The sequence below is a fragment of the Heloderma suspectum genome, chromosome 2 (genome assembly GCF_057233095.1).
Source record: "Heloderma suspectum isolate Gila_16-S chromosome 2, 16-S_ref, whole genome shotgun sequence".
Classification (NCBI taxonomy): Eukaryota; Metazoa; Chordata; class Lepidosauria; order Squamata; family Helodermatidae; genus Heloderma; species Heloderma suspectum.
In genome coordinates, this window is record NC_139459.1 from 369,913,850 (window position 1) to 369,975,126 (window position 61,277).

The following is a 61,277-nucleotide window of genomic DNA, read 5'->3' on the forward strand; positions in this document are numbered from 1 at the left end:
GGGAAACAGGTTCCCCACCCCTGCTGTATAGCCAAGAGCACTCTTTGGGCTAGTTGTCACTGAGTGGGACAGGGGGTAGGCCTGTAGTGGGACTGTACCACATCAATACTATGCAAAACTTCCCTGCTGGTAGAAAACTAGCATGTCAGGAAGATTCCTATCTCAACATTTTCCCTAGATGTCTTGTTTTCTGTGTGCAAGGATTTTAGTTCTGTGTAGGAACAAGCAATTGTGGAAGCTCCCACCCACAATCCAAAGTGGTACAGCCCAGACACCAAGGTTACAAAGTTGGCGAGAAAGAACAGAAAGCTGTCCTATCAGTGTCGGCGTACTGGTCCATCTGTCCTGAGTTTGGGACTAGCAGTAGCTCTCTATCGCCTGCTCTCTGATCCTTTTGTTTAAACTAGAGATGCTGGGGATCGAACCTGGGACCTGCATGCAAAGTGTGTGCTTCTATGGCTGAGCTACAGTCCCTGCCCAAAACTAGGGCATTGGTTTCATGTAAATTTTGAGGCGCCTGGCTTTAAAATAAAGCCTCGTGCACCCCATTTCTGAGAGGTGAAAAGTTTGAGGGGTTCCAGCACTTATTCAGACTTCAGTTTCCTGAGAAAGAGGACACTGGAGAATTGTGGCATTCCTGTCATAAAAGATGTATTCGCACGGAGGGCCTGCAGTATTCTCGGTCCAACAGATCCCCTCAGCTGTCTAGAGTTTTCCTACAGAGAGCCAAAATCTGTTCTCTCTGCCATCTTACATACCCTCAGCCAGCCTGACTTCCTGATACACACATAGGACTCGCTGGGCCCCTTCTCATTGCCTAGTTGAATGTATTTTATTTTATAGATTTGTATACTGCTGACTGTATTTTAAAATATCTAATTGATCAGAGACAAAATTAATTTTGTTTTAATCATTTAGAACAAAAGGTTACCTGCTCAACAGTTACAGAGTTGGGAGGAGATCCTGAATCTCTTTATAATCAGAGGCAGTGAGTTGTAAGGGAAGCCTGGAAGGTAATTTAGACTGACCTCAAACACACAACACTATTTTCGTGCTCCTGCCATCATCCCATCCCTCTCTCCCCCACCTGCTTTGGAAACAAGAGGACTGGGGAGGAAATGAGCGGGCTTCCCAACTTTTGGGGGGCAGTACACACATCTGGAATTTTCAGTGAGTCATGGGCGCTCACACAAAATGGGTGCCATGGGGGGAACTTGTCAACTCACAAAATGGTTCCCATGGTGCAAAACACCTGGTTTGCACAAAGCAATGCTGGCGAGACTAGAAAAGCAACACTCGGTTCCCGTGGCCAATTGCCCTGGGGTGCAGAAGTCGGGGGGCGGGGGGGAAACGCTCTGACCCCATCTGTTGGTCCAAAGAACAAGAGTCAACAACTGGTATTCAGTGCAAGCCCACCATCAAGGGAAGATCAGTCTGGCTGGAGTGCATTTCAACGCCCGCTTATAGCCCACTCCCTTGTTCTGGCCTTGAAAAATGCATTTCTCTCCTCTTCCTTCTTCCTCCACTCCCTTCCCATTCGGGTCTTGGCTTTTTAAGCTGAACGGCACGGCCTCTCTCTCTCTTTTGGTTATGTGAGCCGCTTTGGAGGATAATAATTGTCTGAAAAGTAGGCTAAAAATGCAGTAAATAAATAAAAGTAACTCGTACAAGAACCTAAGATGCAGTGTGGGGGATGAGAGCTGGGCTCCAAAACACTTTTAAACTCAAAGATAATTCTGGAAGGCAGGCCTTCACTTTGCAGCAGGCCAGCTTCCCACTTACAACAAATAGTTTTTAACAATCTTAAGCAATAAGATTCCTGCATTGAGCAGGGGGTTGGACTCAATGGTCTAATAAGCCCCTTCCAACCCTACTATTCTGTGATTCTATGAAAATAAAAATGAGGAGGGGCAGAGAGTTTGATGGGCGCCAAGAGAGATGTCCGAGGGCGCATTGGTGCTGATGGGCACCACACTGGAGAGGAGCCATGGCTGCTGTGCCTCCTACGAAAGGCCAAGTGTCTGGGTTGCGAGGCAGTAAACCGACGGCCTCAAGATCTAGTAGTTACAGCAAAACCTGGGGTGAGGGTCTTTATTATAATTAAAACCTTTTAAAGCCCACCTCTCAGTCCCGGGAAAGGGACCAGCAAGTTGGCTAATGCCTATCGTAAAACCACAATCAATGACGCAACAGTAAAGCAGAAACAAAACTACTATTGATTTGAAGCATTTTTTATCCCGTTCTTCAGCGGAAAGGCTCCATACAATCAACAAAAAAACAAGACAGCTCCTGCTCATAGAAATTACACAAAAAGAAAAAGTGATAGGGAAGAGGGGAAAAAAGAGCACGTGATCTTTCAGCAGGGCTGGTGGAATGGTCCTGCTTCCCCCTCGTCAATTCTCCACGACCACCTTCTGAAAAGTGCATTGGTGCTGAGTTGCCCAAAAGGCACAAACAGAGGAAGCTATCCAGATCGGCCAAGGCAACATGTCCCACAGTCTTGGGGCTACCACTGAGAGGCCCCTATCTTGTGTACCCATCAGTCACGCCTCTGATGGTGGTATGAGGCATGGAGCAGACTTGTATTTGAAGACCAAAGCATGAGGGTAGCATTATATGGACAGAAGATGGCAGCAGTGGTGGTGGCGCCGCTCGAGCCCTTTACGTGGTCCATTAACAGTCACCCAGGTGATCTGGAAAGCAAGAAATGGGTACCAGAGGAATACACAAAAACGTATTTAAAGTATTTTTATCCTGCTTCTCAGCCAAAAAGGGCCTTGTGGGGGCTGATATATAATCACTAAAACAAGACAATCCCTGCCCACAGGCTTATAATCTTAGAAGACACGACACAAAAGGAAAAAGGGATGGTGAGGGAAGAGGAAAACAGGAAGTCTTTTGGCAGAGCTAGCAGAATTGCCTTGCTTCCCATCTCATCTCCCTTTGCTGCAACCCAGATGTGGTTTGTATGTAGAAGTTTCTATCACATTTGTATCTTGTCCTTCCACCAAAGACCACAGAGTGGCCTTCAGCGGGTGTTCCATATTTTATCACAACAACACTGTATATGAGAGACTAGGGATGTACGGATTGTGTAAAATCCACTCTGTGTTTTGTGGATTGTCAGGTGCCTTTTGTTCCGTCATCCGCCCACAGACGGAGGTGATTTTTTTTTCATCATGCAGAAAAATACGCAAATAATTACGTATTTACATAATTTACCTCAGTACGTAACATTTAGTGTATTGTCCTCCATTCCATTCAACCTTTCCTCAGCAGAAACATTTATTTATTTATTTATTATTAAATTTATTAATTGCCCATCTGGCTGGTCACCCAGCCACTCTGGGTATACATATACGTATACGTATATACGTATTTTGCTATGAATTTATATGTGTAAATTTCGGGAAAGTAAAACAAAATCATCTGAAAGTCCACAGGCTCCGCCAGGCCTGAGGGGACTGCTCCGCATTGGATTCCGCAGGTTGGATCCTTAGAAATTTGAGCTCATTTTAGTCCGTCTCAAATTCCTCCAGCTTCCCTATGAGAGACTAGTTACAGACAATGACTGGCCTAGAGATGGGATTCAAATCCAGGCCCAAGTTCATCATCAACATTATCGAGTTGCCCGATAGCTGAAGGTCTCCAAGTAAGTGACATCTGTAATAAAAACAAAGACAATAAAACCATTGATAAAACACATTAAATGAATGTTTAAAACGTTTTAAAATCAGCCACAGTAATGTACAACTATTGTAAAAGGAAGGGATAAATATCCAAGCAGCTAACACAGGGGAAAGGATTTTTAAAATATGTACCATTAAACGTATAATTAAATATAAAACCAGCAGCAATAAAAGCCTCATCTGAAAGTACAGCTCTAAAGTGTGCCAGAAATGTCTCTCATTAAGGAATATGAAAAGTGCAATACTGAGATTAAACATTAAGTTTAACCCCGATTCACCCTACTGAATTTCTCCCCATCAGAGCACAAACTGGACGGTTGATTTCCTCCACAAGAGTTCTTGAAATGTGTATGAAAAATATGCACTTTTGAAAAAACGTATACCTTTGAAAAATGTGCACAAATACGTTTTAATCATTGGGAGAAGAATGCATACATTTCAAAATGCGCACAATTAACGTGTGCCTTTGGAAAAACAGGCATGAAAAGACACACGAGTTTTCATGCGAAAAGAAAAAAACAAAGCTCACAACCTGATACAGACTTGAGTTGGAACGAGCTTTGAGGGGGAATCCAGAGAACTTCACCAAGCTCTTGTTTTGCTGATTCGCACATCCTTAGTGGCAAAGCCCACTTCCACCAGTGCAGTTGATCTGGATCCAACCCTGTATGTTTTTGCAGAGCATTTCTGATTGAGATTAGGGATGTACAAAAGTGACTTACCTTTTCGCGGATTCTGTTCATGGTGGTGGGGGGAGGCGTTCCGTCCCTCCCCCCGGAATCCTCGACGACCGGCTGTGCTCCGCGGCGCTCTGCGGAGCAGCCGGCCAGGCTCAGGCCAGGGCCGTCCGCAGCTGGATTTCCAGCCACGGAGGGCTCTGGGTAAAAAAAAAAGTGTACGCAAATGGCAGCAGCTACGGCCGCCACCATTTGCGTTCCTTATTTTTCACCGTCTTAGTCGTCAATATTTACGTAGACTAAGACGAAGAAAAGAAAGGGGAACGCAAATAGCGCAGTGGACGCTATTTGCGTTCCCCTTTCTTTTCTTCATCTTAGTCTACGTAAATATTGACGTAGACTAAGACGGTGAAAAATAAGGAATGCAAATGGCGGCCGCCGTAGCCACCCTCATTTGCGTATGCGTGTTGTTGTTTTTAAACCCAGACGTGATAGGCTATGTAAGTCATTACGTAGCCTATCATGTCTATGGGGAAAAAAAACACAGACTGCAAATGGCGGCGGCGGTGGCAGCAGCCGGTTGGAAGACCAGCCACCGCCACAGCCGCCGCTGGAGCCGCCACCGTTCGGAACATCCGCCCCAGGTAAGTCTTGTCCCGGGGGGGATCCGCGGGGGCGGGGCGGTGGCTGGCATTCGGGGGGCCGAATGCACTGGCATTCAGCCTCACCAAGATCTGTCGCGGAATTCTCTGACATCCCTAATTGAGATCCAGTCACATTAGCGGCAGGAGAGAGGGAGGGATCGTGGCAAGAGATTTTGATTCCTGCATTCAGGGTGCATTATTTAGGGTTGGCCTTTTTCCTAGGAAAGAGATGACTTCAGGTGCAATCCTATGCATGTTTAGTCAGAAAAAAGTCCTACAACTCCCAGCATTCCTCTGATTCTTCCGTCTTTTTCTTTACCGCAGAAAATCTGTTAAGGAAAAAAGATGGGATAGCTGCACTCTGCCTTCTGATTGGTAGCACTTTGAGCCCTCTGGCTGCAAGCACCCTTAGGGTCTAAGGCAGGGGTAGCCAATACGTGGCCCATGGACACGTATGGACCTCACCGCCCCTCCTGCCCCCCAAATTGTTAAAAAATTAATAACTTTTTTGTAGGCGAAGAAGGCATCTGGAGCAGCCATTTTGACACTTTTCAACACATTTTGTGCTCCATAGTAGCTAACAAGCTAAGTTTGACCCCTTTGGCGCTCTGTAGCTGCTCGATACCAGTTTTTAAATTTTTTGCTCAGAGAGGGTGCGGGGGGGGGCTGCACGGTCCAGGCCCCCTGGGCCTCCCAAAGTTATCTATTTGCATGATGTATATCTCACAGCCTGAAAACCTTTTTTTTAAAAAAATTCATTTATCAAGTAAAGTAACACATTGGTTCAAAACACACCTAATATTTCAAATGAGGAAAAAGAAAACATTAACAATCCCACAATTTGTCTTATAGCCTACAGCTAAGCAAGTCTATTCAGAGATAAATCCAGCTGAGTTGAATAGGGTCTACTCCCAAGTAACTGCGGACAGAATTATCAACTTAATAGGATGTATTCCATGTTCATCCAACTTAGACTGACTGAAATGAACAGGACTTAAGTTACTCATGCCTACTCAAAGTTGGACTAACATTGCATACAATCCAACCGTCACACTGTTCTGCAGCTTCTTTTAGATTGGGGTGGGCAATATGTAGTCCCCCTGGCCCTTTTTGTGACCTCAGCTGTCCCCTCCACTACTGAATTTACTGCCAAAATTTGGCAGCACAGCAGCAGAAAGGGCTCAGTTTCCCTTTGGTTGTTCTGGCAGTACAGGAGCAAAATAGGGCTGGTTTTAGAGAAATGGCAAATTTGACAGGGCCGGGTTGCAGCCTCTGGTGGGTTCTGGGGTGGGGGAAACTCTGGACATTGCCCAGCCCACTTTTATAAGAATCCAGAAGTGCAATATCCACGAATTTTACTTAGAACCCAATGAACCTCTCTTTTAAGTGTGAACTTCAACAGAGCCTCTTCTATGTGAGTTCTTATGGATATTAAGGCCTGAACTCCAATCATTGAGGGTAGAAATATGCTCACTTACACAGTTTCACTTCTGTGTGGATTGTCTTATGGGTATGGAGGTGCAAGCTCTGATGGCAGCTTTTCCCAGTTCGAGCACTCATACAGTTTCTCTCCCGTGTGGATTTTCTTGTGGTTGTGGAGGTTGGACCTCCAGTGGAAACTTTTCCCACACTCCGCACATTCATAGGGTCTCTCTCCTGTGTGGTTCCTCTGATGGTCACGTAGGTACGATTTGCAGTGGAAGGTTTTCCCACAGTCGGGGCATTTGTATGGCTTCTCTTCCGTGTGGGTTCTCTGGTGGCTACTAAGCTGCGACCTCCAATTGAAGCTTTTCCCACAGTCGGAACATTTGTAGGGTTCTTAGCCCGTGTGGGTGCTCCGGTGGCTATTGAATCAACCTCCAATGGAAGCTTTTCCCACAGTCCGAGCATTCGTATGGTTTGTCTTCCACATGGATTCTCTGATGTCTATTAAGGTCTGCCTCATTGGTGAAGATTTTCCCTCACAACATCCATTTAATCCCTCCATAATCTTTGTGTATTATTGGCTGAACTGAGATTTCATGAGAACCAGCACCTTGACAAGAAGCAGTGGCTTTCTTCAGGCATTCTTCCAGTTTGGTTTCTGCCTTACACTCTGGTTCGCCGGGATTTCCATCACTGGCTTCTGTCCCATGATGCTTGGCGTGTCCTAATGACAACCTACACAGCTCACCCTGCCACTCAGTCTCTGCTGGAATCAAGAGACAAATCTGAAAAGATCACGTGACAAACACCTTGCAATCAAGAGGCATGACCAGAACAGTAAATGAGAAGGACCTACAGAGATCAGAGGGCTCTGAGGCTGGGTTGTTCTTACTTTTTGTGACATAAGCCTTCTGAATTGTTTGTAACTGCAAGGAACTTGGCCTGTACAATGTGTCTGTATATATAAGCTTTCTTACTTTCTGACAGACCTTTTACATACTAGACCATTTCTTATGTACTAGACCACTGACAGTGACTTTGCGTCGAAACTCATTTGGTCTTTGGTACTGGTTACTTCTGACATCGTAGGACATTGTACCACAATAATATTGTACCTTCCTCTGTTGTTTTAATATATGTTTTTAGCCTGCACAGATAAAATTATACTATCAGATTTCTGGTATATATTCTTTATCATCACCAGTTAGCCCATCCCAGTTGCTGTGTTGTCATACTGTTCAGGGTCGGGACACATTTCCTGTTTGGTTTGGCACCCTGCAGCAACAGGGGTGCATACGGCACTGGGTTTGGGACCAGGCTACCTGAAAGAGCACCTTGTCCCCTATGAGCCTGTCCAAGTTTATCTTCTGGGGAGGCCCTTCTCTTGGTCCGCTGCCTTCAGAGGTGGCGATGAGAGAGAGGGGCTTCTTGGTGGCCACTCCCAGGCTCTGGAACTCCTTGCGGAGGGAGGCTAGGTTGGCTCCCTCTCTGTTGTCCTTCTGCCAGCAGGAAAAGACTCTTTTATTCAGGCAGGCCTTTGGCATGAAAGCTGCTCTGTTGCTGAAGGGTTTTTTTAACTGGATGGTGCTGCTTATTTATTTTGTTGTCATGGTTGTGTTTTTAGCTGCATTTTTAATTGTTTTTATGCTATGTTTTAATTAAGATTTTGTTTTTATTATGGATTTTGTTAGCCACCTTGAATGCCATTCTTTGGTAGAAAGGCGAGATATAAATTAAATAAGAAAATTAAAAAATGAAATTAAAAAATCCCTCTGCAAGCGATCAGAACTCTGGCAAGACCAACCTGTCCTTCCCCAGCAGCACTCAGGGAGAAAGAGAGAGAGAGAGAGAAGGATGTAGCCTTGCCCATTTTTGGCTCTGGCCCCACCCACTATTGACTTTGGCTCCACCCATCACCAGCACGCTCCCGTAACAGCTTACCCTCGAGGGAATGTGGCCCTCAAGAGAAAAAAGATTCCCCACTCCTGTTCTGAAACATAGGACTTGCGCCAAGTCAGATCATTGGTCCATTTAGCTCAGGATGGTCTGCACTAGGGGTCTCCAGCCTTTGTGGGCCTATGGGTACATTCGGAGTTCTGAAAACGTGCCCTGAGCACCACCACAAATTGGCTGCTGGGAGGTGGGGGGTGGCCAGTCACAACAATATTGGGTGCACCCACCTTCTCTGTGCTTGTAGGTGTATGCTGGGGGGGGGATGCACCCTCTGTGTGCGTGCTTTCCCTCTCTCACTCTTGCTTCTCTTTTCTCTCTCTGTCTCTCTAGTTCCTCTTTTCTCTCTCACTGGCTTCTCTCTCTCTCTCCTCTCCTCTCTCTCTGGCTTCTCTTTTCCCTCACTCTGACTTGTTTCTCTCTCTCCCCTCTTTCTCTCTCTCTCTCTCTGGGTTCTCTTTTCTCTTGCTGTCTGTCTCTCTGGCTTCTTCTCTCTCTCACTCTGACTTCTGTTTTCTCTCTCTCCCCTCTTTCTCTCTCTCTGGGTTCTCTTTTCTCTTGCTGTCTGTCTCTCTGGCTTCTTCTCTCTCTCACTCTGACTTCTGTTTTCTCTCTCTCCCCTCTTTCTCTCTCTCTCTCTGGCTTCTCTTTTTCTGTCTGTGTCTGGATTCTCTCTTCTCTTTCTGTCCTTCTCTGGCTTCTTTTCTCTGTGTCTGTCTGTCTGTCTCCTCTTTGCTCTCTCTCTCTCTGGCTGCTCCTCTTCTCCTCCCCACTCCATGCAAGTGAATGGAGCAATTTCTTCATTCATTTCTACTGGGGGAGGGGAAGCTTCCCTGAAGAAAAATGGCTAGGGAGCGGGGAGCCCACTGTTGCCCCAATTGCCTTGGTGGCAGGCGGGTGGGCTTCTCCCCAACCCCTCTATCCATTTTAGGGCAAGGCAGGATTTTTGACAGGGCACCTTTTTTTATCCTTATTTAAGTGAATGGAGTAATGCCTCCATTCACTTCAACAGGGAGGGAAAAGGCCTGCCCTGCAGAAAAACAGCAGGTGTCGGAGTCCAGCAACATTTGGAGGGTCACAGGTTCTCCACCTGTGTTGTAGACAAATTCATGGAGAGAAAGGCTATCAATGGCTACTAGTCATGCTAGCTAAATAAAACCCCATGTTCTGGGGCAGTATATCCCTGAATATTTATGCCCTACTTTGGGACTCCCAGAGGCCTCTGGTTGGCTGCAATGGGGAGCAGGATGCTAAACAAGATGGGCCTTCAGTCTGATCCCACAAGGCTCTTCCTATGTTCTTATAAAAGCCTCTATCTGGGCAGGACGCCCCCTCACTCCAGCATTTCAAGAAGAATCCAGACAAAATTCGATTACTTAGTAAAGAGGTACCTGTGGTTTGACCCCAGTGCAAATCTTCACCTCTGTGGTTTCCAGCAGAGCTCCATGTTTGACTGGGAAATTCACTGCCCCATCCTGAAGCAGCCACCCCAACACCTGGAACAGCAGTTTGCATCTTAAGACAAGGCAGCATGAAACATTAGGACAAGGGTCCCCAACACGGCGCCCGTAGGTCCCCAGGCACCCATGTTTTAAAATTATTTATTTTTAATTATTTTGTTTTATTTTTTCCTATTTTTTAATATACATACATGGATTTCTATGCATACAACTTTCTATCAATTATACACGGGCTGCAACAAAAGTGGACCAAATATCCAAATAAGTATCCATTTGAAAGTGACGTCTATACGCCACCCTTTCAAATACTGACAGCGTTGTAAGATCCTCAATCCACTGCATTATAGGAGGTGAGTGTTTACCCTTCCAATGTGGTAATATTAGTATCTTAGCTGTCAAAAGGGTGCAGAGAATCCCTTTATGCTGACCATTTGTTAATTTCCATGAAGCAGGTAAACAATTTAAAAGAGCGTGTACATCCCTGAAGATTAAAGACTGTTCCAGTGCAAAATTTATCTGTGTAGTAACCTCCCCCACAAAAGAAGCAACTACTGGACATTGCCAAAAGATATGTTTAAGAGAAGCATTAGCTGTATTGCACTGCCAGGAATAAGCCAAATTAGAAATCCCTTATTAAAGAGATGCTGTGACAGAACAGATACAAACAGACACAACAGACACAAAGCAAAAGGTTTTGCTGAGAAAGACACAGCCCCAAATCCATAGAAGTGACAGGCAGATGCCAAAGCGGCGATCCACTGATTAGGCATTTTGTGGTGGTGCCCACAGCAGCATCTCAAATTCCCAAATGCCCCATAGGTCCAAAAAGGCTGAGGACCCCTACATTAGGAGGATAGATGCTACCAGGGAGACTTTTGCCCCACAAGCAAAAAATCCACATTTATTCATCATTCCCTCTATTTCCAAACTTCAGCAGTGAGTGCCGATCTTTATGTAGCCAAAACAGAACCACCCGCACACAAGAGGGAAGTACCAGCAGGCATGGGGGAGCCCCAGGATTTACTGAAGTACAAAAAAATCCTTAGTAGAAAAAACCCTAAAGGCGGGGGGACTTGATGAGGATTGAGCATGCTCAGTGGTCATGGAATGCTGTCTGACGCTTGAAGGAAATAAAACAGAATTGGGTGGGAAGGGAAATGGAATGGATTATCCTGGAAAAGGGCATGGATGGATGGATGGATGGATGGATGGATGGATGGAACCTCAGACAGGTTCCTCAGACACTCTTCACTGCAGGTCCCACTTGTTCATTCAAAATATCTGTAGCCAACATATAGAAGAAAAAGTCCGAGGCACTTATGATCAACACAAATTTTAAGAAGAAAGAAAACAGGTGGCAGATCAAAGAAAACAATTTATACGTGCCCACAAAACACCCAGAGTTTAAAACTCAGATCCACTGTAGAAACACCATTCCACTAGCTCTGCTGGAAGACTTAATTTTTTTCCTCTTCCCTCCGCATCCCTTTTTCTTTGCATGTCATGTCTTTTGAGATTGTAAGCCTGTGGGAAAGAACTGATGATTTTTTTATTTTTGTTTTACTGATTATACGTAAACTGCTCCTGGAGCCTTTTTGACTGAGGAGCGAGATAAAAATACTTCAAACAAACATGTTTAGAGTGGCTCGTCTGCTTTCTTTTTCACATCTGCTCAAAACTCAGCTCTGTAAGCTTACTCCTGTCCCCATGGCATAGCAGCCTTTTTGTCTGGGCATTCAGACATAACAACAATCCACGGTTAGCACAAACTAGCTTGCAAACCAGCCTCCAACCATGGTTTGATATTCTGATTTCATGGCCCCTTGCAAACCATGGTTTGAAAGCTGGCAAAGGTTCAGACGTAACTCCAAACTTGGGTCTGGTGTTATGTCTGAATGTAGACGTAGTCCTTGCCCATTGGGAAAGGCAGCCAACAGAATATCTCTGAACAAGGATGTCCAAAGTCTAGGCACAAAAAAATACCACCCCAATGCCTTCCCCAGATTAGCTAAGAGTAAAGATGGATGAACCTATCAATTTCAGTTTCTCTCAGTTCAGTTCATCCCAAACTTTGAGATTTCTTTTTTTTAAGTTTGCCTAAAAATGTGCACCAATTTTTGCATACATTTCTCCTGTGACATGCATTTTTGCACACACTTTGTCTAATGCACATGTTTTTTGCAAGCAATGTTCCCAAGAGAATGCATTTTCGAATGCTGTTTTCAAACGTTAAGGCATTCTTGTATGTACTTTTCCCAATTATACGTCTTCTTGCACGGACTTTGTGATTAAAGAACGCCACTGCAAAATTTGGAGCTGTGCGAATTTTGAAGGATAACTGAGTTATGGTTTAAAAGTGCAAGACTAGATGAGTTTGCACTAAATTGCGAACCAAATAAATTCCTCCCCCTGCCACTAACTTAGAGGGCAGGCAGAACTGTGCCAGAGGAGATGTTCCTTTAAGTCTCCCAGTTGCAAACTGTTTAGGGCTTTAAAGGGAACAACAGCACTTTGAACTGGATTCAGAAACAGAAAGTCAGTGAAGCTGGTACAGCAACAGTCACACGATTGGAAAAACTGGGCCCAGTCAACACAGTAGCTCAGGCATGCTGAACTTCAGGCCTAGGGGCCAACGGGGCCCTCAGGGTTTCCCCAGATGGCCCTGCCCCTTCCCCTGGCCCCTTCCCCTGGCAGCTGAATGTTTGGTGGCTCCCTGGCTTTGGTGCAGTTTTCCCCCCTATTCTAAAAGCAGTAAGAGCTTGAAGTTAAAAAATGGTGCTATTTTGGGCCACACCCCTTTTGTCTTTGGCTCCACCCACCACCAGGATGCAGTCCCCGAACTGAATTCGGCCCTCGGGCTGAAAGAGGTTCGACACCTCTGCTCTAGTGGCAGCATTTGGTACATGCTGAAGTTTCTGAACATTATTCAAAGGCAGCCCCACACAGAGCCACACATCCCATCTCCCCAGCCCCACATCTGTCCCTAACGGTAGACCGTGCCTGGTTATAGGGAGGACAACGTGCTCACCTGCTGCTCCCACCTCTCACTGCCTCTGGAAGAAATCTTCCACCAGGTCCACAGCCCGGGGCCCATGTTCTTCAACCCATCTCTGGACTTCCTGGGGCAGGCTGGTCAGGAACTGCTCCAGGATGACCAGCTCCAGTATCTGCTCCTTCGTGTGCCTCTCCAGCTTCAGCCACCGACGACACAGTTCCCGGAGGCGGTTATATGCAGCCCGCAGGCCCTCGGCGTCCAGGTAGAACCAGCGGAAATTCTGACGCTGTGTCTCTGGGCTGACACCGTCCTCCATTTTGATCCCCTTCGTTTGACCGTCATTTCTCCCATCCATAGAGTCTGGCCAGCTACTGGCTGGTTGGGGTGTTCCGTTCAACATGGGTGGGCCTCCATTTTCCCCTTCTTCCTTCATGATTTGGCTGGAGCGTGCTGCTCTCTCAAAAGCATCCATATTGCCATTGGCATCGAGCAGATGTGGGTCGCCAAGAACCAAGTTAGGGAACTGCACCGTCTTCAGAAACTCCTGCCATTGGGCTTCCCAGTGCTGTGACAACATCCCCTCCTCTTCTTCCTGCTTGATGCGCAGTGGTGGGCATCCGTCTGGGACACTCTCTGACGGTCCCCACCTGGGCCATATGAAGGGCTTCAGCTGCCTCCAATCCCATCTCCAGCTGTGGGCGAGGCAGATCCCACTGTTTCATTTTCATTTCTGCCAGTCGCCTCTGATCCTGGGCTTGCAATATGGATTTCAATTTACCCAGGACCACTCAATTGATCAGGCTGAGGGGTTTGGGATCTTATGAGGTGGAGAAGAACACGCACACAACCAATGTAGATGAAAGATTTATTGAAATAAAAGAAATAAGCAAAAGTAGACCCTCCCCAGAGAGTTGCACGCTCTCTGAGGCTGAAGAGGTCACACACCTCTCAGGCACAAACTTAATTACAAAGAAACCTCAGAGAGTTTCAGGCTCTCTGAAGCTCAAGACTGGAGAGGTTACATGCCTCCAAACTTAATTACAAAGAAATCTCAAAGAGTTTCAGGCTTTCTGAAGCTCAAGAGGTTGGATGCCTCTTAGATAAGAGCCCCAAACTAACAATCCTCAAGACGTTGTGCCCCTCTCTGAGGCTTAAGAGGCTGCACGCCTCTTAGGTAGGAACTTGGTTACCCAAATGTGGTGCATTAAATGACTAAATATACAGTTAGCCCGTTTATTGCTCAGCTCAAAATCGGTCCACACCGCAAATGGCCCACTGAGGCAACAGTGATACCGTGTCAGCCGGGCCCAAACCTAAGCTTGCTGTCTTATATCCTAAACCCAAATGGTTAAGTATGACAGAACAAAGATAACTGCCCCTTATCTAAGCCCTGGAAAGTAAAATCCTTTCCCTGAATGTTACCCAACACATACTCACCACAACGCTATCAAGTACATGGCCAGAGCACTTAATACGTGTCCTGTGGATCGAGGGTACTGTTGGTATGTGCACATACGATCCAGATGCAACCACGCCCCTCCTGAACAACGGCAGATTCAGGGGGTTTATACCCTTTTCCCTTGTTGGGGCTCATGAGAGCAAAGAGAGGTTCATTATGTTCTTTGTTGATAATACATCATGTTCCCAATTTCCAGGATTGACTTTTGTTGTAGACAGCCTGGCACCTTCTTCCGACTCCCTGACATCTCTATGGTCATAAAGTGCTGTCTTTGTTATCAAAACATCTGCAGATACCCCTGTTTTATTGGCCCATGTCCACCTTTTGTAACTGATACTTTGGCAATCTTCAGCACATACCAGAGCACCCTCATCTGGCCCTCCTTCAATAAAACCATTCATTCTCCATTCATACCTCCCCTTCCTGACCTGGGCTATTCACATGGCATGGACTGGTTTAGAATGTTGACCTTTTCACATTTCATAGTGTTCTAGATTAACACTCGGATATCATGGGTAACGGAATACATTTCAGGATGTTTACAATTCAGGCTTGTATTCAGGGTCAAACTTTGCATCCTATTTCTTTTCACACCACATTTGTTACATTGCAAAGAAAACAAGAGCACATTGTAGCGCATGAAGTCTACAAGATTATCTACTAGGAGCAGGGAGAGAAATTATAGAGGGAAGCAATCTTCATTGATAAAGGTGGATGTAAGAAATGAGAGAAATTAATAAAAGCGATAAGATATTAGAAGCAAGATATAAACTTAACTGTTTAAGGGAAATATATGTAGATGTGAGGAGATATAGGGAAGACAACACGAAGAAAAATAGGAAAAATAAAATCATACTGTGTCACCAGGACTAAGCCGTCTCCCTGCTGGCTGCCATTCCTTCCTGCAGTTACAATTCCCGTTCAACCCTTTCGCAAAGCGTAGGGAATACCAGTTGGATCAGAGGTAGACAGACGGTAGACAGCTCGGTGGGGGGAGTTCCTATGGGGACGAGAGGGGCCTTTCTTTGCTCAGGACACGAGACCCTGGTGAGAGGAGGGTCTCTTTCTGCTGCTGCATGGCCCAGAAAGGTGGGCTATTTCAAGAGACTAGTGGTTTGTTCTTAACCTTTTTTGCTGTGAGTTTGATGTGGATGAGATATCTTGTCAGGTCTTTTAACATGAACTCTTTGGTAAACTGTTTAATGTATTTTATTTATTTATATCTTCTTATATATTATGACACTTATATCTCACCTTTTTTCCTCTTGCAAGGAACCCAGGGTGGTGTACGTGATCCTCCTTCTCTCCATTTTATCCTCACAACTACCCTGTAAGGTAGGTCATGGCCTAGCAGAGACTCGAACCCAGGCCTCCCCAGGCCTAGTCCAACACTCTGACCACTACACCACACTGGGTCTATATTAATATCGATACTATTGGTAGTGGATATTGTTAACTGACCTATTGGTACGTCTTGTTCTTATTTAAATTTTTATATGCTTTAAATGAACTGTAACAGAGTTAATATTGTGCTATAATTATAATAATGGCTACTGTATTTGTTTTTGTGAACCACTTTGAGCACAATATATTGTGGGAAATGCGGTATGCACATAAATTGACTATGACTGGGATCACTGGTCAGTTTCTGGGAGATTTCCAGTAGACCGGCCAAGGTTTCTAATTCCCTGTTGTTTTACAACAGCAAATAAATTGCTACATCTGCATGTTGTGGCTGGTCTTGTGCTAATCATTTATCTCTCGGCCTCAGTGTTCCTCACCTCTGAAATGGGAACATTAATTGGTTGCCTCTGACCAGGTCTTTGTGCTGACTGGAGTTAGAGCTGTGTGTTAGAAGTCCTGATCTGTACTCACTCAGATGTAGATTTTGTACTTGTATGTCCTTATTCACTGGGGTGGGGCACAGTGGATAATTGGCTCTGCCCCTGAGCTGCCATTTTGCAGATCACCCCCCCCCCACTTTGCACGTGGCTCCATTTGGTGGACTTTGGGGTTATCTTAAAAACACCGATCTTGCAAGCGTGACGTCTGTTCACGCCTGAATAAATAAACCTCAGAAGCTTCCTTACGCCAAGCCAGCCCAACTAGCCTGATATTGTCCTCTGTGACCAGCAGTAGCTCTCGGGGGGGGGGGGGTGTCCCATCAGCTGCTACCACATCTGTTTAACTGGAGATGCTGGGGACTGAATCGGAAACCTTCCGCCTGCAACGCAGGCGCTCTACCACTGAGTTACGACCCCTCTCATTTTGTCCGTAATGAAGTCTCCCTTTAAAATGGGCATGCTGCAGAGGACCTATGAGGCCCTCCCAGTGACGTCATGCCAACTGGTTCTCTGGAGAAACACGGTGTTGTGCAGAAACAGACAGATGAACAGGAGGAAAGAGAACTTTCTCTGTTGGAAAGAGGCATAAACTGCGTGAGAAAAGGTGCAAAACTAAGACAGTCCATTTCCGGCCTAGTAGTGGTCCACTGAATGCAGAGTTCCAGAGAATAGCAAGGAGAGACAAGAAGGCCTTCTTAAATGAACAATGCAAAGAAATCGAGGAAAACAACAGAATGGGAAAGACTAGAGATCTCTTCAAGAAAATCGGAGATATCAAGGGAATGTTTTGTGCAAAGACGGGCATGATAAAGGACAAAGAAGGCAGGGACCTAACAGAAGCAGATGAGATTAAGAAGAGGTGGAAAGAATACACAGAAGAACTATACAGGAAAGATCTGAATGTCCCTGATAGCCATGATAGTGCGGTCACTGAACTTGAGCCGGACATCCTAGAGAGTGAAGTCAAGTGGGCCTTAGGAAGCATTGCTAACAACAAAGCTAGCGGAGATGACAGTATTCCAGCTGAGCTATTTAAGATCCTAAAAGATGATGCTGTTAAAGTGCTGCACTCAATATGCCAACACATTTGGAACACTCAACAGGGGCCACAAGACTGGAAAAGGTCAGTTTACATTCCAATTCCAAAGAAGGGCAACGCCAAAGAGTGTTCAAACTACTGTACAATTGCGCTCATTTCACATGCCAGCAAAGTTATGCTCAAAATCCTACAAGCTAGGCTTCAGCAGCATGTGAACCGAGAACTACCGGAAGGGCAAGCTGGGTTTCGAAGAGGCAGAGGAACTAGAGATCAAATCACCAACATTCGCTGCATCATGGAGAAAGCAAGAGAATTCCAGAAAAATGTCTATTTCTGCTTCATTGACTACGCTAAAGCCTTTGATTGTGTAGATCACAACAAACTCTGGCAAATTCTTAAAGAGATGGGAGTACCAGACGACCTTACCTGTCTCCTGAGAAACCTGTACGAGGGTCAAGAAGCAACAATAAGAACCGGACATGGAACAACCGATTGGTTCAAAATTGGGAAAGGAGTATGACAAGGCTGTATATTGTCGCCCTGCTTATTTAATTTATATGCAGAGTACATCATGAGAAACGCCGAGTTGGATGAATCACAGGTCGGAATTAAGATTGCCGGGAGAATTATCAACAACCTTAGATACGCAGACGATACCACCCTAATGGCAGAAAGCGAAGAGGATCTCAAGAGCCTCTTGTTGAGGGTGAAAGTGGAGAGTGCAAAAGCTGGTTTGAAACTCAACATTAAAAAAATGAAGATCATGGCATCTGGCCCCATCACTTCCTGGCATATAGAAGGGGAAGAAATGGAAGCAGTGACAGATTTTATTTTCTTGGGCTCCAAGATCACCGCAGACGGTGACTGTAGCCATGAAATTAAAAGACACTTGCTCCTTGGGAGGAAAGCTATGGCAAACCTATGACAGCATAGTAAGAAGCAGAGACATCACCTTGCCGACAAAGGTTCGTATAATCAAAGCTATGGTTTTCCCAGTAGCAACGTATGGCTGTGAGAGCTGGACTATAAGGAAGGCTGAGCACCGAAGAATCGATGCTTTTGAACTGTGGTACTGGAGAAGACTCTTACGAGTCCCCTGGACTGCAAGGAGGTCAAATCAGTCAATCCTAAAGGAAATCAACCCTGACAGCTCATTGGAAGGACAGATGCGAAGCTGAAGCTCCAATATTTTGGCCACCTAATGCGAAGAGAAAACTCCCTGGAAAAGACCCTGATGCTGGGAAAGATTGAAGGCAAAAGGAGAAAGGGACGGCAGAGGATGAGATGGCTAGATAGCATCACTGATGCAATGAATATGGACTTGAGCACACTCCGGGAGAGAGCGCAGGACAGGAAGGCCTGGTGTGCTATGGTCCATGGGGTCACGTAGCGTTGGACACGACTGAACAACAACAACAAAGTGGTCCAGACCTGGGAAGCATCATATTATCACAACATCCTTATGGCGACCCAGGGTGGGGACAAATTTGGAATGCTGCATACGATTCCGGTCGCCCTCTGTCTCCAAAAAAGGGCTGGATGTGCGTGCGCTTGTCTGATCTCAGAAGCTAAGCAGGGTCGGTCCCGGTCAGTAGTTGGATGGGCGACCGCCTAGGAATCAGGCTTCCTGCATTGAACAGGGGGTTGTTCTATCCCTTCAAATGAGACTAAGTTTTACCCCCTTTTATCCCCTGCTTCGGCTGGTTTTTTTTAAATTAAGGTGTTATCTTTGAAGAATTGTGCCTTCTCTGCGATTTTTTTTTTTCTAATCCAGGCATGAGCTTCAAAGATTTGAAAATTCGAAGATTTTAAATTTCGAATTTTCAGAGAGGAATTTGCAGAGAAGCCACAATTCTTCGAAGATAACGCCTTAATTTAAAAAAAAACCAGCCGAAGCTCCGACCCCAAATGGCGAGGCATTGCAAGTGATGGACAGGGGTTTCCGTTTGTCATAGTGAACAAGGACAGATGTAGAGGACAGCAGCTTCTTGACAAGTCGAAAAGCATCATCGTGCCGATGAGACCACTTCCATGTTGCGCCTTTGTCCAGCAAGCAGTGGAGGGGTTCTGCCACTGTGGCTTTGTCTTTCAAAAACACATGATAGAAATGTAAGAGTCCCTAGGAATGCTTGGAGGTCTTGCCTGCACTTTGGAGTAGGGGCACCATGAATGGCCTTCACCTTGTCCTCTGTCGGGTGGATACCTGACACATCAATTTGGAATCCTAGGAAGGTGACGCTGGGCGCACCCACCTGGCACTTTTCCTTCTTGACTGTAATTCCAGATTGTTCGAAACTCTGCAGCACTTCTCTCATCCATTCTTTAAGGAGCAATTCAGATGGGACCATGATTAACACGTCATCAAAATACGGGACGACCCCGGGGATTCCAGCGAGCAATGTTTCCATAAAATGCTGGAAAATTCTTGGTGCCTCAGAAATTCCAAACTGTAAGCGCTTCACCCGGAAAGGTCCCCGATGAGTGACAATGGTTTGAATGTCAGCGGCACGCTCATCTACTACCAATTGCTGATAAGCTTGAGTAAGATCCAGTTTGGCAAAAACTTCTCCGCCTGCCAGCACAGCCAGTAATTGATTGATGGCAGGGACTGGGTAGAGGTCCTGTTTGATGGCTTTGTTCACAGTGCACTTATAATGGTCACAGATGCAAACATCTCCACTTGGTTTTAGGACAGGCACAATGGGCGTTACCCAGCTTGTATGCACAACTGGCTCTATGACGCCCTGTGCAATGAGTCGATCTAATTCTGCATCGATCTTTGGGTGCAGTGCAAAAGGTACATTTCTGGCCGTCATACAAATTGGTGTTGTGTCAGGATTCATATGGAAGGTCACTGGCAGCCCTTTGTACGCACCTAGGCCTTCAGAAAATACATTAGGAAACTCTGTGGCAAGTTTTTCCACTTCGGTTTTGTGCTGTGCACCCCTTCCACTTTGATTCCCAACTGTGAGAACCAATTCCTTCCCAAGAGACTCTTGTGATGTCCTTGTGTGACTGTGAGAGGCAACCTCCGTTTGATGGAGCAGTACTGGACATCCAAAACAGTGTCCCAGAGTTTTGACCATCTGGCTGCTGTAGTTGCGAAGGTGACACTTTGGTGCCTGTAACTTGGGAAGGCTGTCTTGATATAGTCGTGCAAAAGTGTGCTCATCTATGATGGATACTCCAGATCTGGAATCCACTTCCATAGTACACTCCAGGCCATTTATGAGAACATTCGCTGTCAATTCGGTATTTTGATTGACAGCAGAAAAGACGTCATGTACTGAATACAGTGCCTGCACCTCACTTTCAGGGGTGGTCTCCAGTGTATGTGTAGCTTGGGCATGGGCATGTTTGTAATTTCCACTTTGTCTACCCAGGCTATCTGACGACTGGCAAACTTTCCTTACATGGCCCTTTTTCTTGCATGCATAGCATTCAGCAATCCTAACGGGCATTCACTCCACCTATGTTGCCCGCCACAACTTGTACATGCATGTTGATTTTGTTGCTTACATGTTTCCATTGCTGGCAACCTGAGCAGCTGCATTTGTTCCTGCTGGAGTGATTTCTTATCATTTTGGATAAATGACACACAGTGCAGTGTGTGTGACGTATTTCCTTCATGTTACAAGAAGCTGCCTCCACTGCCAATGCCTTTTCTGGTGCTGTGCTGAATGTGAGGTTTGTCTCCGATAGGAGGCGGCGCTGGGTTGTTTCATCGTGCACTCCACAGATGAGGCGGTCACGTAAAAGGGCGTCAAGGAGATCCCCAAAGTCACAAAATTCAGCAAGTTGTTGGAGTTCTGCCACATAGTCGTTAATGCTTTCTTCAGCCTTCTGGTCACACTTGAAAAAATGAAACCTCTGCAGTATAACAGATGGTCTGGGGCAAAAATGCGCCTTCAAGTGGGCCACCGGTTCCACATAAGTCTTGGAAATGGGCGCAGCTGGAGCAGTAAGGGCTCTCACAACATCAAAAGTCTTTGCCCCACAGACAAAGGACTGCACACTTCTGTTCTGGCTTCTCTATTTTGTTTGCTTCGAGATAATAGCAGAGTCTTTCAGCACAAGAGTCCCAAGATGCTGGCTGACTCACATCAAACTCTTCTATGTGACCCAAGGCAGCTATTTCACTCCAGGAGAACAAAATTGAAAAACCACTTTTGTACTAGCCTGGCTCGCTTGCTGTTCTCACCGTTCATGAGGTCTCTGTTGCAGACTAATCCCACCTTCGTCACCAAGTGTTGTATAGTGAGAACAAAGCACAAGACTATCTAGCAAGAACAAGGCTTTAATAATTGTCCAACAAATAAACAGTAGTTAACTTTAAGTCCGTAGGAGACGAGGCCTAGTCCGGCCTGCCAGAAGGAGAGCTGCTGTCCCTTTAGGTGCTTGCTCTGAACTGAAGCCCTGTCCCAGTAGTCATGGGATAAGCCTCTAACAACTGTAGGTGGGGAAAATCATTTAAAGGGCAGTACACCTCAAATCCCCTTCATGGATCACTGCCTTGTTGTGGCGAAGGGGCTTGCGTAACTCAGTGAAGCCATAAGCTATGCCGTGCAGGGCCACCCAAGACGGACAGGTCATGGCAGAGAGTTCTGACAAAATGTGGTCCACTGGAGAAGGAAATGGCAACCCACTCCAGTATTCTTGCCAAGAAAACCCCATGGAACGTATCACAAGGCTAAAAGATATGACGCCGGAAGATGAGCCCCTCAGGTCGGAAGGTGTCCAATATGCTACTGGGGAAGAGCAGAGGGTATTTCCAAGTAGCGCCAGAAAGAGTGAAGCGGCTGGGCCAAACCCGAAAGGACACTCAGCTGTGGATGTGTCTGGTGGTGAAAAGAAAATCCGATGCTGTAAAGAACAATATTGTTTAGGAACCTGGAATGTCAGATCAATGAATCAAGGTAAGCTGGAGGTGGTCAAACATGAGATGGCAAGATTGAACATCGACATCTTGGGAATCAGCGAACTAAAATGGACAGGCATGGGCGAATTTAGTTCAGGTGAACATCATATCTACTATTGTGGGCAAGAATCCCTTAGAAGAAATGGAGTAGCACTCATAGTCAACAAAAGGGTGGGAAAAGCAGTACTGGGGTACAATCTTAAAAATGATAGAATGATCTCAGTACGAATCCAAGGCAAACCATTCAACATCACAGTAATTCAAGTCTACGCCCCAACCACTGAGGCCGAAGAAGCTGAGGTTGATCGGTTCTATGAAGACCTACAACACCTTCTAGAACTAACACCAAAAAAAGATGTCCTCTTCATCATAGGGGATTGGAATGCTAAAGTAGGAAGTCAAGAAATCACCGGGATAACAGGCAGGCATGGCCTTGGTGTACGAAATGAAGCAGGACAAAAGCTAATAGAGTTTTGCCAAGAGAACATGCTGATCATAGCAAACACTCTTTTCCAACAGCACAAGAGGCGACTCTACACATGGACGTCACCAGATGGTCAATATCGAAATCAGATTGATTATGTCCTTTGCAGCCAAAGATGGAGAAGCTCCATACAGTCAGTAAAAACAAGACCTGGAGCTGACTGTGGCTCAGATCATGAGCTGCTTCTTGCAAAATTTCGGCTTAAATTGAAGAACGTCGGGAAAACCACTAAACCGTTCAGGTATGACCTAAATCATATCCCTGATGAATATACAGTGGAGGTGAGGAATAGATTTCAGGGATTAGACCTGATAGACAGAGTGCCTGAGGAACTATGGATGGAGGTCCGTAACATTGTTCAGGAGGCAGCAACGAAATCCATCCCAAAGAAAAAGAAATGCAAGAAAGCCAAGTGGCTGTCTGAGGAGGCTTTACAAGTAGCTCACGAAAGAAGGGAAGCGAAAAGCAAGGGAGAAAGGGGAAGATATACCCAACTGAATGCAGAGTTCCAGAGAATAGCAAGGAGAGACAAGAAGGCCTTCTTAAATGAACAATGCAAAGAAATCGAGGAAAACAACAGAATGGGAAAGACTAGAGATCTCTTCAAGAAAATTGGAGAACTCAAGGGAACGTTTTGTGCAAAGACGGGCATGATAAAGGACAAAGAAGGCAGGGACCTAACAGAAGCAGATGAGATTAAGAAGAGGTGGCAAGAATACACAGAAGAACTATACAGGAAAGATCTGAATGTCCCTGATAGCCATGATAGTGCGGTCACTGAACTTGAGCCGGACATCCTAGAGAGTGAGGTCAAGTGGGCCTTAGGAAGCATTAGTAACAACAAAGCTAGCGGAGATGACAGTATTCCAGCCGAGCTATTTAAAATCCTAAAAGATGATGCTGTTAAAGTGCTGCATTCAATATGCCAACAAATCTGGAACACTCAACAGTGGCCACAAGACTGGAAAAGGTCAGTTTACATTCCAATTCCAAAGAAGGGCAACGCCAAAGAGTGTTCAAACTACCGCACAATTGCACTCATTTCACATGCCAGCAAGGTGATGCTCAAAATCCTACAAGCTAGGCTTCAGCAGTATGCGAACCGAGAACTACCGGAAGTACAAGCTGGGTTTAGAAGAGGCAGAGGAACTAGAGATCAAATCGCCAACATTCGCTGCATCATGGAGAAAGCAAGAGAATTCCAGAAAAATGTCTATTTCTGCTTCATTGACTACGCTAAAGCTTTTGATTGTGTGGATCACAACAAACTCTGGCAAATTCTTAAAGTGATGGGAGTACCAGACCACCTTACCTGTCTCCTGAGAAACCTGTACGAGGGTCAAGAAGCAACAGTAAGAACCAGACATGGAACAACCGATTGGTTCAAAATTGGGAAAGGACTACGACAAGGCTGCATATTGTCACCCTGCTTATTTAACTTATATGCAGAGTACATCATGAGAAATGCCGGGTTGGATGAATCAGAGGTCGGAATTAAGATTGCTGGGAGAATTATCAACAACCTCCGATATGCAGACGATACCACCCTCATGGCAGAAAGCGAAGAGGATCTCAAGAGCCTCTTGTTGAGGGTGAAAGAGGAGAGTGCAAAAGCTGGTTTGAAACTCAACATTAAAAAAACGAAGATCATGGCATCTGGCCCCATCACTTCCTGGCATATAGAAGGGGAAGAAATGGAAGCAGTGACAGATTTTACTTTCTTGGGCTCCAAGATCACCGCAGACGGTGACTGTAGCCATGAAATTAAAAGACGCTTGCTCCTTGGGAGGAAAGCTATGGCAAACCTAGACAGCATAGTAAGAAGCAGAGACATCACCTTGCCGCCAAAGGTCCGTCTAATCAAAGCTATGGTTTTCCCAGTAGTAATGTATGGCTGTGAGAGCTGGACTATAAGGAAGGCTGAGCGCCGAAGAATTGATGCTTTCGAACTGTGGTGCTGGAGAAGACTCTTACGAGTCCCCTGGACTGCAAGGAGGTCAAATCAGTCCATCCTAAAGGAAATCAACCCTGAGTGCTCATTGGAAGGACAGATACTGAAGCTGAAGCTGAAATATTTTGGCCACCTAATGCGAAGAGAAAACTCTCTGGAAAAGACCCTGATGCTGGGAAAGACTGAAGGCAAAAGGAGAAGGGGACGGCAGAGCATGAGATGGCTAGATAGCATCACGGATGCAATGAATATGAACTTGAGCACGCTCCGGGAGAGAGCGCAGGACAGGAAGGCCTGGCGTACTATGGTCCATGGGGTCACGAAGAGTCGGACACGACTGAACGACTGAACAACAACAACAACACCTCAAATACACAACACATCCAAACTAGCATCCTGTTTCCAATGGTAGACAGCCTGAAGTTTCTGGAAAATCCACAAGCAGGGCAGGAAGACGACAGCCCTTTCCGGGGGTTTGCCCCCAGCAATGGCTATTCAGAGATACACTGCCTCTGAATCTGTCTAAACATGCATAGCATTGCGCCATTCATGATTTTACGGAGCCCCCATTTAGACCATCATGTGTAATACTTCCAATGTGAAACAGAGAACTAACATTTCTCTTCCCCTCTGCTCACCCAACCGCCATTCTGAGCTTTACAACTGCTTCTACATTTCTGATATGTTAGAATAAAAACACCAAACCTGTTCGCCAACCCTCACATTATAAAAAGAAAATACCCTTGAGCATGCACCGTTTTGCATTTTAAACTCACGTAAATCGTAGCACTATCATGACTTCAGGAATAAAATGGAGTTTGCTTCTGCTGCCCTCTTCACCTGCCACTGTTTGGATGGTCATTTAGGGGGCCCCTTAGCTGCGGTGCCCTGGACTTCGCCCCAAGGTCCAACCCTCACTGCACCACTGTCCCAGGTTGGGGAAAGCTGATATCCAACAGCAGCCAACCAGAAAGCCCTCGAGCACACACCACAAGACCACAACCCTTTTCTCCTGTCATCGTTTTTATAATTCCACAATCCAATACAGCTCTTCTCAAACCCAGTCCAACCACAACAAAAACACACTGTACATACGCAATAGATTTACTTTACACCACATATAAAAAAGAGTCAATTAAAAATGGTATATACAATTTCATCAAGACATAAATGAAAATGCACATTTTTTAATGTATTTATTTATTTAAAACATTTGTATCCCACCCTATATCATTAAGATCTCACGGCGGCATACAAATACAATCAATTTAAACAGTTACAATCAATTTAAACAGTATAAAACAATAAATAATTTAAACAGCTAATAACATATTAAGCCATAAAGCAAGCTAATAATAACTTAGAAATCTAAAACAATAAACCAGTTAAAACAGTGTACAACTGTTGGGAATTCAATTAGCCTTCAAAGGCTTTGGTGAAAAGCTATGTTTTAACTTGGTGCCAAAATGAAACCACTGTCTGTGCCAATCGGGCCTCCAAGCGGAGGGCACATAGAGAACTTATATTTCAGTTTCCAGTCACAACTACAGTAAAATTGCATTTCAACTATGTTGAGTCTTTATCAAGTCACTATGAAAAAGAAGTTCAATGTCCTTGGGAGAGAAACGTTTCTTTTTCTTTGGTTCTGATTGAGGTTGTTGGGTCGAGATCCTCCTATTCTTTTGGTGATAACCAAAAATTCCTCCAGTCCTTCACACCTTTCGATATCAAACAGTTTTTTATCCCAGGCAGGTTGTTTCAAAATCCACTCCTCTTTCCACAGTCAGAACCAAACAAAAAGAAAAGATTTTCTCCCTAGGATGTTGAACTTCTTTTTCATAGTGACAATTTGGAAAGACAATCAGATTAGATAAGGGGGACGGGGGGGACAGGACAGCATTCTTCCTCCCTCCTCATTCACTGTCTCTGCTACTCCTTTTGATGTCAAAATCTATATTACAGGCACAATCTATGCATGTCCTACAACTCCCAACATTCCCCAACCAGCACGGTGACATGCAGAAATTCAATAGGTGCTGTTTTCCCTCCATTTATTTATTAAATGTTTTTATCAGTATAATATAGTAAAATCTCTTTAGTGGTTTACAAGCAAAAATTATTTTAAAATAACCATTAAAAACACTTATAGAATAAAATATAACACTAAACCATTTCACCTCCATGATTCATCTGTGCATCTATCTCTCTTTGTCAAAACTTTAAATCATTTTAATTAGACTCTTGGTTGTCACCCCTTTCCACCCACACAACCCCGACAAGGCTCCTGTGTGTTTCACTGTAGCTTTACAGGCAGAAATTCAGCAGGTGCAGCTCCCCCTCCAAAACAATCTATCTCCACATGCCAGGTATTTTAATCATTTTCATTTGTGCTATTCCCCACCCCACCCCCATCACCAGACTCTGATGTATTTAACAGCTGCCTTGCATTCAGAAATTCAACATCCACAGTTTCTCCCTAAAATTTCAGAGGAAAAAGCTGCTCCATCTGTTAAAATATCAGCCCCAAGGCACTGCGGGAGAAAGCTAACAGCCCCCGATTTTCCCTGTACATTCCTTGCGTACAACAACTTTGTGTGGCGAGTTAGGGTTTCTTGCCTACCTAATAAGTTTGAGCAAATTGAAGATAATGTAGCCCTTGTGTTCTATCATAACTAAAAACAATTACTCCAATATTTTTCTGCATCTGAGACATTTTCCTTAATTAATCTCAATATTAAATTCTGAAAATGTGCCTCATTGAATCCCAACACACACCACACCTGTTTGCTGCTGCAGCTGTCAATTGCTCCCCCTCCAGGATCCTGGACTTGGATGCAGGGTCCCAGGCTTGGGTCCCATAGTCCAGCCATAACAGTGCCACTGTGGCTGCACAGGGATTTGAACCCAGGTCTCCCCGATCATAGTCCAACACTCTAACCACCATACTGCCTTGACTCTGACAGAACACTTCTGAGCCAAACAAAAGAACTTCAACACAAAAGTGTTATGTTTTTATTATAGGTATTTGGTATCTCAGGTGCCTTGCAGATCCCCAGATTGACACAAGAATGACACCACTCCCCAAATCATCAGAAATCCCCCCACCCAAATGTCCTCTGACCTTTAATCAAGTTTGTGTTGGGCCTCTAGCAAACCTGGCCTTTATATTCTGGGAAACTGCAGAATAGTTTCTGTTCTAGTGTAATAAAAACATGACATTGGAGGTGTCTTTTGAGGCCATCTAGTCCAACCCCTGATCAATGCAGGAATCCAGACTTGAGCATCCCCAACATTTCTGCTTGAAGCTCTTCAGCCAAGGAGAGCCCTACCCCCGGCCCCTGCCTAGTGTTTAACCAAAATCTCCCCTCCTGTACTTTAAGCCTAGTAGATCTAATCCTGCCTTCTGGGACGGCAGCAGCAGATAGGTCGTTGCCCTCTTCAGTATGACAGCAGCCCTTCAGGTCTATGAAAAAGGCTGTCAGGTCCCCCCTCAGAAGTGCCGGCTCCAGGTTTTGGAAGACCTTTGGGCAAGACACCCTCCGTAGCCCCCTCCCTCAGTGAGTCCACCTTGTCACCGCTATTGTCACCAGCTCTTGCTCCCCCTCCTCTTTCTCTTCATCAGGGCCAGCCTTTCCATCAGGCAGAGTGAAGCAGTCGCCTCAGGCGGCAGATGCTGGGAGGCGGCGGCAAGGTGTTGAAGGAGAAACCTGTGTGCCATGCAGCCTGCTCTGTGCCCCTTAAGTTAGCCTGCTGCCTTCGAATGCAGTGAAGGATGCTGTCCCATCATCAGTGTTGAAGACAGGTTCATCTGCCATACTTCTGATGGGAGGGACACCCGCTTGTTCTTCAGCTTAGGCAGCCAAATGTCTTGGGCTGGCCCTAACTCCTCCTGGCTCCCACGTGCTTGGCAGGCAGAGAGCCAGGGAGCAAGCAGGCCGTGGCGTCTCCTGCTCCTCCTCCTCACCACCACCTCACCGGGCCAGAGTGAGAGGCAGGGGAACAAGCAGGTTGCCATGGTGAAGAGGAGCATCCCCAGCGGGCTCGTCCGTGGGCCCCTGCTGGTGTGTGGTCCCTCAGCAGGTGCCCAACCATGCCTACCCTTGACGCTGGCTCTGCACCTCAGTCTTCTCTTCTCCAGGCTAAACAAACCTAGTTCTTTCCACTCCTAGGACTTGTTTTCTATACTGCTGACCATTTTCATTGCCCTCCTCTGAACCCCACATTCCAGTTTGCCTACAGATCCATTTAAAAAGTGCAGCACCCAGAACTGGACATAGGACTCCAGATGAGGTCTGACTAATGCAAAATAAAGTTCTTTGGGTTCAGTAGAGAAGAAGTGTTTTATGCATCTGTTAAAAACTCATCTCTTTACCCAAGCCTTCCCTGAATGACTGTGCTGCCTAGTTAGTTTGCGTAATCATTGTTGAGCTTTTAGGTTTAGTTTTAAATATTTTAAACATTTAACAGAGGAGATTTTGTATTTACCATAATGCATTTTAATCTCTGGTTCTGTAAACTGCTTAGATATGACTTCTGATATGGTCAGCAGTATTTATATCGATTAAGGGTGCAATGCTATGCATGTTTAGGCAGAGAAAAGTCCTACAACTCCCAGCATGCCACAACCAGCCATGCTGGCTGGGCAATGCTGGGAGTTGTAGGACTTTCTTGTAGGACATGCTGGCTGGGGCATGCTGGGAGTTATAGGGCTTGATTCAGTCTAACTATACATTAGATTGCACCCTAAATAAATAATAATAATAATTAATAATGATAAGGAATCTGTGAAGGATCACTGGAGCTAACCCCAATGTCACTGCAAGGCATGACAGGCCAAACCAGGCCTCAAGCCCCAAAAGACACCCAGTAACCACCCTCTCCTGCCAAAAGGCACTGAATTTAGCACTGAGGTTCAATAGAAAGGATCACGCCACCTTGGATCATAGAATCATAGTCATAGAATAGTAGGGTTGGAAGGGGCCTACAAGGCCATCGAGTCCAACCCCCTGCTCAATGCAGGAATACAAGTCAGAGCATCCCTGACAGGTGGCTGTCCAGCCTCGTCTTGAATGCCTCCAGTGTGGTAGAGCCCACCACCTCCCTAGGTCATTGGTTCCACTGTCGTATTGCTCTAACAGTCAGGAATTTTTTCCTGATGTTCAGCTGGAATCTGGCTTCCTGTAACTTGAGCCCATTCTTCCGTGTCCTGCACTCTGGGATGATCGAGAAGAGATCCTGGCCTTCCTCTCTGTGACAACCATTCAAGTACTTGAAGAGCGCTATCCTAGCTCCCCTCAGTCATCTCTTCTCAAGGCTAAACATGCCCAGTTCTTTCAGTCTCTCTTCATAGGGCTTTGTTTCCGGTCCCCTGATCATCTTTGTTGCCCTCCTCTGAACCCTCTCCAGTTTGTCTGCATCCTTCTTAAAGTGTGGTGCCCAGAACTGGACTGGAGTTGGATAACTGTTTATTACAGGGGTAGGGTAGAGGGAAGGGGAGAGTTAAGAGGTGGTAGGTTGTATAGTAGGTTACAAGCTGAAAGTCTGCAGGAAAACCAAAACATACACACAGAGCCGTTGTACCACACCTCCAAGCAAAATAACCAAACTAGCTACCCTATCCTTCCACGTACTTAGGTCCAGGCCTCCCAGGATAGCATCCAGCCGACAGCAGGTCCAACACCACCGTGACGAAGGGAGATACCACACCTCTCCCTCGGCCTCCTTTTAAGGCCCAGCCCCAGCAACCCAGGGCAGATTTCCCTTAGCCAGTCACCAGCTCAGCCCCCAAAGGGACCACCTTCTCCAAAAGAGGTAGGATCTTCCCACCAAACCCAGCTGTTATCTATTTCCAAATTAGTGGGGACTGAGCATGGCCTTGAGCAACAGGGCCAAGGAGCTGGCAGATAACATGCTATTCCAGGAGGATGTCTGGGATGTGATGCCCAGGCCTGGTCTCATGGTAGGAAACGGGCTGTCATTCTTAACAGAATCCTGTAAAGATGGAGCCTTCCTACCCCATCCTCCAAATGACCAATTTACTTCATTTCCCCAACCCTTTAAAGTACACAACACCGCATCTGAATGAGGACGCTTATTTTAAGCCAGGGAGAATGGTTGTGCAAGGTAAGAGGAATCAATACAAGTTCTAGTCTATGCAGGGTTGTTTAGTCTGCAGCCGGGACGCAGAACCTCTTTCAGTCCAAGGGCCACATTCCATTTCTGAGAAGCTCTCGGGGGGCGCATTCCAGAGGTAGGCAGGGTAGAAGGCCAAAGGAGGCGGGCTGTAACCACCTGCACATTTTAGCTTAAAGCTCTTACTGACAGTAACTTAACTTTGGGAGAGGACTTTTAACCTTTGCGAATGAGGAAATAAAACTGAACAAAAGCTGGGAAACCACCAAACCATGTGTAGTTGTGGGACAGGGTGTGTGGCCATCTGGAGAATCCCAAAGGGCTGGATTGGCACTCTGGGTGGGCCAAATTTGGCCCGTGTGCTTGAGGTTCTGCAGCCCTGATCTACAGCAACAGTAGTTATCTTGGGTTTGTCAGCCCATCCTTTGGGGATGCCACGTGGTGGATCTTCTTTTCACAAACTGTGCACCAATCCAGATGAAAGGCAAAAAGCCCAAACCAATCTCTCGCTTTCCCACCCTTGCTCAGGTGTAGCAGTTCTCAAAGGGTTAAAAATTGCTAGCAGTCTTGACAGACCACTTTGTAAACTTTTGCCGGTTCCAGAAATCAAAGCGCGCGCACACATACACACACACACACACACACACACACACACGTAACTCATATTTTAATTACCTTTTCCCCCCTTCATCGCCAGGCATAATCAAAAGAGTGCTGTATTATGAAATCATGGCCACTGAGAAGGGCCCCTTTAATTGGCTAGTTTTTAGGGGAAAAAATAGTAGAATGCACCAGCACCATCTGGTGAAAATCATGGCCCAAAGGCCAAGGGCTTGTTAGCCTGTTCGGTAATCCAGCCCGGCTCAAAAACAGGATCGATATGAGTCTTCAGAAAAAATAAATAAATCAAGTGTAAGGCCAACAGAGATCCCTTCCCCAACCTGGTGCCCTCCAGATGTGTTGGACTACAACTCCCAGCCAGCTGAGGCATGCTGGGAGTTGTAGTCTGACACATCCGGAGGGCACCAGGTTGGGGAAAGCTGTACTTGACTGTTTCACAACCTTTCCACAGACCACCTGAATGGAGTGTGGTGACCACCAGTCTTAGCCAATCCACCTTTCAGTCCTCATGTCTTTGTTGGTGCTGCCTCATAGCAGGGGTGGGCATGTTCTGGCCCTTCAGGGGTCTTGGCCTACAACTCCCATCATCCTTCACTATTGGCTATGCTGGCTAGAACTGATGGGAGTTGTAGGCCAAAACATCTGGAGGATCCGAAGTTGTCCACCCTAGCTCCACAGCATCAGAACATTTTCTGATGCAAATTACCCTATGCAAATTGCCTAAATGTGCATGGGACAATTTTCTGGGGAAAATTTCAACTCAAAATGTACCAGAAAACTCGCATCTCTAGGTAAGTGTACATAGGATTACAGCCTCAGACTCCCTCAGACTGATTATACCTACAGGCAGAGAAGGCTAGAGAGCCTGAAGGCTCAGGATTCCCTGGTAGGGAACAGTAGCTGCAAGAAAGAAAAACAAACAAATAAACCAAAAAACTCTGCCCCAGGTACCAGACATTTTGGATGCACTGATTTATAGATGGGGGGCCAGAGCTCAGTGTGACAGAGCCCCTGTTTTGCATGCAGAAGGTCCCGGGTTCGATCCCCGGCTTCTCCAGGTAGGGCCAGGAAAGAATCCTGCCTGAAACCCTGGAGAGCTGCTGCTGCCAGTCAGTGTCGACAGTACTGGGCTAGATGGACCCAGGGTCTGACTCGGTATAAGGCAGCTTCCGATGGTCCTATGCGTCCTATAGATTTCCCAGTTCTATGTAGATTCTTCGATATCTATTAGGATGCGTGCTCAGATTCGAGCACATCCAACAATTCAAGCATTTATATCAGGGGTGCACAACTTCTTTCAGCCCAAGGGCTGAGTTCCCATTTCAGATAATCTCTCAGGGGCTGCATTCCAGTGGTGGGGGAAGCCAAAGGCAAAAGAGGCAGAGCCAAAAATTAAAAAACACCCCCCCCCCAATACCAGCATATTTTATCTCAAAGCTCTTACTGACAGTAACTAAGCCTTGGGGGAGGCATTTTGACCTTTTAGAATGGGGAAAAAAATCATACAAAAGTTAAGAAACACCAAACAATTGTTGGTTGAGGGAAAGGGAAGGGTCAGGCCCCAGGCCTGAGGTTCTACACCCCTGATTTACATGGTTTCTATACTGTAGAGTCATTTCATACCTCTCAAGGTGCAAACTCCAGTAGAAAGTACGGTTCATGTACTTTTTCTCCTGTGTGAATGTTTTTGATGCCGAATAAGATACTGGCTCTGACTGAACCTTTTCCCACAGTCCGAGCACTCGTACAGTTTTTCTGTTGTGTGTCTCCTCTGATGCCTTGTCAGATACTGGCACACGCTGAAGCTTTTCCCACAGTCTAAGCATTCATACGGTTTCAATCCCGAGTGGATTCTCTGATGGCTGAGGAGATTGGATTTATTGGAAAAGGTTTTGGTACAGTCCGAACACGTATATGGCTTCTGTCCGGTGTGTATTCTCAGGTGGCTAAGAAGGTTGGATCGATCAGAAAAGGTTTTGGAACAATCCGAGCATTTATACGGTTTCTGTCCAGTGTGGATTCTCTTGTGCGTATTAAGGTGCGAGCTTCGGCGGAAGCATTTTTCACAGTCTGGGCATTCATAGGGTTTCTCTCCAGTGTGGGTTCTCTTGTGACTAATAAGATTGGAGCTCAGCCGAAAGCTTTTACCACAGTCCGAACATTCATAGGGTTTCTCTCCGGTGTGGGTTCGCCTATGGCTGATTAGGCTTGAGGTGCAGCGGAAACTTTTTCCGCAGTCCGAGCATTCATACAATTTCTCTCCAGTGTGGGTTCTACAGTGCCTATGGAGGTTCGAGCTCCGACGAAAACTTTTCCCGCAGTCCAAGCATTTATAAGGTTTTTCTCCTGTGTGGGTTCTCTGGTGCCTATGAAGGTCCGAGCTCCAACGGAAGCTCTTTCCACAGTCCAAGCATTCATAGGGTTTCTCTCCGGTGTGGGTTCTCTTGTGGCTAATAAGATTGGAGCTCAGCCGAAAGCTTTTACCACAGTCTGAACATTCATAGGGTTTCTCTCCGGTGTGGGTTCGCCTATGGCTGATTAGGTTTGAGCTGCAGCGGAAAGTTTTTCCACAGTCCAAGCAGTCATACGATTTCTCCCCAGCGTGGGTTCTACAGTGCCTATGAAGGTTTGAGCTCCGACGAAAACTTTTCCCGCAGTCCAAGCATTTATATGGTTTTTCTCTTGTGTGGGTTCTCTGGTGCCTATGAAGGTCTGAACTCCAACGGAAGCTCTTTCCACAGTCTGGGCATTCGTACGGTTTCTCCCCTGTGTGTGTTCTCTGATGCTTATTAAGATATGCTTCATCTCTGAACACTTTCCCACACACTGTGCATTTATTCCTCCTTTTCCTGTTGGGGATTCTTTGTTGTGCAGTGAGTTCATGGAAGTGACCGCCTTGGTAAACAACAGATTTATTCTTCCATTCCTCCATTCCGTTTCCCTCCTGCCACTTTGGTCTGTCCAGTCTGCCATCCTTTTGTTTGGGGATCTGGTGCTCAGTTCCTTCCTTCGACACTGCATGTGGTTCCTGCTCATTCTCACCCTGCCAGTCACCAGATCCTGGAATTGAGAGATAAAACCGATGAAGGTTTCACAGAAGAAACAGATCTCAAGACGTTAACAGCTGCGGAGACAGACAGGGTAGAAAAATGGTTGTGCCAGCATATTTCTTCCAAGGTTGTAGTGGGATCCAGGGCTGGACCAAGACATTTTGATGCCAGAAACAGAGCAGCAAATGTTGCCCCCCCCCCCCCAATCAATATGCATAGTATCCAAACTCAGCCACGTTATTTTGGTACATGAGGCAGAAAATACCATGAGCACCTCTCCACATCCTTGGCAGTAGAAATACAATAATAGCTAAGTAAATAACTAACAATTTGCTGCCCTTTTAGGACACCCAAAAGCTGCTGCCCAAGGCGACTGCCTCACTCTGCCTCATGGTAGGACCGGCCCTGGTAGGATCTACTGTATACTGGGCATCATCATAGAATCATAGCACCGGAGATCTACTCCGTATTGGGATGGGGTCTCCAACGTGGTACCCGTGGGCACTAGTGTGCCCATGGACACCCTCTGGACGTGGATCAGGTTCCCTGCCCTCTCCCAAATTTATCTCTTAAGATCTATTTATTTATTTATTTATTTAAAACTGCAAAGCAAAGTGCTGCCCTCCATCTTTATTTGGGTTTATCTTTATCTTGGGTTCATGTTCATTTGGGTTCAATAGAATGGCTTCCCCCATCCCCCGTTATTTATTTGCAATTATAACAGAAACAGCCCCCCCCCCCAAAAGGGAAGACGCAACAACAAAAAGAACATAGCCCCCCCAATATGGTTATATTTGTTCACAATAATCATTCACGACATTAGCAAAAAGGAAAGAACATGATTCAACCACTTCTGTTTCAAATATGTACATTCATATAAGCAGCCATATATCTAAAAAAGCATCCAGATGAAATTGGATAGTTTAGGAGATATGTTCAGATGCAGCAAGAGCAGTAAGTCCACTGGATGATATGTGGTGGGTGTTTATCTTTCCATGTTTGAAGTATGAGTCTCTTTGCAGCTGTAAGGGCTCTCAGTATCCACTCCTGATGTGGACTTTGTGTTCGGGAGCTCTGACTCCACCTCTGCCTTGTACTTAGGTTCTTGGGTAAGTTACTCCAAGTCTGAACAGTTGGCCATCTGGAAAATGAGTGTTTTGTGACCAGATGTGCCCACTGTGGAAGCCATTTTATGAATGGCCCCCCCACCCCCACCTATTCAGCCATTTTGCGAGAATGCCCACAACACTCTCAGAATTTCAAATGTGCCCACCAACCAAAAAGGTTGGGGACCCCTGGGTAGGCATCATAGAATTCTTCTTCTTCTTCTTCTATTTCTTGTTCTCCTTCTTTTTTCCACTTCTTCTTCTTCACCTTCTTCTTCTTCTGTTTCTTCTTCACCTTCTTATTATTATTGATAATGATGATATTTTAAAATCACCTTTCAGGATGCATTGCCCTCACAATGCAGCATACAGAAAATTCCATCACAAAACATCATATTATATAAAAACACCAAGTTAACGCACAGCACCCCCCCCCCTAAAAATAAGCCGTTCTGATCCAGCAAGGGTCTTCTTATGTTCCCTCCACAGCCATAAGTAGACTCAGATACCAGCAATCCTTACCAGGTGAGGCAGCATCCCTCTCTCCCTCTTGCTTAACTGCCTCACACAGCTGCTTCTGGGTGATTTCCAGCACAGCCCCATCTTCTATTGCAGCCCCCTTCTGGCACAGCCCCTCTGATTCCTAGAAAAAAGTAGTGAGCATTTTAGTCCAGGCAGTAGGGAAAACAACAGGAGGTCTCCATAGCAAAGTAGCAGACGTCCCACTTTGCAGGCAGAAAGTCCCAGGATCACCTGCAGTTAAAAGGATCGGGTAGCAGGGGACCTCTCCCTGAGATGCTGAAGAGCTCCTATCACTCAGGGTTAGATGGGACAGCAATAGAATTTTAGAGTTGGAAGGGATCTTGGAGGTCATCTAGTCCAACCCTCTGTTCAATGAAGGAATCTTGTAGCTACAGCATCCTTCACAGATGACCATCCAGCCTCTGCTTAAATCAATGCAGCACCTGCAGGGACCACCAACAGTGCCCACAAAGCTCCCTGCTCACTACCCCCTTAAAAATATATATATTTTTAATTTTAAAAACTTGAAAAATGTTAGGGCCCCAGTTCTCTTTCCTGTTCCTGAACCTGCTGCCTGCCAATCAGCTGTTCAGTGAGCAGGAAAGAGTTGCTTCCTGGCCTCGCCCAATCTTCTAACACCCACACAGACCTTTTCCTTTTGTTTTATCTTTCCCTCTCCACTTCCAGCCGCTAGCCTTACTATTTCTCTGCACCCAACTTCTTTTTTTGCTATTTCTCTCTATTCCCTGTCCCTAGCCACCTTCTTTCTCTCCCTTCCTAACCCCTAGCCTTGCTCTTTCTCTCCCACTCACCCCTTTATCTTGCTGTTTCTCTCCCCTCCCAGGCTCTAGCCTTGCTCTTTCTCCTGCCACCCCCGCTTTTGACTGGCCAGGCCCCGACGGCAGCCATTATGTGACTAGCCACATCCTCCATGGGAGACATTTTGTGGTGGTGCCTAGAGCAGTTTCTCAAATTCCCAAAGGTGCCCACGGGTCCAAAAGGGTTGGGGACTCCTGGCTTAAATACCCCCAATGAAGGAGAGCCCACCCCCTCCTGAGGCCATCTGTTTCACCCTCAAACAGGTCTTCCCATTAGGAAGTTTCTCCTAATGTTTAGCTGAAATCTCCTTTCCACCCACTGATTCTAGTCCTGTCCTCTGGGGCAAGAGAGTCAGCTCCATCTTTTGCATGACAGCCTTTCAGATACTTGAACATCGCTCTCCCTTCAATGTTCTCCTTTCCGGGCTAAACAGACCCAGCTCTTTTTATATATGCATTTTTTCACAGCCATTTTTAATATTTTTTCTCTGTAAACCTCTTAGAAGTTTCATTATATTATGTGGCATACAAGCATTACTAATAAATACGTACATTTATAAATAAAAGCAAATGAAGCATCGGCAGTGCTTCATTTGGGGTATTCAGAGGCAATGAACACACCAGACAGAGGGTGAAGGAAAGAAATTTGTTTGGCTGAAACAGGCTAATAAAGCAAGAAATTACAAGAGAAGATTAATATGCTTATGCCCCTCCAGCTACTGGGAGTCCCTTCCAGCAGCGGGCAGACCCCGAGAATCAGCCTGGCTTGTACACAACACTTTCACAATCAGTCTGTGTCGAGACTCTGCATTGGGGGGGGGGGGGGGTCCCAGGGAATCATATATTATCCCCTTGGAACCCCCCCCCCCCCCGCATTCTGGACATGGTCTCATGGCTTCAGACATTCTGCCAGGGACGGACGGACGGACGGACAGACACTGGCCCTAATAATGGGCAGGCTGCCAGCCCAGAAGACAACGTCCTTCTCAGCCATTCTAAGCAAGAAGTAGCTGTCCTTGAGATTCTGCCAAGGCCTTTGCCTACCAGCTCGAGCACAGCGTCAACAGCCTTAAACCTGGAACCAGCACAACTATCCCCTGCCCCATCAGCTCAACAAACAGGCACTCTAAACATGGGCAGGAGAACTGATGCACTACTGATTCCTCGATATACAATGGTCTTCCGTGTTTCCACTTAAAAAAAAATAGTTTCTGGTCCCTATGGTTACAAAGTTATTCTTGGAAGGCTGGAACTACTCCTTTGCCAGAGGGTTGCTGTCAAACAGCATTCCTGTTCTCCCATAATGTGGAGGAACACCCACCCACTGATGTCATGTCAGGGAAACTTCGGGAGTTTCCCTGCCTCCCATCTGCAGCTAGAATGTATGAGAAATTCATTTCAGTTCATTTTTGATCAGGATTTTATCCAGTTCCCACCTTCTAGTCCCAACATGGACTTGGACGCAATCTGTGATTGAAGCACGTACATTTCCGAGCTTGCAATGTGATTGGTGGACCCCCAAAATGCATTAGAACATAATAAGAGCCCTGCTGGATCAGACCAAGGGTCCATCTAGCCCAGCATTCTGTTCACACAGGGGCCAACCAGCTGTCAACCAGGAACCCACAAGCGGGACATGAGTGTAACAACATCCTCCTACCCATGTTCCCCAGCGACTGGTGTACATAGGCTCACTGCGTCCGGTACTGGAGGTAGCACATAGCCATCAAGACTAGTAGCCGTTGATAGCCTTTTCCTCCAGGAATTTGTCTAACCCCCTTTTAAAGCCATCCAAATTGGTGGCCATAACTACATTGTGTGGTAGTGAATTCCAGAGTTTAACTCTGTGCTGTGTGAAGACATCCTTCCTTTTATCTGTCTTGAATCTCCCGCCAATCAGCTTCATGGTGTGACCCTTTGGGTTCTAGTATTTTGAAAGAGGGAGAAAAATGTCTCCCTACCCACATTCTCCACACCATGCATAATTTTGTAGACCTCTATAATGTCTCCCTTTACCCTCCTTTTTTCAAGGCTAAACAATCCCGGCTGTGGTAATTGTCCCTCATAGGGGAGATTCTCCAGCCCCTTTGATCATTTTAGTTGCCCTCTTCTGCCCCTTTTTCCAGCTCTACTGTATCCTTTTTGAGGTGCAGTGACCAGATCTGTGGTCTGTACCAAGTGTGGTTGCACCTTAGATTTATCTGCCTTCAGCAGCATGCATGCATTTGAAAAATGTGTCTTGCCCAAGGGCCCTGAAAACCTAGAGGTGACCCTGAACCCAATGCTAAGAGGATGCTCTCACCTGCTCTCCCGGCCTCTCGGCCTCCTGCTGTCTCTGCAGGAAGTCCTCGGCCAGGGCCACCGCCTGGGCGCAGGTCTCCAGGCCATGCGCCTTCACCCAGCTCAGGATTTCCAGGGGGAGGATGGCCAGGAACTGCTCCAGGATCACCAGCTCCAGGATCTGCTCCTTGGCGTGCCTCTCTGGCTTCAGCCACCGATGGCAAAGCTCCCGGAGCCGGCTGTAGGCCTCCTGTGGGCCCGAGGCATCCTGGTAGCGGAACTCCCGGAAGTTCTGGCGCAGTCTCTCTGAGCCGACGGCCCTGGCAGCAGGGACCGTGGAGGCCTTTGCGTCACCCCATGGCGTAGGCTCTGGAAGCGGCAGGTTTCCCCATCCTGACTGAGGGGACTGCACTGCCTTGAGGAACTCCTGCCACTGGGCTTCCCAGCGTTGCGATGACAGGCCTTCTTCCGGCTCCTGTTTGACATGTTGCGGCACTGTCCCCCTCGGACTCTGCTTGATGGTCCCCACTTGAAGGACGCAAGGGGGGTCTCCTGCTCTCCCTGACACCGTCTCCAGCTTGGAGTGTGCCAGCTCTGGCTCCTCTGTTTTCATCTCCGTTTCCCCCCTCCCCTTTGCTCCAGCGCAGCCTGTAACCAGAGACAGATGGGCGGGGAGAGAATTCTCCCTCCTCCAGGAGGAGATTTCAGCTTACATGAACCAGTTCTGAAAATTATGTGACATTGTTTAGTGCCATTTTTCTTGGTAGAAAGCCACGGTACAAATCCAGTCTAATTTTATACAACTTCCCTTCCCCACCTTTCTTCTTAGCTAAACAATCCCAGATGCATAGGGCCGGGGGGGGGGGGGGGGGCCTTGCTCCATCGCTTTGATCATTTTGGTTGCTCTTTTCTGGACTTTTGCCAACTACACCGATTCCTTTTTGAGGAGCGGTGACCAGAACTGTACACAGTATTCCAAGTGTGGTCACACCATGGACTTGTATAACAGGAGTACGTTGGCAGTTTTAATTTCAATTCAGTTCCTTTCTCAATGATCCCCAACATGAAATTTGCCTTTTTTCACAGCAGCGGCACTGTGAAATCATTGATCTGTCCACTGCAACCTCCAGATCTCTTTCTCAGGCAGTCACTGTTAACTCGGATTCCATCAGCATATACATGAGGCTAGGATTTTTTGCCCCAGCATGCATCGCTTCAGGAATCGGATGCAATCCTATGCATGTTTACACAGAAAAAGTCCTACAACTCCCAGTATTCACCAGCCAGCCATGCTGACTGGGGAATGCTGGCAGTTTTAGGACTTTTATCTGTCTAAACATGCATAGGATTGCACCATTAGGCTTGGACGTGCTGGCTGGGGCTGATGGGAGTTGTAGTCCCAAACCCTTGCTTTACGTACTAAGCAGGTCCCAGGCCATACAGTGCAGGGTTAGGCAACTTGGTGCCCAGTGCTGGCTCCAGGTCTCTTAGGGCCTTTGGGCAAGACACCCTCCATGGGCCACCTCTCTCCGTGGGTCCACCTTCCCACTGCTATTGTCACCAGCTGCACTTGCTCCTCCTCCTCTTCCTCCTCATGGCTCCCACTTGCTTGCTTGGCAGGCAGATGGCCAGGAAGCAAGGAGGCCGTGGTGTCTGCGGCTCCTGCTTCTCACCACCACTGTTGTCCGGGCCAGAGCGAGAGGCAGGGGAAGATGGAGGCTGCAGCGGTGAAGAGGAGGAACAACTCCCGAGGGCTCTGATCAGTGGGCCCCTGCTGGGGTGGGGGCCCTTGGCAGGAGCCCAACCATGCCTACCTTTGTTGGTGCCCTCCAGATGTTCTGGGCTGCAACTCCCATCAGCCCCAGGCAGCATGGCCAATAGTCAGGGATTCTGGGCGTTGTAGTCCAAAACGTCTAAAAGGGAGGCACCAGGTTTGCCTACCCCTGATGTAGTGCGACCGTGGCTTGCAAACCCCCCTCCCGCGGGGGGGGGGGGAAACACTGTAGGGAAACGGATCCTCTATAGCGGCCGTTCCCACCGTGGTGCGCTCCAGCTGGGGTGGATGCTGGGAGTCGTAGTCCAAGCATCTGGAGGGCAATAGTTGGGGAAGGCTGCTTTACAGCTCTCTCTCGCTCTCTCTAAGCTGGGCTGCTCTTTTCCTTCCTGCTTCTCAATGATGCCCCCTTCCCTATTACTGCTCCCCACCCCACTAACAGGATCCAGCCCCCGCCCCGCCTCTATTCACAAAGGCCGCCGCCACCCCGTTGTCCTTTTAAACTCACCTGCACTCACCTGCCCATCTTTCAAACTCACCTCCGCTTGAGAATCCTGCAGCAAAGACCAGTTCAGGTTGCACCAAAATCACTCCAGAGCAGAAATTCAAACGGCAGACGCTCCCGGGCAGGGCTGGAGGGGGGTGGGGGGCTGGGGGGGCTGGAGGAGAGCAGGAAGGGACTTTTCACTATTTACATTCCCCCTTTTTTCAGCCCTCTCTGGTTCTCTCTGGCAAGTGCAGCGCTTTATTGGTTTTAACTCTTTCTTTCCAGCGCCTGCTCACAAGTCCTTCCCCAGGCTTCACAGCGCCGGTGGGGCAGACTTTGGGGCAGACGTCCAGGGCCGCGCAGCCCAGGGGGGCCCAAATCCTTTAATGAGGGGCAGGTGATGGGAGCAGTGGCAAACAGGCCCTGTGTCAGCACCTGGGCCGGCACCGGCATGCCAGGGTCCCCCCCCCGGGCTTATACTGGGTGCCACATCATGCTTTCTTCGGGGGGGGGGGGCAGCTGAACTGGGCATGTACATGGTTACAGATGCTCATTTTATTTTCGTTTAAAATATATTATCCTTTTCTACAACAGGTCGGTGCTAATTCCCCAGTAAATGCTGCAGAAACAAACTCCTTTTTTTTATTCCAGCACTCATGAAAAGTCCTGTGAACTAACCGAGCGGAAACAAAGCTGACCAGGGTTCCTGCTGACTTTGTCATTGTGAAACAGAAGCAAGATCAGGGCTTGATTAGTGGAGACTGTGCTGTGGGATTTTTAAATTTTTTTGCTGCAACAGGCTAACACAGCCACCCCTCTCAAAAACATAGATTATATATCTTTATGTAAGTGGTGAAGGATAATAGAGAGAATAATAGATAGTTCTTGAAATGATCAATTGCCCAAGAAGGAACATAGATGGTACCCCATGGGTCCAGCTCACATCTGGCCGGGTTGGAAGCATCACTGGTGGTAGAGGGGGCCTCATCCTCTGCCGCAAAAGAAACACGAGACTGCCTACCAGCTTGAAGGTGGTTCCGTTTTTAAAAAAATCACACACAGAAAGCTAGGATAAGCTATTTTTCTCCCATATACTCTAGCGTTCTATGTGCATGGATTTTTTTCGTTTTCTGTTGACCCACACATGGCCCTCTTTGCAGTTTGTCATAGGATAACTGATATTGTGGGGCCCTAACCCTTGGCTTTGCAATCCAAGGGGGAGCTGGGAACAAGGGGACTGCCAATTGAGACCGGGGGGGGGGAGGCAGCGTGGAACAGCCATGTTCTCCATGCTCGCAAGAGGAGTGCGGGGTGGCCAGAAAGAGGTGTGGCCAAGGGCATTCCAGGGCGGGGCGGGAGAAATGCCTGATGTGTCATACAGCAGCCTCCTCCCCCACTCCGCCCTCCTGCGGCGGCTAGACAGCTGCAATCGGAAATGCAGGGCAGGAGAAGCACGGAGGGAATCATTCCCTCCGTGCTTCTCCTGCCCTGCTTTGGATAGGCGGTCACCTCCAAGTTCGGAGGCGGACACCTATCTGAATAGGATCGCACCCTAAAGCTCTTACTGTTGGTAACTAAGCCTTAGGAGAGGCAGTGCTGTTGGATAATAGCAACAACACCGCATGTTTCCAGACACTAAGGGGCGATAGAGAATGTGTTGCATCAATACCCACTTGCCTTGTACATCCCCCTTGTTGTCTGATCAGTTCCTTTTTCCTGCTCCCTCCCCTTCCTCTTCCTCCTTCCTTCTCTGTAACAAGTGAGTGCCATGCGACTCCCTGAAGGAAGCAAGTGACCATATCTCATGCCTTTGCTTACTTACACTCATGCACCCAGCATTACGGGGTGCTTGTAGTTAAATGGTGCTAGATAGCCTTCTCTGATGATGTGTATAAAAGCATTAATAAATTAATTTGAGTTGAACTTATTCTAAATTGGCTCTAGCCTGCATGTATTGCCTCCAATACTAAATGTTGTGTTGCCACGCTTTCTCTATGTAAGGCAACTCTGCTGTCAGTCACATCAGACTTTCCCAAAAGTTCAACCTTTTAGAACGAGGAAAAATCACACAAAGGCTGGGAAACGGCCAAACACATTGGTAATGAGGGGGAAAGGGAACGGGGCCAGGGGAAGGGGCTCTGGCCTTCTGGGGAATGTTGGAGAGCAATCTTGGAACCTCCAGAGGGCCGGATTTGGCCCCTGGGCCTGATGTTCCGCACCCCTGAATCAAGATTTTTTTTAAAAAAAACCTCCATTGGTGCCAATGGAGGCATTTAAAAGCCTCCTCATCTTTGAGGGGGTCATTTGGGTGGGGGGAGGGGGTTGCTGAAAGATTCTGTTTTTCAAATCATACCTTAGCTCAATGGTAGAGCAGCTGCTGTGCATACAGAAGATCCCAGGGTTAATCCCCAACATCTCCCAGTAAAAAGAGGTCAGGTAGGAGGTGATAGAAACTAATTTGTTTGTTTGTTTGTTTATCCTTCCTTATTTACTCAGGACCCTGGAGAGCCAGTGCAAGTCAGAACAGATAGTACTGGGCTAAATGGACCAATGATCTCTCTGGGTTTTATGCTAGTGTAATGGATTTTTAACCTTCTGCATAGACTCAGAATAGTAGGGTTGGAAGGGGCCTATAAGACCATCGGGTCCAACCCCCTGCTCAGTGCAGGAGTCCAAGTTAATGGATTCAAGTCATGTCAAAGCGCCTTTTTGCCCATTTCACAGAGAGTAAGAACAAGAGTCCGTGTTTGGTCTTCCTGCTCATTGTTATGAACGCATTTGTGCAGTTCGGTGGTGGAAACCCAGAAGACAGTTATGATTTCCAGTTTAGTGGCGTAGAACAAATTGCTCCTTCTCATGAACTGCATCATAGAGTAATAAAGGAAGTGGCAGAAGAACTCTCAGAACCACTGTCTATTCTCTTTGAGAAATCATGGAGGACGGGTGAAGTGCCAGGTGACTGGAGGAGGGCTAATGTTGTCCCTATCTTCAAAAAGGGTAAAAAGGAGGAACCTGGGAACTACAGACCAGTCAGTCTGACATCAATCCCTGGGAAAATTCTGGAGCAGATGATAAAGCAATCCATCTGTAAGCACCTTGAAATCAATGCAGTGATTACTCGAAGCCAACATGGATTTGTCGAGAACAAATCCTACCAGACAAATCTGATCTCATTTTTTGATCAGGTAACCTCCCTTGTGACTGTAGCCATGAAATTAAAAGACGCTTGCTCCTTGGGAGGAAAGCTATGGCAAACCTAGACAGCATAGTAAGAAGCAGAGACATCACCTTGCCGACAAAGGTCCGTCTAATCAGCGCTATGGTTTTCCCAGTAGTAACGTATGGCTGTGAGAGCTGGACTATAAGGAAGGCTGAGCGCCGAAGAATCGATGCTTTCGAACTGTGGTGCTGGAGAAGACTCTTACGAGTCCCCTGGACTGCAAGGAGGTCAAACCAGTCCATACTAAAGGAAATCAACCCTGAGTGCTCATTGGAAGGACAGATACTGAAGCTGAAGCTCCAATATTTTGGCCACCTAATGCAAAGAGAAAACTCTCTGGAAAAGACCCTGATGCTGGGAAAGACTGAAGGCAAAAGGAGAAGGGGACGGCAGAGGATGAGATGGCTAGATAGCATCACTGATGCAATGAATATGGACTTGAGCACGCTCCGGGAGAGAGCGCAGGACAGGAAGGCCTGGCGTGCTATGGTCCATGGGGTCACGAAGAGTCGGACACGAATGAACGACTGAACAACAACAACCTCCCTTGTGGACTGTGGGAATGCTGTAGACATAATATTCCTCGACTTCAGCAAAGCTTTTGACAAAGTGCCCCATGATATCCTGATGAGCAAACTAGCTCAAAGTGGGCTAGATGAAACAGTGATCCGGTGGATCCACAGTTGGCTACAGAATCAGACTCAAAGAGTGCTTCTCAATGGGACCTTCTCAAACTGGGGAGAGGTAACGAGCGGGGTACCGCAGGGCGCAGTCCTGGGCCCAGTGCTCTTCAACATTTTTATTAATGATCAAATTTCCAGATGACACAAAATTGGGCAGGATAGCTAATACTTTGGAAGACAGAAACAAAATTCAAAGTGATCTGGATAGACTGGAGCACTGGGCAGAAAACAGCAGAATGATATTTAATAGGGATAAATGCCAAGTTCTGCACCTAGGAAAAAGAAACCAAATGCACAGTTACAAGATGGGGGATACATGGCTCAACAACACTACAAGCGAGAAGGATCTTGGAATTGTTGTCGATCACAAGCTGAATATAAGCCAACAATGTGATGTGGCTGCAAAAAAGGCAAATGCTATTTTGGGCTGCATTAATAGAAGCATAACTTCCAAATCCTGGGAAGCACTAGTTCCCCTCTGCTCAGCACGGGTTAGGCCTCATCTGGAATACTCTGTCCAGTTCTGGGCACCACACTTTAAGAAGGATGCAGACAAGCTGGAGAGGGTTCAGAGGAGGGCAACAAAGACTGGAAACAAAGAATTGGGCATGTTTAGCCTTGAGAAGATGAGACTGAGGGGAGATAGGATAGTGCTCTTCAAGTACTTAAAAGGTTGTCACAGAGAGCAAGGCCAGGATCTCTTCTCGATCATCCCAGAGTGCAGGACACGGAAGAATGGGCTCAAGTGACAGGAAGCCAGATTCCAGCTGAACATCAGGAAAAACTTCCTGACTGTTAGAGCAAGACGACAATGTAACCAATGACCCAGGGAGGTGGTGGGCTCTCCCACACTGGAGGCATTCAAGACAAGGCTGGACAGCAATCTGTTGGGGATACTATGACTTGGATTCCTGCATTGAGCAGGGGGTTGGACTCAATGGCCTTGTAGGCCCCTTCCAACCCTACTATTCTATGGTTCTATGTCTAGACTTCCAGTTGGGCTTGTCCCTTCTAGTGGTTAGCTATGATTCTTCTTTCTGAGACTGAATAACTTGAGAGTCCAGTAGAAAAGCCACTTGGTAGGAAAGTAGCTGGGATGAGTTATCTATGCTGGCTTACTGCCAAACGTTCTCAAAGTCATTGGCATTCAGGGCCAGCATAGGGGTGGGATTAATAGGAACATTACAGTATATATGAATGTGTGAGACAGTCCCAGGGTGGGATCCCAATGCAGGCCTATCCGGAAAGGTGCTACGTGTCAGGCCATTATTGGAGTCACCTCCGTTGCCGTTTGATGAGATTCCTGGCGACTGTGGGGACTTAAGCCTTGCTTTCTTGCTTTGTAGTTGCTTGCTGCAATCATTGCATTGCGGTGTTCTACTTTAATTACTCTCTTAATTTGCTCCTGCTTAATAAAATCATAAGCCTTCACCCATTAGTGTGTTTATTCTTTCCAAATCCTAAAAATAACCGTTGCCTCTTAGCAACACAAGTCTTTCCTGCCCTGCCTTCTTTTTCCCTTTCTCCTCTCCCCTTCTTTTTATTTTATTTATTACATTTATATTCCACTGTTTTTCCTCTTTAAGGAACCCAAGGTGGCATACATAATCCTCCTCCTCTCCGTTTTATCCTCACAACCACCCTATGAGGTAGGTTGGGCTGAGAGTCTGTGACTGGCCCAAAGTCACCCAGTGAGCTTCCATGGCCAGGTGGGGACTAGAACCTGGATCTCCCGACTCCCAGTCCAACACTCTAACCACTACATCACACTTTTTTTCCTCCCTGATTATGTTGTATTTTCTGAAAAATCAATAAAAGCAGTATGCTCACTTACACACACACACACACACACACCAGAGCAAATTTACTACCTTACCGTTCCCTCTATTTCCGATGTTCAGTGTGTGAGTGCCGTTGTTTATGTAGCCAAAATGGCACCACACACAAGAGGGAGGGCGCAGCAGGCTGGGGGGAAACCCAATGTTCACAGAAGTACAACAAATCTTGAGGGGCGGGAGAACCCTAAGGAGGGGGGAATCCCCCCAAAACAGCCCAATGAGAACAGCAGCTGGATTCCTAAACAGCAACACTGCACAGAGCAACATTTTGTTGCAGGTCCCACTTGTCATCCCTGTTGTTGTTTTTCATTCAAAATAAGTTCCCAGGGTTAATAAGGATTGTTCAGGGCTTACTCTGCTCTGTGAATTGCAAAAAATATTTGCAAACTTTTCTTACATTCACAGCATTTATAAGGCTGTAAACACATCTAAAATTTTATACAGATTACAAATGAGGAGTTTGCGGGGCCAGAGCTTTTCCTGCAGACAAACCCTTTCATACGGTTTTTCTTTAGCGGCATTTCTTTGATGGGATGACAGAGTTTCGCTCTAAGGTAGATTTACAGGTCCAGCAAAACTGGATGGGAAGGAGGCCGAGGGGTCCTGAGGTGGCGGAAAGGACTGTACCTCTTCAGACACCAGATGGGAGGGGAAAATCACAATTTTGAATGCTTACATTAACAATTCTCTGCAAGCAGAAAACTAAACCAGCCCTCTCCCTGATGTGCTAGGATTGTGCTTGCGAGGTCTGTTTTTATATGCAGAGGAGCACTCTCATAAGTCTGAAGTGGTACAGTCCACAGCTGTACAGTCGCCTACCTGCAGTTTTGAGATGGTACGGTCTACCTCTGCCACCTCATTCTACTACAAGTACAGTAGATGGTAGCTCATAGGCACAAACATTTTGAAAGGTTGCCCCCTTCATGCCCCCTATAGCCTAGCTCTGACTCAAGCTTTTCTCAACATATAGAACATCTGTAGAGCTTCTCTCCTATGAGTATCCTACAAGCAAGATGTACGGTAAGGGTTAAGTTCTGAGTGGAACGTTTGTGTGGCTTTTCTCCAGTGTGAATTTTCAGTTAAACAAGACCTGTGTGCCAACAGATGTGCTGCCTACAATCAGAGCCCTGAAATGGCTTTTCTCCAAAGTGCGGTCTCATATGTACAGTGAGGTTTGATTTGCCATGCACGTTTTTGTCATACAAGAGCAATGGTATGGTTCTTTTCGGTAGGGATCCTATTTATTATTGTTTATATACCTCCCTTCATCCTAATCAGATTTCAGTACTGCAACAAAAAATAATACCACACTAGAAAAATAGAAACAACAAGACAGCCATTTCAGATAAAGTCCTTAAAAGCAGACTAGCATTGTCTGGAGCTTACTGAGATCTACCTTTCAAGAGAAGCCAGCCTCACAATAACAGCACTTAAGTGGTGTTGGTGTGAGATCCTATATGTACCGTAAAGTCTGATTTATCACCGAAGCTTTTCTCGCATAAGGAGCAGCGGTATGCTTTCTCTCCTGTGTGTATTCTCTGGTGCTTACTAAGATCTGCATTCCGGGAGAAGCCAGCCTCACAATAACCACACTTAAATGGCTTCTCTCCAGTGTGAGATCTTAGATGTACAGTAAGGTTCGATTTGTCACTGAAGCTTTTCTCACACAAGGAGCACAGGTACGGTTTCTCTCCGGTGTGGATTCTCTGGTGCTTCCTGAGATCAGAGTTCCGAGAGAAGCCAGCTTGGCAATAACCGCACTTAAACGGCTTCTCTCCTGTGTGAGACCTTTCATGCACAACAAGATTGGATCGCTGATGGTAGCTCTTCCCACACACAGAGCATTTATATGGTTTCTCCCCTGTGTGCCTCCTCTTGTGTTCAACAAGCTCTGACTTCCGACGGAACCCACTACCACAGTCAGGGCACTTATGTGGTCTCACTCCCCTGTGGAATTTTTCATGCACAAGAAGAGTTGATCTCCGGCTGAAAGTTTTCTCACACATGGAGCATTTGTAGGGCTTCTCTCCTGTGTGGATTCTCTGGTGTTTCATGAGGTCTTGCTTCCGAAAGAAGCAAGTCCCACAATGGGAGCATTTAAATGGCTTTTCTCCAGTATGGGATCTTTCATGTACAATAAGATTCGATTTGTCACTGAAGCTTTTCTCACACTGAGAGCATGTATATGGTTTCTCCCCTGTGTGGATTCTCTGGTGCTTCATGAAATCAGAACTCCGATGAAAACTTTTCCCACAATCCGAGCATTTAAATGGCTTCTCTTCCGTGTGAGATCTCTCGTGTGAAATGAGGCTGGATCGGACAAGGAAGCTTCTCTCACATGTGGAACATTTGAATGGTTTTTCCGTGGGAATGGCTTGCCGTTGCTTGCAATCTGGGTGCTGGCAGAAAGTCTGCCCATTGTGAAGACATCGGTAGGGCTTCTCCCCAGTGTGACGCTTTTCATGGATTGTAAGTTGTGATTTCTGACGGAAGCTTTTCCCACACACGGAACATTTATGTGGTTTGCTTCCTGTGTGGATTCTCTTGTGTTTGCTGAGATCTGAGCGCTGACAAAAGCTATTTCCACACTCAGAACACTGATAAGGCTTCTCACTTGTGTGGGATCTTTCATGGACCCTAAGACTTGATTGCTGACCAAAGCTTTTCCCGCACAGAGAGCAATGATACGGCTTTTCCCTCGTGTGAGTCCTTTCATGGACCGTAACACTCGATTGTTGGCTGAAGGTTTTGCCACACAGGGAGCATTGATATGGTTTCTCCCCTGTGTGGATCCTCTCATGTTTAATGAGATCGGAGTGATGGCTAAAGCTACTTCCACACTCGGAGCACTTATATGGCTTCACGCCTGTGTGGGTTCTCTCGTGGCTAATGAGACCTGAGCTCTGACAGAAGCTTCTCTCACAAAAAGAGCACCGATATGGCTTCTCTCCTGTGTGGGATCTTTTATGTGCAACCAGATTCGATCTGTGGCTGAAGCTTTTCTCACAGATGGAACATTTGTATGTTTTCTCTCCTGTGTGGATTCTCTGATGCTTAATGGGATCCAAGTGCTGACAGAAGCTACCTCCACAAATGGTACACTTATGCAGCTTCCCACCTTTGTGGGTTCTTCTTTTGTGGCTTGCAAGGCTAGATCTCTTGCAGAATTCTTTCCCACAATCCGTGCAAACATACACGCTCCCTCCTGCAGGGTGTCCTTCTGTTACCTCTGGAGTAATTTCTTGTGATGCCTTTGGTCTGGGCAAGGCATCACAGCACACTTCTACCCCATACAATCTAGAAATGCCTTTGTTTTTTCCCAGTGGATCCATGGGCCCAGGGCTTTTCAATTTAGTAACCTCCTCACCTCTGATCATTGGTCCATTGTTTTCTGGAAGGGGAAAAAATGATCCAATTAATGTTTGTTTATTTTTTAGTTTAACTACTTATACCCCACTTCTCTTATTTCTCTTTATTTAAAACAAAATTAAACCATCATTTTAAACATTTCTAAAATGCAAGCCATGGGCAGCATCCAACGTTGCCGCTCTGCCTCCGCTGGTTCTGTTGCGCTCAGGGGAGTGACCGCTCATGCGATGGGGCTTTCACACTTCTAAAAATAACCCCAGAAACAAGCAGAAACGCTCATTTCCGGATCGGGAAAGATCAGCGGAGCTCCCTTCTGTGAAGCGGGAAGCCCCGATGCAGGAGCGGTGGCTCCCACAAGGGCACAGGCCCAAAAGGATGCCACCCATTTACAGACAGGGAAGGGACGACAAAGGAATTTCTCACTGTAAACGAATGCTTCAAAAATAGGGGTTGGTGGGCACCTTTGGAATGGGATCGAACCCAGGTCCTTCTACATGCAAAGCATCCACAGGGCCCCTTTCCTTAAGCAAACATCACAAAGCTGCTTTCTCTGGAGTAAGGCCATCCACTCATCTAGCACAGTAATTATTTTTATTTATACATACAATTTTATTTATTTATTTTTACATACAATTCTATACAAAATTGATATTCCACCCTTCTGGTGCTTATGCACTGGGAGATCCGGGTTCTAGTCCCCACTTGGCCATGGAAGCTCACTGGGTGACTTTGGGCCAGTCACAGACTCTCAGCCCGACCCACCTCACAGGGTTGTTGTTGTGAGGATAAAACAGAGAGGAGGATAATGTAAGCCACCTTGGGTTCTTGCAAGAGGAAAAAAGGCGGGATATAATTGCAATAAATAAATAAATAAATAAATAAATAAATAAATAAAAGCAGTATTCAAGCGGACCATTCCACAAGCAGGGCTCACTGCTGATTCTGTCATGCCACAGGGATTTAGCACTTCCTTTAGCAAGCCCCCAAACAAGCAGAAATGCTCGTTTCTGGATCGGGACAGGTCCGCAGAGCAACCTTCTGTGAGCTTCAAGAGGAGCTACCCCATTCCAGACATGAGCGTTTCCACTCGTTTCCAGTTCCTAGAGGAAGTGCTACATTCCCGTTGCACATGCAGTGATGGGCGCTGCTAGTGGAACGGAATTAGTGGTGGCCCCCGCTTGCACAACGGCCTGCTTGGATACTGCCCCCCCCCCCCCACACACACACACAATATCATAAAAACAAAGACAGGAGCATCAGATAAAACCAAGAAGCTTTTTCTCTCCCGCTCCCTGACAATACTAATAAATAGCAGTAGTAATAACAACGATGTGACACACCTGTGTCTCTGCAGCTCTAACCCTGCGAGGTAGGACAGGCTGCAAGGCACTCTTTTGTCTAGATTCCTCAGAGGTAGGGCCACCACCACTCACATGTTTTTTTAATATCCTGCCCATGTGAGAAGGCTGACTTACATTTGTTTATGTGTGGAGGATAGCCTATTCACAGGGTTTCTCTACACAGGGCTTTTATCCTGCAACTGAGATTGCTTACTCACAGATGTCTGTGGGTCCTTAACACGACGCCATCAACCTCCAGGGTGTCTTCCGCACTAAATTACCTTTATCCCATTTCTTTAAAGATCAGAGATAATGAGCTATCAAATTACAGCGCGCTGAGTTCCCTCGTGAAAAGAGGAAGTTGCGCAATGAGGGGCGCGAGACCACAGCGCCATCTAGTGGCTGTTTAATGAAAGATATAGAACATGCAGATAAAGGGGAAAGAGGGAGGAAGAGAAGTGTGATCCTGCATTTAAAACAGAAGCAGACAGCCCTGGTAAAGTTGTGGGATTTTAGGCTGGTATAGAAATGCTCAAAGCTTCCTTTAAACTCATAATGAACAAAGTTAATGTATTTGCCAAGCACGAAACATGCCAGTGCCAGACTAGGCAAGACAACCCAGACCTTTGGGGTTCCCCAGGTGGCCACACACCCTTCCCCAGCCCCCCTGCTCCCCTCAACTGCCGATTGTTTGGTGGTTTCATGGCTTTGCCCCCCCCCCTTCTCAAAGGTTGAAATGCCTCTCCTAAGGCTTAGTTCCTGGCAGTAGGAGCGTTATGCTTAAATGTGCTTTTGGCCCCGCCCCTCTTGCCTTTGGCCCCACCCACCCCCGGAATGCAGCCCCTGGAGTGCATTCCCTCTTTCAGCCCAAGGGAATTTGGCCCTCTGGCTGAAAGAGGTTCAAGACCCCTAGGTTATACAAACAGATACTGCAGCTGTCCAGCGATGTTCTTTGCTAAATATCTTTCCAGGGATAATGGATGGTGGGAGGTTTACTTTGTCACAAATAGTAATAATAATAAATGAAGTAACTAAGACTTTGCTGCCCTTTCATGACACCCATACCTCTACCCAAGGGTTGGGCTGGCTCTGTGACACCTTACCCACTGTGTTGGCATCCCCTTTGCTCTTCTCCTTATCCTCTCCACCAAGGTGCCACGCTGGATTTTGTGACAAAGCTCCCTGGGGGGACACGCCCAGCACCTGAAACACCAGAACAGCATATTCTGAAGGTGAAGCAAACAAGCAAAGTGAGAGAATAACCTCAAGAAAGGTTTCTGGCTCCCAAGCTCAAGGCTGTGTTTCTTTTCTCTCTCTCGGCTATCCAGAAGAGATGCTCTCACCTGTCTCTCAGCCTCTTGCTTCCTCAGCAAGAAGTCCTCCGCCAGGGCCACTGCTTGGGTGCAGGTTTCCGGCTCCCTTTCCCTGACCCAGCTCTGCATCTCTGGGGGCAGGACAGTCACAAACTGCTCCAGGATCACCAGCTCCAAGATCTGTTCCTTCGTATGCCTGTCCGGCTTCAGCCACTGGTGGCAAAGGTCCCGGAGTTGGCAGCAAACCTCTTGGGGCCCCTCAGCCTCCTGGTAGAGAAACTGCCTGAAGCGTTGGCAAGGCGGCTCTCCGCCCACAGCACCCTCGTTGTCCATCTCCTCCTTCACTTTCCCACAATCCCCTGGAGCCCTAGAGTCTGGCCTGCTTCGGGCCTGCTCTGTCCCTTCACTGAGGGCCAGCTGGCATGATGTTGACCTACCTCCTCTAGGCCTCTGGTTGGCCTCAACCCTTTCCTCAAAGGAGCCCATGGGAACGCTTAGGCTACCCCACAGCAATGTCTCTGCCAGCTGAGGGTTTCCCCTTGTAGAATACGGTGCCTGAACGGCCGTGAGGAAAGTCTTCCACTGGGCGTCCCAGAGTGGTGCCAATTCTTCCTCTGGCTCCCTTTTAACTTGTGGCACTGTCTGTCCAAAGAACTGCCCAATGGTTCCCACTTGGACAATGTAAGGGGACGTTTCTGTTACTTGTGCCTCTGGTTTGGGGCAAGGAGATTCGTGCTCCTCCATTTTGATATCTGGACTCACTGCCTGGCGCTGGAAAATGGGGGTTGAGACTTCTTCTTGCTTTGCATCCATTCGTACTGAAGGGTAATATTTTTCTCTGCTGGAGAGAGCAGGTAGAGAAATATAGAGAGTTAAGCATTCGGCTTCAGGGATCTTTCAAAGGGGGAAGGGAAAGGGTGAAAATAAGTTTTGGATTAGAACCAAGGAGGTCTACGTTCAAATCTTAAGCTCAGTGCCAGTTGCTCTCTCATCCTAACCTACCTTGCCAGGGTTGTTGCGAGGATAACATAAGAACATAAGAAGAGCCCTGCTGGATCAGACCAAGGGTCCATCTTGTCCAGCATTCTGGTCACACAGTGGCCAACCAGCTGTCGACCAGGAACCCACAAGCAGGACATGAGTGCAACAGCACCTTCCCACCCATGTTCCCCAGCAACTGGTGTACATAGACTACTTCCTCTGATACTGGAGGTAACACATAGCCATCAGGAGGACTAGTAGCCGTTGATAGCCTTCTCCTCCAGGAATTTGTCCAACCCCCTTTTAAAGCCATCCAGATCAGTGGCCATCAATACATCCTGTGGTAGCGAATGCCATAGTTTGACTCTGCGCTGTGTGAAAAAGTCCGTCCTTTGATCTATCCTGAACCTCCCACCAATCAGCCTCTTCGGATGGCCCCTTTGGGTTCTAGGATTATGACAGAGGGAGAAAAATGTCTCCCTATCCACATTCTTCACACCACACATAATTTTGTACGCCTCCATCATGTCTCCCCTTCTTTGCCTTTTTCCCCCCTAAGCTAAACAATCCCAGCTGTTGTAACCTTCCTTCATAGGGGAGTTGCTCCAGCCCCTCGATCATTTTAGTTGCCCTTGTCTGCACTTTTCCCAACTCTTTAATCTCTTTTTTTAGGTGTAGTTAGCAGAACTGTACACAGTATCTAAGGCTCTCTTCACACTGAGCTTTTATCCTGCAACTGAGATTGCTCCTTCATGGAAGTCTTTACATGACGCCGTGATCATTCAAGGTGTTGTTGTTGTTCAGTCGTTCAGTCGTGTCCGACTCTTCGTGACCCCATGGACCATAGCACGCCAGGCCTTCCTGTCCTGCGCTCTCTCCCGGAGCGTGCTCAAGTTCATATTCATTGCATCCGTGATGCTATCTAGCCATCTCATCCTCTGCCATCCCCTTCTCCTTTTGCCTTCAGTCTTTCCCAGCATCAGGGTCTTTTCCAGGGAGTTTTCTCTTCGCATTAGGTGGCCAAAATATTGGAGCTTCAGCTTCAGTATCTGTCCTTCCAATGAGCACTCAGGGTTGATTTCCTTTAGGATGGACTGATTTGACCTCCTTGCAGTCCAGGGGACTCGTAAGAGTCTTCTCCAGCACCACAGTTTGAAAGCATCAATTCTTCGGCGCTCAGCCTTCCTTATAGTCCAGCTCTCACAGCCATACATTACTACTGGGAAAACCATAGCTTTGATTAGACGGACCTTTGTCGGCAAGGTGATGTCTCTGCTTCTTACTATGCTGTCTAGGTTTGCCATAGCTTTCCTCCCAAGGAGCAAGCGTCTTTTAATTTCATGGCTACAGTCATCGTCTGAGGTGATCTTGGAGCCCAAGAAAGTAAAATCTGTCACTGCTTCCATTTCTTCCCCTTCTATATGCCAGGAAGTGATAGGGCCAGATGCCATGATCTTCGTTTTTTTAATGTTGAGTTTCAAACCAGCTTTTGCACTCTCCTCTTTCACCCTCAACAAGAGGCTCTTGAGATCCTCTTCGCTTTCTGCCATTAGGGTGGTATCGTCTGCATATCGGAGGTTGTTGATAATTCTCCTGGCAATCTTAATTCCGATCTCTGATTCATCCAACCCGGCATTTCTCATGATGTACTCTGCATATAAGTTAAATAAGCAGGGTGACAATATGCAGCCTTGTCGTACTCCTTTCCCAATTTTGAACCACGCGGTTGTTCCATTTCTGGTTCTTACTGTTGCTTCTTGACCCTCACACAGGTTTCTCAGGAGACAGGTAAGGTGGTCTGGTACTCCCATCACTTTAAGAATTTGCCACAGTTTGTTGTGATCCACACAATCAAAGGCTTTAGCGTAGTCAATGAAGCAGAAATAGACGTTTTTCTGGAATTCTCTTGCTTTCTCCATGATGCAGCGAATGTTGGCGATTTGATCTCTAGTTCCTCTGCCTCTTCTAAACCCAGCTTGTACTTCCGGTAGTTCTCGGTTCGCATACTGCTGAAGCCTAGCTTGTAGGATTTTGAGCATCACCTTGCTGGCATGTGAAATGAGCGCAATTGTGCGGTAGTTTGAACACTCTTTGGCGTTGCCCTTCTTTGGAATTGGAATGTAAACTGACCTTTTCCAGTCTTGTGGCCACTGTTGAGTGTTCCAGATTTGTTGGCATATTGAATGCAGCACTTTAACAGCATCATCTTTTAGGATTTTAAATAGCTCGGCTGGAATACTGTCAAATCCGCTAGCTTTGTTGCTACTAATGCTTCCTAAGGCCCACTTGACTTCACTCTCTAGGATGTCCGGCTCAAGTTCAGTGACCGCACTATCATGGCTATCAGGGACATTCAGATCTTTCCTGTATAGTTCTTCTGTGTATTCTTGCCACCTCTTCTTAATCTCATCTGCTTCTGTTAGGTCCCTGCCTTCTTTGTCCTTTATCATGCCCATCTTTGCACAAAACGTTCCCTTGAGATCTCCAATTTTCTTGAAGAGATCTCTAGTCTTTCCCATTCTGTTGTTTTCCTCGATTTCTTTGCATTGTTCATTTAAGAAGGCCTTCTTGTCTCTCCTTGCTATTCTCTGGAACTCTGCATTCAGTTGGGTATATCTTCCCCTTTCTCCCTTGCTTTTCGCTTCCCTTCTTTCGTGAGCTACTTGTAAAGCCTCATCAGACAGCCACTTGGCTTTCTTGCATTTCTTTTTCTTTGGGACGGATTTCGTTGCTGCCTCCTGAACAATGTTATGGACCTCCGTCCATATTTCCTCAGGCACTCTGTCTATCAGGTCTAATCCCTGAAATCTATTCCTCACCTCCACTGTATATTCATCAGGGATATGATTTAGGTCATACCTGAACGGTTTAGTGGTTTTCCCGACGTTCTTCAATTTAAGCCGAAATTTTGCAAGAAGCAGCTCATGATCTGAGCCACAGTCAGCTCCAGGTCTTGTTTTTACTGACTGTATGGAGCTTCTCCATCTTTGGCTGCAAAGGGCATAATCAATCTGATTTCGATATTGACCATCTGGTGACGTCCATTCAAGGTGTCTCCTGCACTAATTGCCCTTTGTTCCATTTTTAAATAGATTGCAGATAATGAGCTATCAAATTACCCCGTTGTGTTCCTTCAGTTTCCTCCATAAATCGAGTAAAAGCGGTGAGAAGAGAAGCGAGATCAATGAAAGATAATGGAAGACTCAGATACAGGGAGAAGGAGGGGGAAGGGGAGGGGGGAAAGGAAGCACATGAAAAAGTGAGTCATTGTGATCCTGCATTTAGAATGGAAGCAGAAAGCCCTGTTTTAAATGCAGGATTTTAGGCTGGTGTAGAGATGCCCTACGTGTGGTTGCACCATAGCAGCAGAGCAGAGGGAGAACCACATACACTGCAGGATTGTAGTGGACCCAGGGTTCACAGGGTTGAAGCACTGGGACATCTTTATTAGCAGGGACGCTGATGCCACCTGCCACTCCCTCAAGCTTCCATGTTCCCTCTGAGCTTAGCTGTAATCCTGATAGGAGCTGGGAGGAAATGGATATTGATGAGTGATGACAAACTAGAAAGCATCCACCACAAGATGGGGGGGAATATAACTTCATTTTCAACAAAGCTGTATTATTTATTTATTTTATTTATTAAAAAGGTAAAGGTGTCCCCAACCAGTCGTGTCCGACTCTAGGGTGTGGTGCTCATCCCTGTTTCTAAGCCGAAGAGCCAGCGCTGTCCGAAGAAGCTTCCGTGGTCATGTGGCCGGCATGACTCAACACCGAGGTGCACGGAACGCTATTACCTTTCCCGCCGAGGCGGTACCTATTTATCTACTTGCAATTTCTTGCTTTCGAACTGCTAGGTTGGCAGGAGCTGGGACTGAAGACGGGAGCTCACTCCGTCACGCGGCACTCGGGTCTCGAACTGCTGCCCTGCCGACCTTCTGGTCTGCAGTTCAGCGTCTTAACCACTCAAATCTATATGCAGCTTTCTACAGAAGTATCAAAGTGGTGAACATAAAATTAAATGTAATGGCTTCAAAACAGCACTAAATAGAACAATAAAACAAGACAATGCAAAATTAATCAGCAGTATTGAAAATAAAGTTATATTTTCCAGGACCTCTGCTTTTCATGTTTGGAAAAGGGTTTCTGACCGATACGCTAACTGTCCATTCTCCTAGATTTTGTCGATCGTATCCGTGCATCAGGTCAGATCATCAGAAAGCCAGTTACTTGGAGCCCCCTGGAGCTGCGTCTCCTTTTCACCGATGCAAATGGCTTCTTCACCTGCTTCTTGCTCAGACAACGGTGGTGGTGAGAAGGAGGAGCAGGAGACGCCACGGCCTCCTTGCTGATAGGAGAGGGAGGACAATGCCTCCATGCAGTCCTGGTGTCAAGGGTACGCCTGGTCGGGCACCTGCCAAGGGCCCAACCCAGCAGGGGCCCACGGACCGGAGCCCCCTGGAGTTGCTCCTCCTCTTCCCCATTGCAGCCTGACTCTCGCTCTGGCCCATACAACGGAGGTGGTGAGAAGGAGGGGCAGGAGATGGTACAGGCTAGCTTTCTGAAGTCAAAGATTCTCTCTCTTTTTTTTCTGGTTCGATTCCACCCCTGACCGCCCCCCCTCCAACAGACCTTAGACAGTGTTATTGTTGTAAACTCTGAAATGAGATCAAAGCTATGGTTTTCCCAGTAGTAACGTATGGCTGTGAGAGCTGGACTATAAGGAAGGCTGAGCGCCGAAGAATTGATGCTTTCGAACTGTGGTGCTGGAGAAGACTCTTACGAGTCCCCTGGACTGCAAGGAGGTCAAATCAGTCCATCCAAAAGGAAATCAACCCTGAGTGCTCATTGGAAGGACAGATACTGAAGCTGAATCTCAAATATTTTGGCCACCTAATGCGAACAGCAAACTCTCTGGAAAAGACCCTGATGCTGGGAAAGACTGAAGGCAAAAGGAGAAGGGGACGGCAGAGGATGAGATGGCTAGATAGCATCACTGATGCAATGAATATGAACTTGAGCACGCTCCGGGAGAGAACGCAGGACAGGAAGGCCTGGCATGCTGTGGTCCATGGGGTCACGAAGAGTCGGACACAACTGAACGACTGAACAACAACAACAAAGAGATTTCAATACCACGTCAGTCTCTCCCTTTGAGACTCTCTTTGAGACTCTCTCTCTTTGAGACTCTCCGCCCCTTTGCCTGATGAAGAGATCTCAAGATCTCGAAAGCTTGTCCACATTTTTGCCTGATTGCCTGATTGTGAGTTTTGGAATTTCGAGCTGAAATTTGAGCTCACCATGACAGCATGATGGCCACACTCCCAAAAAGAGTCTAGAAATGCAGGGCGCTGTGTTGATTCTATATACAAACACACACACACAAGCAAGAGTCCCTTGCTCTTTTGCGCTCCTGTCCTGCTTGTGGGTCCCTGGTTGACAGCTGGTCGGCCACTGTGTGAACAGAATGCTGGACTAGGTGGACCCTCGGTCTGACTCAGCAGGGCTCTGCTTGTGTCCTTATGTTTACTACAGGGCCAGCGTCAAGGGTAGGTCTGGTCAGGCACCTGCCGAGGGCCACACCCCAGCAGGGCCTCACTGACAACAGCCCCCTGGAGTTGCTCCTCCTCCTCTTCACCACTGCGACCTGCTTGTTCGCCTGCTTTTCGCTCCGGCCCGGACAACGGTGGCAGTGAGAAGGAAGGGGGAGGAGAGGCAGATGCCATGGCCTGCGTGCTCCCTGGCTGTCTGCCTGTCAAGCAAGCAAGTGGGAGCCATGATGAAAAAGAGAAGGAGCAGTGCGGTGAGAAGGCGGCATCCCTGGGGGAGGGGGCCCACTGAGGGTGCCTCGCCCAAGGGCTCCCCGAAGCCCAGGGCCGGCACTGCTCGAGTCCAAGGTTGTCATCAATCATTTCAAAACGCCCCATTCCACCACTGGCTGCAAGCACAGAAACACAAACTCCCCCCCCCCCCCAACTTGGTGCAACACAGAAACGAAATGTTGTGATTGCCACCGCTCTGCTCTGCAGGGATTCGGGTCTGAGAGTGACAGCGCCGTTAGGCTGCCAGCTCCTTTTATGGAGCCCCGCTCCTCTGCCTTCAACAGCAGTGGGTGGAGTGCAAACCTTAGCAGGTGCTCACGCCACAAAAAGCTTCACCTTCTGATGCTGAACTATTGCCAAAGACACACAGGAACAGGCTTGACCGGTTTTATGCATTGCCTTTTTACACAGTCAGTTGGCAATCCAATTCTGCTACTAGGACAAGCCATAAATAAACTAGATTGATAAGGATAGATAAAATGGTGAGCCCATTCTGGATAAGACAGAGCTACATGCACCTCCCATCTTCTGTCTGTCCGAACCCTTTGCTCTTTCCATGTCTACCAAACGGCCAAATCAAGAAAATTGAGCCAACCAACCTCATCAGTTCATGCTGCACCCTTGAGATCTGCAGGAAAGGCCTCTGGCTCTGGGGGAATGCACCAATGCACACCCAGCGCATAAGCTTTAGGGAATTCAAAAGGTACCTTTTATTCCTCTCTAGGCAGGGCAGGGTTGACTAGGAAGTGACCTTAGGTATTTACAACCTCCCTCCCACATGTTCCTTTGGCATGGTCTAGGAAGCCATGCTCTATAGCTTTAACTCTTAAATGCACTATCGTGAAAGGAGCATAAAACACAAGCCACACTTTAGGCGTGCCCTGTCGATCCCTTGCAGCAAACAACAACAAAGAGACTTGTGGCACCCTAAAGACTGACAGATGTATTCTGGCATAAGCTTTCATGGACAATGTCCACTCCAACCATCTCAAATTGCCAGATTTAGAGACACACGAAAGGTCATGCCAGAACAAATGTGTCAATCTTAAAGTGCTACAAGACTCTTTGTTGTCTTTCAGCTCGAAATTCCAAAACTCACAATCAGGCAATCCCTTTGTCCACAAAAATGTGGACAAGCTTTCGAGATCTTGAGATCTCTTCATCAGGCAAAGGGGCGGAGAGTCTCAAAGAGAGAGAGTCTCAAAGAGAGTCTCAAAGGGAGAGACTGACGTGGTATTGAAATCTCTTTGTTGTTGTTGTTCAGTCGTTCAGTTGTGTCCGACTCTTCGTGACCCCATGGACCACAGCATGCCAGGCCTTCCTGTCCTGCGTTCTCTCCCGGAGCGTGCTCAAGTTCATATTCATTGCATCAGTGATGCTATCTAGC

The 61,277-nt window shown here is 46.9% G+C and overlaps 2 protein-coding genes across 2 annotated transcripts; both read right to left on the reverse strand.

Annotated features, from left to right (window-relative positions):
• Positions 1-9,867: 9,867 nt before the first annotated feature.
• On the reverse strand, positions 9,868-39,831 carry LOC146356029 (uncharacterized). The gene is made up of 5 exons (XM_084829997.1): positions 39,081-39,831; positions 35,967-36,078; positions 33,571-34,348; positions 32,912-33,486; positions 9,868-9,881 (listed from the first exon to the last, which is right to left on the reverse strand). The coding sequence occupies exons 1-4, from the start codon at positions 39,675-39,677 to the stop codon at positions 32,946-32,948; spliced, it is 2,028 nt and encodes a 675-aa protein (XP_084686123.1). The 5' UTR covers positions 39,678-39,831; the 3' UTR covers positions 9,868-9,881; positions 32,912-32,945.
• Positions 39,832-46,458: 6,627 nt separating this feature from the next.
• Positions 46,459-60,603, reverse strand: LOC146356030 (uncharacterized). Its single transcript, XM_084831257.1, has 4 exons — positions 60,490-60,603; positions 53,119-53,929; positions 52,879-52,978; positions 46,459-50,457 (listed from the first exon to the last, which is right to left on the reverse strand). The coding sequence occupies exons 1-4, from the start codon at positions 60,570-60,572 to the stop codon at positions 48,497-48,499; spliced, it is 2,955 nt and encodes a 984-aa protein (XP_084687383.1). The 5' UTR covers positions 60,573-60,603; the 3' UTR covers positions 46,459-48,496.
• Between the last annotated feature and the right edge of the window lie 674 nt (positions 60,604-61,277).

Coding starts and splice junctions, on each gene's coding strand:
- LOC146356030 (XM_084831257.1), bottom strand. CDS start 60,572: ATGCGCTGGGTGTGCATTGGTGCATTCCCCCAGAGCCAGAGGCCTTTC. Junction 53,930..60,489: donor GTGCAGCATGAACTGATGAG/GTTGGTTGGCTC, acceptor TGCTCTCTCCAG/CAGAGAAAAATATTACCCTT. Junction 50,458..52,878: donor AGGGGATGCCAACACAGTGG/GTAAGGTGTCAC, acceptor TTCCCCTTCCAG/AAAACAATGGACCAATGATC.
- LOC146356029 (XM_084829997.1), bottom strand. CDS start 39,677: ATGAAAACAGAGGAGCCAGAGCTGGCACACTCCAAGCTGGAGACGGTG. Junction 36,079..39,080: donor GGCCGGGAGAGCAGGTGAGA/GCATCCTCTTAG, acceptor TAGGAATCAGAG/GGGCTGTGCCAGAAGGGGGC. Junction 34,349..35,966: donor GAGGGATGCTGCCTCACCTG/GTAAGGATTGCT, acceptor TCTCAATTCCAG/GATCTGGTGACTGGCAGGGT.